Source organism: Neoarius graeffei, chromosome 9 (assembly GCF_027579695.1).
Source record: "Neoarius graeffei isolate fNeoGra1 chromosome 9, fNeoGra1.pri, whole genome shotgun sequence".
Classification (NCBI taxonomy): Eukaryota; Metazoa; Chordata; class Actinopteri; order Siluriformes; family Ariidae; genus Neoarius; species Neoarius graeffei.
Window position 1 is genome coordinate 72,561,479 of NC_083577.1, and position 72,089 is coordinate 72,633,567.

The window sequence follows — 72,089 nt, forward strand, 5'->3', positions numbered from 1 at the left end:
ATGCTTCAGTATTGAACAACTACAGGCCAATATCAAATCTATCATTCATCGGGAAAATCCTTGAAAAAATTGTCTTCAATCAATTAACTGCCTTCTTGATATCAAACAACTGTTTTGATAACTTTCAGTCAGATTTTCGTGCCAATCACAGCACTGAAACAGCGCTGATTAAAGTTATAAATGACATACATCTTAATACTGATGCAGGCAAAACATCGGTCCTGGTGTTACTGGACCTCAGTGCAGCTTTTGATACTGTTGATCACAACATACTGCTATATCGACTTGAACACTGGGTTGGGTTGACTGGTAAAGTTATCAATTGGTTAAAATCATACTTAAAAGATAGAAGCTTCTTTGTTACCATAGGAAATTGTACCTCAACATCAATGTCCTTGACCTGTGGTGTCTCCCAGGGGTCGATCCTTGGACCATTACTATTCAACCTTTATATGCTCCCACTTGGACAAATTATCAAGAACAACTCAATTTTGTATCACTGCTATGCAGATGACACCCAAATTTATTTTGCTGTATCACCTAATGATTATGCCCCCCTTGAATGTCTCTACCAGTGTATCGGCCAAATCAACAACTGGATGTCACAAAATTTTCTTCAGCTGAACACAGATAAAACAGAAGTAATTCTATTTGGGGAAAAAAGATGAAAGACTCAGAATTACCACTATTCTTGACACAAAGAGGATTAAAACAAAAGATATGGTTAAAAATCTTGGTGTTTTCACTGACAGCGAACTAAACTTTGACAGTCACATGAAAGCAATCAGTAAATCGGCATTTTATCACCTAAAAAACATTTCCAAACTAAGAGGACTTATGTCAAAAAATGATCTGGAAAAACTTATACATGCCTTCATCTCTAGTAGGGTTGATTACTGCAATGGCCTTTTCACAGGCCTGCCAAAAAAGACCATCAAACAACTTCAGGTGATTCAAAATGCAGTGGCTAGGGTTCTCACACGAACAAAAAGAACAGAGCACATTACTCCAATTCTAAGGTCCCTTCACTGACTTCCAGTAAGCTACAGAATTGACTTTAAAGCATTGCTGCTGGTGTACAAATCTCTAAATGGTACAGGGCCCAATTACCTCTCTGATATGTTACAGCGGCCTAACCCAATCAGATCTACCAGATCGCAGCAGCAAAATTTACTGGTAAAACCTGTTGTTAAAACAAAGTGTGGTGAAGCAGCTTTTAGCTACTATGCAGTACAGCTATGGAACCAACTCCCAGAGGACATCAAAAATGCTCCTGCTGCTGGCAGCTTCAAATCTAGACTAAAGACCAAGCTGTTCTCAGATGCTTTCTGCTAACTGATAAATATCATCATCTTTACATGTTTTAAACTTTACTTAACTTTTATTCCATTTTATTCTGCTGTTTTTACTGAACTTTTACTTCATTTTATTACTTTATTTCTAGTTTGTTTAATTCTTATATTATTTTTATTTTTCTCTCTTCTTCCCCCTTTATTTTATGAAATTTTATTTTCTATTGTTTACTGTTTTGCCTTTACCTCTGTAAAGCACATTGAACTGCCACTGTGTATGAAATGCGCTATATAAATAAACTTGCCTTGCCTTACAGCATCGGACATCGCCTTCGCTAATTTAAACACCTCTACAAAGTTACTCTTAGTAACCTCAGACTGACAAAGGCGTATATCATTAGCTCCTGCATGGATAACTATCTTTGAGAACCTGCGCTTGCCTAGGACCCTAAGCTTGCCTGCTATGTCTGGCGCCCTGGCTCCCGGTATACACCTGACTAAAGCTGCTGGTGCCCCTAAAGGCCCCTAATTTCACGTGCTGTATGATAGAGTCCCCTATAACCAGAGCTCTTTCAGGTTTCTCAGCAGGTGCATCACTAAGGAGAGCAAACCTGTTTGACACGTGACGCGGAGAGGAGTGGTGCTCCCGTGGGTGAGCCTCAGCAGTAGCTTTGGCTCTACGCTTATGCCGCCGAGCCGTCACCCATTCGCCCTGCTGTAAGGGCTCTAATGTCGGAGTTGGGGGATTGCTAACTCCACCTAGGGCATCCAGACTTTCCTCTACAGAAACTGCACTGTTCTCACACTCACTGACCTTCTCTAAAGCCTGGACACGCGCTTCTAGCACTGTAATCTTCTCCCTCAGAGAGCTAACTAATCTGCAGTTATCACAAATAAAGCTATCACTAGCGACGGAGGAAGAATGACTAAACATCCTGCACTCAGCACACTGAACAGGCTGAAGATGTGCCATGATGAAAAGATTCACGTACCTTCATTGAAGATCTGTTGATATTGAAGCAGATCCCCGTGTCCGCGTGAGTTTCCTCTGGGTGCTCTGGTTTCCCCCACAGTCCAAAGACATGCAGGTTAGGCTAATTGGTGCCTCTAAAATTGACTGTAGGTATGAATGGTTGTTTGTGTCAGCCCTGCGATAACCTGGCGACTTGTCCAGGGTGTACCCCGCCTCTCGCCCATAATCAGCTGGGATAGACTCCAGCTTGCTTGCGACCCTGTAGAACAGGATAACCTGCTACAGATAATGGATGGATGAATGGATATATTAGCTACATAATGCCACAGTTAAGACAGTTGCGAAATTGCTCTCATTCTTCATCAAACACAATTTCAAGTGTATGAATTTATATCCATGAATCATCGCATATTGGTTAAACTGCTCTTGAAGGAAGAGAGAGACTTCCAGCAGGTCAGACTGGACTTTCTGCCTGAACAATCCCATTGTCCACTGTCTTATCCTGGAGCCTTCTCATTAATTAATTAATTAATTAATACATCTATTCACTTACAGTACTGTGCAAAAGTCTTAGGCACCCTATTTTTTTCTACTTTGTTATTGATTTCTATTTTATGATTTCTACATTATCAAGTCAGTACAAAAACATTTCAGAGTTCCAAACATTTGTTTTCCAGCACAAAATTAAATGTTACAGGAAAAACAAGTTTGTATCTGAGCAGTATATTCCATAAGAGCCCACTTTTCAGATTAAAAAAGAAAACATAATGAAGGCTACTGGGTTTTGCTGCAAAATTAAGAAGCAAGTGTGACAGTCAAAGGCCCTGTCCACACGGCAACGGATTCAGGTGACTCTGATATAATTGCTTATCGTTTAGGCCTGGCGTCCACACGGCACCGACATTTTGGGTGCCCAAAACGCAATCTTTTTGAGAACGGGTTCCAGAGTGGAAAGATCTGGCAACGTTGCCATTGTGAAGTCGTCTGGATGAGTAGAACGGATTTGTTTACAATGACGTCACAACCACATGACTGTGAGTGCTTCACGCCGGGTAGAAGTGTAACGAATATCACCAGGAAAAAGCCTTACAGAGCACTAGTGAGAGTGAAACACGAGCTTGGATATTATTATTATTATTATTATTATTATGTTCAGTGTTAGTTCACAGTAGTAATGCAAGAAGCAGAATAGTGACAGTAATAGTGAAGCAAAAACATGCAATTGTACAAACACTGCAGCTCTACAGCAAAATATTCATTTATGAAATGGTCTGATTCTTAACACCAGTAGTGCCAATGATCTTCTCATTGCGATGCGAGTTGTCAACAAATCCTATAACTTGGTTCATGAAATGCGCTTACAAAATATTTTCACTGTGAATATTTATTGTGTAATGGTGCAATCCCGCCAGCAAAAATAGGGGAAAAAAGGAGCGATCTCACCTCTTCAGATGTTGATTTAAGTCCGACAATACATTCCTTAAAAAGGGCGTAGAGGAGCAAATTAATCCAATTTATTCCAGACCATTAAAGACGCCGCCTTCCGCGTAGAATCATACGTCATCCTCGCCGCCATATTGGAGAGGTCAAAGCGGAGAATAAAGATTAGCTGCATTTAACTGTACCAACAGGTTTTCTGTCCAAACGAGATCACATGGGATTACCTTTCACAGGTGAGACTGGAAAAATACTTTTCATTGTATTTGGTCATTATAATGTAATTTTACAAACAGATTTTCCTGACTTTGTGGCTAATATGAAGTCTCGCGCATAATAGTTTATGCGCATGCGTCGTTACTTCTTCTATTGTTCTGTTGTCTCCGAAGGGACCGTCTTACAGCGCCCCTAGAGGTGTGGCATGTGTATTGCATCGTTTTCAGCAAGCGTCGCGTTGCTATATGGACCTGATATTTTACTGATTGTTGCCCATTTGGATGCGATATATTTTAAAATAACATCTCGTTGCCGTTGTCGTGTGGATGTAGCCAAAGTGTCCAGAAGAACTGTGGCTGGTTCTGTAAGCTCAGTAAAACCTACAGCTCATTTCCTTATAAAACTGCACTCATTGTACCCGAGACTACTATTTTTTTTAAGCAAAGGGTCGTCTTTGTTTAATTTATTATAGCTTACTGTTGTTTATAGTATTTTTTTATGTTGAAACATTTAATTTCATTATTTTAAGCCATTTTTGGTCTACAGCATTTCTTTACATGTGCCTAAGACTTTTTCACAGTACACTCAAGTTCTTTATGTATTTGGTGAGAAAAATTAGAAGAAATATGCTTGCATGTGCAGCAGTGAACTATAAAAACCATCAAGTCAAAGGTTGTGGACGGACATTTCAACTGTGAGTATTGATAGTGTGTGATAATTTTTACAGAGCGGCACGGTGGTGTAGTGGTTAGCACTGTTGCCTCACAGCAAGAAGCTTCTGGGTTCGAGCCCAGTGGCCGGTGAGGGCCTTTCTGTGTGGAGTTTACATGTTCTCCCTGTGTCTGTGTGGGTTTCCTCCAGGTGCTCCGGTTTCCCCCACAGTCCAAAGACATGTAGGTTAGGCTAATTAGAGGCTCTAAATTGACAGTGAGTGTGAATGGTTGTTTGTCTCTATGTGTCAGCCCTGCGATGACCTAGTGACTTATCCAGGGTGTACCCTGCCTCTCACCCATAGTCAGCTGGGATAGGCTCCAGCTCGCCCACGACCCTGCACAGGATAAGCGGTTATGGATGGATGGATGGATGGATGATCATTTTTACACGTGTACACAGTGTCATTTGCGTGGACCCCCATAGCATTTTATGATGGCTTGCAAGAGCGAAAGAAAAACAACCAGAAAATCTGTCTTATCATGTTGTCTGTTTTTGTTGAAAATCTGACATTGATATCTGGGGTGAACACTGTGACTGTGTCAGATTTTCGATGGAAATGTCCCAGACTAGATTGTTTGCCAGGTTGTATTTCTCATTGCATTTGTTTACCACATTAAAGGTTAGCCCATTTGCTAAACACTGCGTGGTCTTAAAAAGAAAAAACTCAAAACTGAATCTTTTGTGTCTAAAATCACAGTGAATTATGTGACCAATAAATACTGTTAAGACATGACTCTGAGAATGAAGTGAAAATGGCAAATAACATGAGAAAATAACCATGTTTCAACAACTGTCCTAAATAGAAAGGAAGTATTGGACAGCCTTTTTGTTGGAAGGAAAGAAGGAAGGGAGGAAATAAATAAATAAATCAGAACTATACAAAAGAGAAAGATACACTGTATAAGAGAGAAACTGAAATAAAATACAATGGATATAAAAAAAGTGTACACACCCTGTTAAAATGCTAGGTTTTTCTAATATAAAAAAATGAGATCACAATAAATAATTTCAAAACTTTTCCCACCTTTAATGTGACCTATAACCTGTACAATTCAATTGAAAAACAAACAAATCTGTTCAGGGGAAAAATATAAAAAATAAATAAATGTATAATAAGCTGGTTGCATAAGTGTGCACGGCCTTAAACTAATACTTTGTTGAAGCACCTTTTGATTTAATTACAGCATTCAGCCTTTTTGGGTAGGAGCCTTTGTAGACTTGGCAATATTTGCCCACTCTTCCTTGCAAAAGCGCTCCAAATCTGTCAGATTGTGAGGGCATCTCTTGTGCACAGTCCTCTTCAGGTCACCCCACAGATTTTCAATTGGATTTAGGTCTGGGCTCTGGCTGAGCCATTCCAAAACTTGAATTTTCTTCTGGCGAAGCCATTCTTTTGTTGATTTCGATGTATGCTTGGGGTCATTGTTTTGCTGAAAGATTAAATTCCTCTTCATCTTCAGCTTTCTAGCAGACACCTGAAGGTTTTGGGCCAAAATTGACTGGTATTTAGAACTGTTCATAATTCCCTCCACCTTGATTAAAGCCCCTGTTCCAGCTGAAGAAAAACAACCCCAAAACATGATGCTGCTACCACCATGCTTCACCGTGGGTATGGTATTCTTTTGGTGATGGGCAGTGTTGTTTTTGCGCCAAACATACCTTTTGGAATTGTGACTAAAAAGTTCAACCTTGGTTTCATCAGACCATAACACATTTTCCCACATGCTTTTGGGAGAGTTGATGTAATTTTTTTTTTTGCAAAATTTAGCTGCGCCTGGATGTTTTTCTTTGTAAGAAAAGGCTTCCATCTTGCAACCCCAGCCCATAGTCCAGACACACGGAGAATACGGGAGATTGTCACATGTAGTACACAAGCAGTACTTGCCAGAAATTCCTGCAGCTCCTTCAGTGTTGCTGTAGGCCTCTTGGCAGCCTCCCTGACCAGTTTTCATCTTGTCTTTTCATCAATTTTGGAGGGACGTCCAATTCTCAGTAATCTCACTGTTGTCCCATATTTTCTGCACTTCTTGATGACTGTCTTCACTGTGCTCCATGGTACTGTATATCTAATCCAGTGGAAATTTTTTTGTACCTTTTCTCCTGACTGACCTTTCAACAATGAGATCCCTTTGATGCTTTGTAAGCTCTCTGTGAACTCTGGCTTTTGCTGGAGGATGCAACTGAATAAATGTCTGAACTTTATTTGGGGTTAATCAGAGTCATTTTAATTGATGGCAGGTGTGAACCCAAAAAGACTGAATGCTGTAAGTAATTCAAAAGGTGCTTCAACAAAGTATTAGTTTAAGGGTGTGCACACTTATGCAACCAGCTTATTGTACATTTTACATTTTTTAATGTTTTCCCCCCAATGGATTTGTTTTTCAATTGAATTGTACAGGTTATAGGTCACATTAAAAGGTGGGAAAAGTTTTGAAATAATTTATCATGGTCTCTTTTTTTTTTAACATCAGAAAAACCTATCATTTTAACAGGGTGTGTACACTTTTTATATATACTGTATGTAAAAATAATTATAGGAGTAAAAGAGCCATTCATAAAAATGATCAGAGACTAATAATAATAATAATAATAATGTCTATTCACTAGATTAAAAAAAATACATATCAAGTGTAACAATATAACAATATAAATGACATAAATGTAAACCTAATCTAAAAACCTACATCAATTTATACTTAAAAATTAATCTATTAAAAAAACTATTCCTAAAACACACTGTGCTTATTCTCAGCATAACACTGGATCTGTTCCTTAGGTGTGCAGAAGATTCCTTTACCTTAGGCAGCAAGCTGAATAGTGAATGATCTGTGACATTAAACTTATTAAACAGTCGGTGGTCACATTTTTCAAGAAGACTAAAAATATCGAAATGTGTTGAAGTATAATGTCGTTTAAAACATCTAGTTAAAAATTGTTGTGTAATAGTAAGATCAGACTGACTAGCAGCAATCACCGGTAAACCGTAAAGCAATTTAGAAAGAACAATGGAATTGAAAAAGTGATCACGAGTATCCTTCCTTACAAAGGATTCTAATCATAAATAGACACTTGTTGGCTTTATAGAGCTTTGTCTTAACGTGCAAACTAAATTTGCAGTTAGCCTGCAAAGTTACCCCTAATAAAGTTATACTATACACTACCGTTCAAAAGTTTGGGGTCACCCAGACAATTTTTGTGTTTTCCATGAAAAGTCACACTTTTATTTACCACCATAAGTAGTAAAATGAATAGAAAAAATATAGTCATGACATTTTTCTGGCCATTTTGAGCATTTAATCGACCCCACAAATGTGATGCTCCAGAAACTCCGTCTGCTTAAAGGAAGGTCAGTTTTATAGCTTCTCTAAAGAGCTAAACTGTTTTCAGCTGTGCTAACATGATTGTACAAGGGTTTTCTAAATCATCCATTAGCCTTCTGAGGCAATGAGCAAACACATTGTACCATTAGAACACTGGAGTGATAGTTGCTGGAAATGGGCCTCTATACACCTATGTAGATATTGCACCAAAAACTAGACATTTGCAGCTAGAATAGTCATTTGCCACATTAGCAATATATAAAGTGTATTTCTGATTATTTTAAAGTGATCTTCATTGAAAAGAACAGTGCTTTTCTTTCAAAAATAAGGAAATTTCAAAGCGACCCCAAACTTTTGAACGGTAGTGTAAATCTAGAGACTGAACTGGAAAAGGGAAAAAAGAAAACAATAACAGTGAAGCGGAGCGCCATAAAGATGTGTAAGGAATGTGGGTAAAGTTGAGAAAATAAAAGGAGGTAATGGGGTGGGGGGGGAGTCAGGAGATAACTTTTCTTGGAGCAAATTTGATCGGATACGACGGTTTAACACACAAACCAAATAAACACAAGTGGTAAGATGGCGGCCAGATGACTTCACTCATAGACATATAAACATAGACGCCGCATTGAGCTGGTGGCCCTGTTGCTGGGATACGTCAGAGTGTCCGCCATATTGGATGTGGCAAATCTTCCCCGTAAACCAATGCAAGTAAATGGACAACTTCATAAGGCCCCTTTCTACAATAATATTTAACTCGATGCCTTTTATTCACCCATTAACACACACACGTATATATTTGGGAAACAAACAGGCATCAAAACAACATATATAACTTTTAATGTGATGGTTATAAATAGTGTGGGAAATACCCTGTACACTGCAAACTAGCGACAGATACGCGATAGATAGCTCAGGTAAGCTAATCAGTCAGCATACCGTAGCAAGCTACCAAAACCTGAGGTCACAATGACCAACCTACAAGAGTGAATATGATAAATTATGGAAATAGTGAATGAAAATAAAAATTTACTGTTTTATTTATTGAGTCACCACACAGACCTACTCTCGTTGAATAAAGTGAGCTGAATGACCGCCAAACTGAGTTCGGCCAGGTTCTAACGTCATACCAAAACAAAATACATCACTGATTCCTTCACATTCAGAAAGGTTAAAAACATTCATCATACGTTCAAAAACGTTCATCATAGTGTGGCACTGTATTATCTAATTCTCACTGCTTATAACTATACACCTACCTGGTGGAGATGAGCTGGGAAACTGAAGGAACAGCTCCCTCTCTGATCCTGACTGTCTGACCTGTTCTGTCAAAATCCTTCATATTAGCCACAAAGTTGGAAAAATCTGTTCGTAAAATTACGTTATAATGACCAAATACAATGAAAAGTATTTTTCCAGTCTCACCTGTGAAAGGTAATCCCATGTGATCTCGTTTGGACGGTAAATCTGTTGGTACAGTTAAACGCAGCACATGAATGAGGTATCTTTATTCTCGGCTACTGTCTAGACTGTCTTTGCCACATCCAATATGGCGGCGAGGATGACGTATGATTCTACGCAGAATGCGGCGTCTATGTTTATGACTTCACTCGCCTCCACAGCCAAGGACGCGTTATCCTAATGGGCTTCATGGGCAGCTGCCCAGGGCCTCGGCGGTAGCGAGATCGGAAAATATGAAACGATATTTTCAATAGTTTTGATCATATAACATTTTTGATGCATTTCGCCATCCGTAAGGAAGCCCACCTTGTCCCGTCGCATAAATCACCCGTCATTGTCAATATGATCACTGTCCACCATGTCTTCACACGCTACGCCAGCGTGAGTTCAATGATTTAATGACTTTGCTTTCCAGAAAAGTAGGAAAGTGCCCTTGTAAGTTGACCCATGGCTGTCAAACTGAATGCGCAAAGCTGTGTGCCACTGCTGTTTGGGACATTACGTATGTGAAAGGATGAAATGTTTCACATAGCCTAACATTTTGAGATTTATTTCTGAGAAGCAAGATATTTTTCTTTGTTATCGCTCTTTGTTTTCACAAGTTAAAAGTCGCCTGGATTCCAAAATGAAAACGAACGGTTATGTACCAAATGAATGTTCTTGTTCTGAATACTAAAGAAACTGTTGTAGGCCTAGGTTATGTTCATTGACTCATTCAAAGGCTTCTTGAGGCTAAACTTTAGTTAACCAGACTTGTTAACCGTGATGTCTGATGGATTTTTTCACCATCCAGTTGCCTGTTTCACCATTGCTTTTTCTCAATTAAATAGGTGTTGATGGATATAAAGTTTTATCGTTCAATAGTATTTCTAATTGTGCCACTGTCATTATTTAAGTTTCTGTGTCCATGTAACCAGTGACAGATACAATAGATTTCCGACTACACCACTTGGGGACGCTACCCCAAGACTAAAACACTGACCCAAGAACTTCACAGATTCGTATGTGCAAAAATACTCTAGAATAATAAGAGACAAACAGGAAAATACCAATACAAAATATATATTTATTCACAGAGTAATTATAAATGGAGACACAAGGCAAACGCACAAACTGGGAAACTATAAATAATTAACCATGAATTCATTAAAATCAGGCACCAAATGGCAATTTGATTAAAAAAGGGGACGTCCCTTACCTCCCTCACACTCACCCACCACCCTTACTATAAACCTAGAGAAGAAGCTATATAGGCAGACTAAACAGGAAACCACCAGTGCACACCACACCGAAATTCACCGCAACCTGCACTGCAAATAAAAAAAAAAAAAAAAAGGAAAATAAGGAAAATCAAATACACACAGAAAGGGAAAAGAAAGATTTTACGTCTGCACTCTATAAGCCTAATCACTCCACATGGGAGTCAGGTGGAGGAGAGCTAGAGGAAGGGGAAGGATAGTCCCACGTTACACTACTGGAGTAACTGGATTGCTTGCTAAAAAACAATAATAAAAAAAATAAAATAAAAATAAGCATGAACATACGCGGACAATGGTAAAGATGCAAAACGAAACACAAAACAAAAACAAACATTCAAGCAACGCAAAATAAGACAGCACTATGCAACAGGCACATAGAACAAAAACACCACAAAACAATTACACATACACACATTCACACAGGTTTCAGCTCCACAGTAGCACAGGGCCCTGTACTATGAAGCGGGTTTTCTGGCTTACCAGGGTAACTTCGAGAGTAACTTGATCACGTGCAGCGTAACTTCCCGATTAACCCATACTACGAAAGTTGTCTATGTTCAAACCGAGGTATGCTGCCATGGCAATTTACGCTGCATCTCAAACCTGCTCGTCTCACGTTATGTTCTTGGTTAACCCGAGGTTTCCGATTAACCACATCCTTTTTTAAACACCACCTCTCCACCGACATTTCCTCTAGAGACAATGCCAGCGTACCTGGATGACCCGTGCAATATCGGAGTGCAGATTAGAGTTGGGATTTATGGCTCTTTGATGGGATCCGCATCTTTGTGATCCGTTCTTTGAAAAGAGCCGTTCAAAAGACTGGCTCATTTGGCTCTTTTTAAATATTTATTCAGTTTTAAGAAGACAGCGTCTAAAGAAGCCAGATCCCTCTGCTTAGACAGTGACATCAATATTTCTGGACATACCTTTTATATAAAGCAACCTAGACTTACATTATTGTGACCCCTAAACGCTCATAAATAACCTTTAAAAAACAATGAGGGCTTCAATGAATGTCCATGCAGAACGGCTTTTCTGTTTAAAAAAAAAAAAAAAAAAACCTCAAGAACAGTATCAAGAACGCAAGAATATTTTATAGAAAAACACTTGTTTTACAAAAATATTTAAGTCTGAGATACAAAATAGATACAACTACAATAAATATAACAAGAACTAGTTATCACATGAACATTTTAATAGAAAAACAAACTTTCTATATTAAAAATATTGAAATTGTAACAAAAATAGATAAGTCAGATAAATAGATAAAGTTATAACAAGAACACAAGATTATTTTAATAGGAAAAAACAAACAATGCAAAAAATATTAGAAAAATAGATACAACTAGACAAACAGATAAATAAATAAAATACACAAAAATAGAACAAACAAAATGACTAAATTAAATGAACGTCCATGCAAAGTAGTTTTCCCACAATATTATCATTAATATCACAACATTATAAACTATATACAAAACAATTTGAACTATTAGGCAAACAGATAAAACTTGAATAAATAAAAGGCAAATGAAGGCTTGCTTGCACGCACACACTTACCATTATGAATGATGTTTTTATATTTCATTTTCACCTGTTGCCAGGTGCGTTTGGCACTGCTGTTGCCTCTGAAATGTTCACAGGACCGACACCAACTTAGTCAAAGGGACTGAACAGTCAGTCGTCCTAATTCATGTGACTCATGTGCACATATCAGCTTAAGTAGGCTACTCCATGAATTTACCATACCAAATTTTATTCAGGATTTTTCGAACATTAAACAAGCTATATATGACTGGGGCCACGTCGAAGGACCATTTTCTGTGACTTGTGATTGATCATGAAGCTTTCTCTCATCTGTTCTGGAACATATAGAAGGGAGAATGTACTTACGCATTTACCCGATCGGCAATTCGTTGCCAACATGCTTGCCGCTCCTTATTGGCAGCCGCTGTGTTAGATTTTGCTCTTAATGTTGTTTTGAACTCCTCGTAGCTTTGCATTATGACAGCGCATTCTTCCTCCGTGAAGTACGGCGACCGTGCCATTGTGAACAGTGGTGATTTGCGCTGATAACCTCCCCTTTAACGTGAACGCGCATTAACCCTGATTAGGTTAACACAGGTTCAACAAATCAACTTCATAACTGGCATCGTAGTCATGGGCGCCGCCAGGGGGGGAAAGGTTAGAACAATTCTAGGGGCCCAGCACTGCCATGGGGCCCTTTAAGGGGCTGATAATATGCTTTTAATGATTTTAATAAGTATTTTGAAATAACAACAATGCAATATTCCATCTGGTAAAATGAGCTAATTGAACAAGGTTGTCTGTTTCTTGAGTTCTTCAACATAGTCATTTAACCCTCCCCCTTTTGCGAAATGGTACGGTCCAGTTCTGGTAGAAGCGCGATGCGTTAAATTTGTGTGCTGATCAGTGCAACGCTACTTGCTGCTGTGTCGTGCTGCAGCAGCCAGCAGTGGAGTGCGTACGGTCTATGATCACTAAATATGAAGAGTGGCTGTCAAAAACGTAAAGAAAGGCAGCTGAAAGGGACCGGAGAAGCAGGCAACTGGTCACTCAGGCTACATCCACACGACAACGAGATGTTATTTAAAAATATATCGCGTCCAAATGGGCAACGATCAGTAAAATATCAGGTCCATATGGCAACGCAACGCTTGCTGAAAACGATGCAATACACATGCCACACCTCTAGGGGCGCTGTAAGACGGTCTCTTTGGAGACACCAGAACAATAGAAGTAAGGACGCATGCGCATAAACTATTATGCGCAAAGACTTCATATTAGCCACAAAGTCAGGAAAATCTGTTCGTAAAATTACATTATAATGACCAAATACAATGAAAACTATTTTTCCAGTCTCACCTGTGAAAGGTAATCCCATGTGATCTCGTTTGGACGGTAAACCTGTTGGTACAGTTAAACGCAGCACATGAATCTTTATTCTCCGCTTTGACCTATCCAATATGGCAGCGAGGATGACGTATGATTCTACGCAGAAGGCGGCGTCTTTAATGGTCCGGAATAAATTGAATGCTACACGTTGATGGATTAATTTGCTCTTCTATGCCCTTTTTGAGAAATGTATTGTAGGACTAAAACCAACATCTGAAGAGGTGAGATCGCTCCTTTTTTTCCCTATTTTTGCTGGTGGGATTGACTCTGCCCTAAGGGCAGAGTCTCTCTCTCTCTCACTTTGCACCATTACACAATAAATATTCACAGTGAAAATATTTTGTAAGCGCGTTTCATGAACCAAGTTATAGGATTTGTTGACAACTCGCATCGAGTTCGTTACACTTCTACCCGGCGTGAAGCACTCACAGTCATGTGGTTGGGACATCATCGTAAACAAATCCGTTCTACTCATCCAGACGACTTCACAACGGCAACGTTGCCAGATCTTTCCACTCTGGAACCCATTCTCAAAAAGATTGCGTTTTGGGCACCCAAAACGCCGGTGCCGTGTGGACTCCAGGCCTAAACGATAAGCAATTGTATCGGAGTCACCTGAATCTGTTGCCGTGTGGACAGGGCCTCAGTTTTTCCCAAAGAAAGGTAGCTATCGCTCACATGTGTGTTCAAAATATTAGCGAATGGTAAATGAACAGTATGAACGTGGTTGGATTAGCCTATCAAGAGAATACTTTTACAGTTTGTACAGTGACTTTTTCCATTTTAATAACTGAACTGACTTGTGTGATAAACAAGATGAAATATTACGTTATACTGGTGCTAATAACTAGTGTTAATAACCAGTTTCATAACTAATGGGGTGCCCTAAATATGCCCAGATTCAGCCTCAGGGGGACCTCCGCCCTACCAAACCACTGAACCCCCCCTTTGGAGAAGGAGGTAAGCAGCAATACAACCCATAAATGCTTTAGGATTGAAGTTTTTAATGAGCGAGCGCCATATACAGTTTGCTAGATTAAAGTGTTGCTAATGTAACAGACGTTGCGTTGTGTTGTCCACCAGTCTTTTTATTCTGAAGAAATGAGACACAAATACACTGCTGAGGATGGGCTGCAAACGTCCAGTGGCATTGGCGCTTTATTTCCAAAACGAACTGAAGGAGGCCAGCGCCTCGTTCCCATAACTACCTGCGCTCTTAAAGGGCCAGCGCAGAATTTCCCCACCACTACACACAATGGCAAGTGGAAAAAAATAAACCCGTTACACTAATAACGGACACCAGTCAAGTGTCTGACATGGTTACGTGTGTGGAATGTTCACACGTTCTAAACCATTGGTTTCAACCATTGGCTAATACATAAAATGTAATAAAGTCACAAACTCAAGGTCCATGGGCTATCAAAAGTCAAATAATGACAATAGTGCAATTGTGACGAGGGTGGGCAAAGTTGGGGGGCCCAAAATTCTAATCTTTCATGGGGCCCAAAATTTCTGGCGGCGCCCCTGGTCGTAGTACCGTTTAACCCCAAACAAGATAACCAGGTTTTGTCAACCCCGGTTTAGCGGGGGAACCCTGAGTTACTTCTGGGTAGGTTGACCTCCGTTCGTAGTACAGGGCCCAGGTCTCTCACACCAAACTGGGAGCTGTGACGAACAAGAAGCAACAAAGGACCATAGCAAACAAACAGTAACTGCAATCACTCACTCCAGGCAAAACGGCAGTGGTTATTGGGGTTAGACCTCTGAAAACAAACACGACATATTAATGGCATGTATCAAAGACACTTAATAATGTGAACATGGCATACAAAATTACCTGGTTGAAGCTGGTCGTACTGCTTGCTAATTAAATATTGGATGCACCGCATTTCACAGTCTCTTGCATGGCTACGCACAACATTTCCGAGTTTCTACAAGACAATGGGTATTATGACCCTTTTGATTGGGTCACTGTCAGCCCCTGCAGAACTCGATCAGGCAACTGAATGCTTAGAGTCAACATTCCGCCATACTTTAGATAATGTAGCTCCTCTAAAAAGGAAAATGGTCAGAGACAAAAAATTAGCACCCTGGTATAATGATGACACTCGCACATTAAAACAGACCACTCGAAAATTGGAACGTAAATGGCGTCAAACAAAATTGGTAGTGTTCAAATTGGCGTGGAAGGAGAGCTTCCTGAAGTATAGAAAAGCTCTTAGTGCTGCGAGATCAACATATCTCTCCTCCCTAATAGAAGATAACAAAAATAATCCTAGATTCCTATTTAATACTGTAGCAAAATTAACCAGGAATAAGTCCACTATCAACACATGCACACCTGCAGTATGTAGTAGCAACGACTTCATGAATTTTTTTAATGACAAAATTGAGAATATCCGACAAAAAATTCAAACTACTAATTTAAGGTTAGACAATGAAAGTGACCTTGTAGTTAACAATATAACTGTATCAGATCATCAGTTAGAATGTTTTACTCCCCTAAAAGAAACTGAATTACTTTCATTAATCTCTACATCAAAAGCCTCAACTTGCGTACTAGATCCCTTACCGACACATCTATTCAAACAGATAATGCCTGGAGTAACTGAACCGCTTCTAAAAATAATAAATTCTTCTCTTACGATTGGCTATGTACCCAAATCCTTTAAACTAGCAGTTATCAAACCCCTGATTAAAAAACCTGACCTTGATCCCTGTCAGCTGTCCAATTATCGGCCAATATCAAACCTCCCCTTTATCTCCAAGATCCTTGAAAAAGCTGTGGCACAGCAGTTATGTTCATATTTACATAGGAATAACATCCATGAAATGTATCAGTCAGGATTTAGACCTCATCATAGCACAGAGACAGCACTGGTTAAAGTAGTAAACGACCTACTGTTGGCGTCTGATCAGGGCTGTGTCTCGCTACTTGTGTTGCTTGACCTTAGTGCAGCATTTGATACCATTGATCATTCCATTCTTCTGGATAGACTAGAAAATGTTGTGGGAGTTAAGGGAATGGCCCTCTCCTGGCTCAGGTCTTATCTAACTGATCGTTATCAGTATGTCGATATAAATGGTGATATTTCTAGACGTACCGAGGTAAAGTTTGGTGTTCCACAAGGTTCTGTCTTGGGTCCACTGCTTTTTTCTCTATATATGTTACCTCTGGGCGATATTATTCATAAACATTGTATTAGTTTCCACTGTTATGCTGATGACACACAGTTGTATGTCTCTGCAAAACCTGATGAGAGACACCAGCTTAATAAAATTGAGGAATGTGTTAAGGACATTAGACACTGGATGCTTATAAATTTCCTTCTGCTTAACTCTGACAAGACTGAAGTACTTGTGCTAGGACCACATACAGCTAGAAGTAAGTTTTCTAATTACACAGTAACTCTGGATGGCCTTTCTGTTTCTTCACGTGCAGCAGTAAAAGACCTCGGAGTGATTATTGACCCCAGTCTTTCATTCGAAACTCACATTGATAACATCACCCGGATAGCTTTCTTTCATCTCAGAAATATTGCAAAGATAAGAAATTTAATGTCATTGCATGATGCAGAAAAACTAGTCCATGCTTTCGTTACCTCCAGGTTGGATTATTGTAATGCCTTACTGTCTGGATGTTCCAATAAGTGCATAAACAAGCTCCAGTTAGTTCAAAATGCCGCAGCAAGAGTCCTTACTAGAACTAGAAAATATGACCACATCACGCCTGTCTTATCCACACTGCATTGGCTCCCAATCAAATTTCGTATTGATTATAAAATACTACTATTGACCTTTAAAGCACTAAATGGTCTCGCACCACAGTACCTGAGTGAACTTCTGCTCCTCTATGACCCGCCACGCCTACTTAGATCAAAAGGTGCAGGCTATCTGCTGGTACCTCGTATAGTGAAGGCTACATCAGGGGGCAGAGCCTTTTCTTACAAAGCCCCACTGTTATGGAACAGCCTTCCAAGTAATGTTCGGGAATCAGACACAGTCTCAGCATTTAAGTCTAGGCTGAAAACATATCTGTTTAGTCAAGCCTTTTGTTAATGGTGTTTATGAGGTAAAGGAGTAGATCTGGAGGGTCCTCAGACATAGAGTGTTTTGGTAAACTGGGATGTATGGATGCTGTCAGTCCCCACTCGCTTGCTCACTCGAGTTTGTTGACGGTGCAGTGGCTGGCTGCTTTATGTCCCGGGGCTCCCTCATGCCTGTGTTACCTTCTGGCTCTCTCCTTTTAGTTATGCTGTCATAGTTAGTTGCCGGAGTCCCTGCTTGTACTCGGTGCAATATGTATACTGTTCCTACTTATTCAGGTGACATTGGGCATACCTAACCACCTGTGTTTTCTTTCTCTCCCCCCCCCCCCCACCCCAAATCTGTCCCTCTGAGTTACATGGAGTCAACAGGAAATCTTTTGGTGGAGACGGTGGGGACCTCGACTGGCTATCGTAGCCTGCAGGGAATCGGCCGTCAGACATTCTGTCGCATGTCCCAGACCCGGTGAAATGTAACTGAATTGTCTTGGCCAGGCCTAAGGGTCCCATCTGCATCTCATCATTGCTGAGGAGTGTGCTCCCATCACCCAATCAAGCATCCAGCCAGAGCAGGTCATGATATATTTTTTACCATATTAACATGCCATTGTGTGTCATGCCTGATGTAAAGACTCTCGTCTCTGCGAGCCTACCACACAGATTTAATACTTGTCATTTTTAGGGCATACCTAACAACGTGTTTTCTTTCTCTCCCCCCCCCCCCCCATCTGTCCCTCTGAGTTACATGTTGATCCTGGGATTGAGATGCTGGCCTCTTCTGCCCCTCGGACCTGCTTGATCCATCCTGGTGCCCTGTGTCTGGTCGGAGTTTTATCGCCCCACTCCTGTGAAGGACGGCCCCATGAGGACAGTTGAGGGTTATACCTGTTAAAACTGTTAATATTATAGTCAGGCTGTCTGTTGTTGCCCAAATGAGGATGGGTTCCCTTTTGAGTCTGGTTCCTCTCGAGGTTTCTTCCTCATGTCGTCTGAGGGAGTTTTTCCTTGCCACCGTCGCCACAGGCTTGCTCATTGGGGATAGATTAGGGATAAAATTAGCTCATGTTTTAAGTCGTTCAAATTCTGTAAAGCTGCTTTGCGACAATGTTTATTGTTAAAAGCGCTGTACAAATAAACTTGATTTGATTTGACAATGGCGTGGCAGAGGTAAATAGCTGCACACACGGCAAGCGAAACGACAGCACTGCCTCCACATTCACAACGATCAGCGGGACTTACGCAACGCCCAAGTCTGTTGTAACCGCATGAAGCCCACCACGGCAACCGTAACAGAGCAGCGCAGCTCACAACGAGCTTAAGCGGACAGCATGAAGACACAGCCAACTATTCGCAGCTCTCCAGATCCACAACCACCAGCTACAGCTCTGGAAACATAGATTTACATAGAAGACTAGATGCCTTGTCCCCGTTGCCTGTCAACGAAGTCGAACGTCCGCACATGGCGGCCATCTTACCTCAGACAGCTGGCTTACCCATTACATTGTGTTGGTAGTGATATGTACTTTCCAGATGACTGTAACTTCCTCACATTTCAATCGATATTCAAACGGTTTGGTTGTATATTAAAAAAAATGGATGTATTATGATATTAATGATGAATAATCATTATGTTTTAAAAAAAATATGCATAGCTTGGCAAAAATATTTCAGTATACTACAGACTGTAAGACAGGATGCATGCTGAAATTCCTATGCTGTGAGAAGCCTAACACTGCATACTTATGGATAACTGCAGCCTTAGGACAAATAACCATACAATTTATTTCCAATTTTTAGTGAAAATATTTTTACATGTGATAGGGCCGTAGGGGAAGCTAAAGTTAAATAAACAGCTTACTCACTTCTGAAACTTCAGAAATACTTCATCCACCTCAAAAACCTAATGCACTCACATCATAGCATAATAACAAATGTAAACTCACATCATAGCATAATAACAAATGCACTGCCCGAGTAAGTAATAGTATAAAACAGTGACAGCAACTCACGGTAGTTTGTGACAAAAAAAGCATTTAATTAATCAAATGTGGTTATACTTCCAAGGATAAAAAGATATCTTTACATTTACAAAAAGAACATTCAAAGCTGATGTCAAAGTCAATATATGTTAGCACAGAAGATTGAAATTTCATTTGACTAGGCTCCAATGTGCAGTTAAAATAAAACTAAACATACTGATATAAACATCTACAATTAAAACACACACGTCATCAAAGTCAGTACTTTGATTTCCTGTAAATCATAATGTGAGTGCTGGGCTGTGCTTGCGTAAGTCTTCATACCCCTTGTCTGTGGTAAGATGGCCGCCCTGTGCGGACGTTCTGGAATACGCGGTGAGGAATCTAGTCTTCTATGTAAATCTATGTCTAGAAACGCCATAAGTCCGGTGCTTAAATAGGACCGGAAGAACGCTTCACCACTCACCATGGTTCCGTCCCCAGCCGCGCTCTCCCGGTTACATCTAGTTAGACAGGCACGTCTGAGGGGGTGAATTTGCTAAGCGCAGGTGACAACAGGCGGGGGTGGGGCCTCGAGGGGTGTCTGCCCAGGGCCTCGGCAAGGGGTGGTAGCAAATTATTATAGACATCAAACCCCTATAAATATCTGCTTCCCTCCATGTTTTACGTGGTAGCACATTATTATAGATGTCAAATCCCCATAAATATCTGCTTCCTCTGTGTTCAGGGTGGTAGCAAATTATTATAGACATATAACCCCTATAAATATCTGCTTCCCTCCATGTTTTAAGTGGTAGCACATTATTATAGATATCAAATCCCCATAAATATCTGCTTCCTCTGGGGGGTGGACAGGCTTCACTGCATCGTAGTCCAATGCCTCCCCTGTGTGTGTGTGTGTGTGTGGAGACAGGCTTCACTCAACGTAGTCCAATGCCTACGCATTGGACTACGACGCAGTGAAGCCTGTCCACCCCCCACCCCCACCCCAGAGGAAGCAGATATTTATGGGGATTTGATATCTATAATAATGTGCTACCACCTAAAACATGGAGGGAAGCAGATATTTATAGGGGTTATATGTCTATAATAATTTGCTACCACCCTGAACACAGAGGAAGCAGATATTTATGGGGATTTGATATCTATAATAATGTGCTACCACTTAAAACATGGAGGGAAGCAGATATTTATAGGGGTTATATGTCTATAATAATTTGCTACCACCCTGAACACAGAGGAAGCAGATATTTATGGGGATTTGATATCTATAATAATGTGCTACCACCTAAAAGATGGAGGGAAGCAGAAATTTATAGGGGTTTGATGTCTATAATAATTTGCTACCACCCTGAACACAGAGGGAGCAGATATTTATGGGGATTTGATATCTATAATAATGTGCTACCACCTAAAACATGGAGGGAAGCAGATATTTATAGGGGTTATATGTCTATAATAATTTGCTACCACCCTGAACACAGAGGAAGCAGATATTTATGGGGATTTGATATCTATAATATTGTGCTACCACTTAAAACATGGAGGGAAGCAGATATTTATAGGGGTTATATGTCTATAATAATTTGCTACCACCCTGAACACAGAGGAAGCAGATATTTATGGGGATTTGATATCTATAATAATGTGCTACCACCTAAAAGATGGAGGGAAGCAGAAATTTATAGGGGTTTGATGTCTATAATAATTTGCTACCACCCTGAACACAGAGGGAGCAGATATTTATGGGGATTTGATATCTATAATAATGTGCTACCACCTAAAACATGGAGGGAAGCAGATATTTATAGGGGTTATATGTCTATAATAATTTGCTACCACCCTGAACACAGAGGAAGCAGATATTTATGGGGATTTGATATCTATAATAATGTGCTACCACCTAAAAGATGGAGGGAAGCAGAAATTTATAGGGGTTTGATGTCTATAATTTGCTACCACCCTGAACACAGAGGGAAGAAGATATATGTGCTGGTAGGATATTTTCACAAGGTAGGACAAAGGCCGAATCCCATTTCACCCCTTGGCCCTTCCCCTCCATGTGAAGGGGTAGGGGTATCCCAATCCCAGTTAACGCGGAGGGGTAGGGGAAGGGCTTCTGTACCCCTCCAAACAGAGATTTTCCTGGAGCTGACTCCGAACGAAGGGGTTTGAGTGATTTCCCACAATGCCATGCGGATTTCAGAAAGATGGCGGTTCCCGCGGCGAAAGATTGTCATAAATGTATTTTCTCCATTATTTACGTGTTTTAAGTTGTTATCCAGAGGAAACACGCCGCTTGATTCGCTTTCGAGCTGAGAATGAGCAGCGATTTCTGAAATCCAAGCTGCTGCTAAAAAGCTTTGGGAGTGAGTATTGTTTTCGGTTGCTTGACTGCGTACGTTTTGTTCTGTTATTCTCGCTTTTATTGTTTACATGAGTGTTCTGACACCTCATTCTGTCGGATGTGGTGCACGAAGCGCCAAAGATATCCCATTCAGTGGTGTTAGTTAACAAATCACACCCTGCCAGCAGAGAGTTCTGGCTCTGACTGTAGCGGCTGGTCGCAGCCAATGACGCATTTGGTCGCGTTTTGCTAACGTAAACGCTGACGGAGGTACGCGATGACGTATGCGATCGTTGAAGGGCTATCCCAATACGTAGGGGTTGAATTTCAAGCCCTATCCCTTGTAGCTCAGTTTCAAGGGGAAGGGCCAAGGGGAGGGGTAGAAATTAGAATTGGGCCAAAATATCAGATACAACTATACATTTCCACTACGGGTAGGAAGAAATTATAGGTAGGACAAAATATCAGATACAGTGATAAATTTCCGCAGCTATAAATTTCCGCTACGGGTAGGTCCACAGCAAGGAATAGGCTATGCGCTCTCCAGTTTCTTTGGAGCAGTGGTGTGTGTGTGTGTGCGCGCAAGTGCAAGCAATGCGCTTCTGTAACATTAGACTGCAGCAGGAAAGAAACGCGACACTACTTTGTCTCCACTGGAGGGTACTCTTCCAAAAAAAAAAAAAACACCCTCTTGTAGTGCTCCTCTGACAGGCTGGTCCTGGGTAACCACCTGGGTTGCCTGTGCCACTGTTTCGTCCCTGATGTTTAACCTATATTAATAGGCTCCCAGCGTTCACTGAAGAACACCAACTCAGTGAATGAGCTCGTTCTCAAACGGCACTCAAGTGCAGTCTGATAGACCAAACCACATCCGGTGTGAAAGAACCGACACAGAGTGAGAAGTAAACATCACTGCAAATCATCAAAAATCATTGGGGGGTAAACAACTCATTTAAATAACGACACAGAGTAACGGAGGCAAGTGCATCTGAAGCTCTTCCTGCAATTATAAGTAAGTAAGCTGTTTTATATTTTCTACTAAATCATAGGAGCAGAACTCAGCCTTCCCTGCCCTTTCATAAACCATAACGCACCAGATGTCCCCTGTGCTCGTTGTCTGGAAGCAGATCTTCAGCTCTTGAAGTCAGATAACACTGGGGAACACAGTTTTTGTTGAGTTAGGTCTGACAGCTGTTTTTAACTAATTTTTGGATGCGGAATCCAAAACTGATGGATTCATTTAAATAACGACACAGAGTAACGGAGGCAAGTGCATCTGAAGCTCTTCCTGCAATTATAAGTAAGTAAGCTATTTTATATTTTCTACTAAATCATAGGAGCAGAAAAACTCAGAAAAACTCAGTTTTTCTCTATCACGTCAAGTTTTTGAACTATAGGATCCCCGTTTTCTTAAAAAATATGAAGAATACTGTACTTAACATGTGTGCTTGTTTTATAAAAATTTACAAATATTGACATACAATGAAATATGAAAGAAACAGACATGACTGCAATGTTAACACTTGTGTTTTTTCAAAGGATATGGCTACTGTGATTATAATTGTGTGCAAGAAGAAACCTTTATTCGTCACATGCACACTTAAAGCACAGTGAAATTCATCCTCTGCATTTAATCCATCTGAAGCAGTGAACACACGCACACACACCCAGAGCAGTGGGCAGCCACACTACAGCGCCCGGGGAGCAGTCAGGGGTTAGGTACCTTGCTCAAGGGCACCTCAGCCCAAGGCCGCCCCACGTTAACCTAACTGCATGTCTTTGGATTGTGGGGGAAACCGGAGCACCCGGAGGAAGCCCATGCAGACACGGGGAGAACATGCAAACTCCACACAAAAAGGCTCTCACCGGCCGCTGGGTTCGAACCCGGAACCTCCTTGCTGTGAGGTGACCGTGCTAACCACTACACCGCCGTGCCACCTGTGCAAGTAGTTCAACTTGAGGACTATTGCGTTTGATGCTCCAACAATAGTCAGCCATCATATGTACATCCCATCTACCCTGATAACGTTCTTCCATAACCTTCAAATAGTCTTACGACAGTGGAATTTTGCTTACCTGGAGGGTAAGCTGTGGAGAAAAAACTTGACGTGCTAGAAAAAAACTGACTGCAATTTTGGAATGAGCATGCCAATTTTAGTTTTAATCAGCATAAAAATCTAATTCAACAGAATTTTTTTCAAATTGTTCCCCAGTGTAATTATTGATTTGCTAGTTTAACAAACAAGCAATCAAGTATCACAAACATTATTAAAAATGTACCATCACAGCTGTTAAAAGGCACATGAGGGAAGAAAATAAAGTTGAATTTTAAGCTCACATATAAAGTCTAATGGTGAAAGTAGAGAGAGTAAGAGAATTGAGGATTTATTGCTTACATGTGCTTTGTATGACCCTAACATCAGATCATGTTTGACAGAATATATTCTGCATGTTTCTCTTCTTTTCTCCTTTTATACCAATCTTGATTTTTCTTTTGTTGGACTAAATTGCTGCTTTTGTCCATTAGCCTGAGAATTCAATTCCATTTTATTATCCCCCCGTTGGCCGAAAGCAATAACTGCAACTAAACGTTTCCAGTAACTGTTGATCAGTCCTGCACACCGGCTTGGAGGAATTTTAGCCCATTCCTCCGTACAGAATAGCTTCAACTCTGGGATGTTGGTGGGTTTCCTCACATGAACTGCTCGCTTCAGGTTCTTCCACAACATTTCCATTGGATTAAGGTCAGGACTTTGACTTGGCCATTCCAAAACATTAACTTTATACTTCTTTAACTATTCTTTGGTAGAGCGACTTGTGTGCTTAGGGTCATTGTCTTGCTGCATGACCCACCTTCTCTTGAGATTCAGTTCATGGACAGATGTCCTGACATTTTCCTTTAGAATTTGCTGGTATAATTCAGAATTCATTGTTCCATCAATGATGGCAAGTCGTCCTGGCCCAGATGCAGCAAAACAGGCCCAAACCATGAGACTACCACCACCATGTTTCACAGATGGGATAAGTTTCTTATGCTGGAATGCAGTGTTTTCCTTTCTCCAAACATAACGCTTCTCATTTAAACCAAAAAGTTCTATTTTGGTCTCATCTGTCACCAAAACATTTTTCCAATAGCCTTCTGGCTTGTCCACGTGATCTTTAGCAAACTGCAGACAAGCAGCAATGTTCTTTTTGGAGAGCAGTGGCTTTCTCCTTGCAACCCTGCCATACACACCATTGTTGTTCAGTGTTCTCCTGATGTTGAACTCATGAACATTAACATTAGCCAATGTGAGAGAGGTCTTCAGTTGCTTAGAAGTTACCCTGGGGTCCTTTGTGACCTTGCCGACTATTACACACCTTGCTCTTGGCATGATCTTTGTTGGACGACCACTTCTGGGAAGGGTAACAATCAGTGGTGGCTGGTAGTCTTTCAAACAGGGGAGGCTGGTCGGTTACGATATTTCCAGATTTTAAAAGAAAAAAGATCAATTTTGCCCATACTCTTGCCTCTGATCTGGCTGATTGTTGGCAGCGTCACAAACTGTGAAATAACAGGTTCTTTTGGCCCATTAGCCTACTGTCCAATATACATGATGGTGGTGTTGGGGGGGGTGTTTATATTTTAACATTTTATATTTTAAAATTGTGGCATGTTGTTTAAAAATTGACCTCGGCTGTGTTTTTGTTTAAAAATGTTTTGCAAATTGTAGTGGTTTTTAATTCATATCCAGAAAAACATATATTCCAATATAATGTACTCAGCATAAACATTTTAAATAGATTCTATATTTTTGGTCCATCCATGACATATTACTAAAGTAGCCTATTTACTGTTGTTGATGTGGGTCACTTGCTGTTAGCCAATTCACTTTCTCGTACCAGGAGAGCTGAAAGGAACGAGTATTATTCCCTACCTTTTTCACCAAGTCAATTTGAGGCATTGGTCTACCCTGCTCTTTAATTTTAATTTTTTCCTCGAAAGGAAGACTGGCAAATGGCTTCGCCAAAATTAAATCAGCAGTGCTTGGCATCCGTGCACAGCTTTCTTGCTAGCTGACTAGCCCCCTCAAGTTCAGTCACTCAAACGACATTTCTGGAACTAAGATAGCAAACTTGACAACACTATATTTACACTTTATTTACAATGAAAATATATACAAACTAAAAAAGCTGGTAGAAACCGTATGTAATGAATGAAATCGAAATGTAAGCCGATCTCTTACAATACACCACAGCACTTGCGATTCCGCATGGGACTGAACTGATGTTGCCAGATACTGCTAACGTTATCCAGCCCAAAATATGTTCAAAACCCACCAAAATGCACTTAAAACCACCCAATTGGGAGGGAAATCGACCAATCTGGCAACACTGTCTGCTGCCTGTCTATAGTTGAAACGAGCTGTCAATCAAAGAAAATATCCGGCCGCTTTCACCAATCACCAGTCTCCTCGCGGAAACTGCCATGTCCCTCCCATGTGAGGCTCGGAGTCCGTGGGCGGGCGTTTTCGCAGTATTTGTCCAATAATCGTCTTGCATTTTGAGATTGAAAAGCGCATAGCTCCCAAATGCCGTTGAAGTCCATTGAGGCTGGGAGTCCGTGAGACTCCGTGGGCGGGCATTTTCACAGTATTTGTCCAATAATCGTCTTGCATTTTGAGATTGACAAGCGCATAGCTCCCAATCCACTGAGGCTGGGCTGCATCGCGCTGTCACGAGGGGGAAAAACTCACGCGCACATTAGGCGAACTGGGGAAAGTTATAACGGAATGATTTCGCACTGTAGTTGGGTTGAGCACATATATTTCTATGATTCTGGATCTGAAATAGCAATGTTATAAGGTCGGCTATAACATAAGCCTAGCACAATTCATCCTACACGATGTTCGTCATTTTTAGAGGAGGCTGAGCCTCCCTCGTTGTCTTAGGCTACGTTCACACTGCAGGCTGAAGTGACTCAAATCCGATCTTTTCGCCCATATGTGACCTGTATCCGATCTTTTATTGACAATATGAACGACACAGATCCGATTTTTTTCAAATCCGACCCAGGCCGTTTGGATATGTGGTGCTAATTCCGATTCCTATCCGCTCTTTTCATATGCGACTTCAGTCTGAACCGCCAGGTCGCATTCATCCAACTTACACGTCATCAACAAGCCACAAACGTCACTATTCTGCGCTGAAGTAGGCGGCGGGTCTCTCAAAAAAAGTTACAACAACATGGCGCATAATCACGGGCGCAGATAGAGGGTGGGACGAGTCATATTTAAATTCACCTCGTTCGGTCCCCCCTACTTATAGGGAGGAAAAAACGTCTATGCTGTCTTTCTTTGCATAAGGCAAACCTCACGGAAAAATCAAAAGACTAATTACCATTCGGTTTATTGAGGTGCACGGCAGTGTATACATAGTTGCAACAACTCACATAAAACAAAACAAAGACTGATATTCGGTTGGTTGAGCTGCGCAGACTGCACAGGTTGCGAGCTCGAGCTTGGTTGCTATGGTTACTAACAACAAGTTTGGCAGGCATATCGGGGTTGGGGTTGGTTTGCTGGCAGCTTTGTCCCCCCCAGTTTTTTGTCCCCCCCCCCCAGTTCAAAAAACGTATCTGCGCCCCTGCGCATGACATCAATGCGAGGGACGCGTCGGGCTGTGAAGGTTCTGAATCTTCTCAATGGAAGGACGCAGAGGTTAGGGAGCTGATTTCCATTTGGGGGGATGCAGCTATTCAAGCTAGATTGGATGAGTCATACCACAACCGGGCGGTTTTACTTCCGTAAACACTGGCCATGCTCACTGCGTGTGACGTCGTCGTATCCTGCAATGCGCATGCGGAACACTTTTAGGTCGCTTTTCGTTCATACTGAGGATCACATACAAGTCGCATATATTTGTTAATGTGAACGACCTCACAAAAAAATCGGATTTCACAAAAAAATCGGAATTGAGCATTAAGCCTTGCAGTGTGAACGTAGCGTTAGAGCAATCGCCCGTGGTAACAATGGTCTTGAAGTTCCTCCATTTGTACACAATCTGTCTGACTGTGGATTGGTGGAGTCCAAACTCTTTAGAGATAGTTCTGTAATCTTTTTCAGCCTGATGAGCATCAACAACACTTTTTCTGAGGTCCTCAGTAATCTCCTTTGTTCGTGCCATGATACACTTCCACAAACGTGTTGTGAAGCTCAGACTACTACTTCTTTCGGTTTTATGGCAGTTGGCAACTAGCTTCAATGGTGCATTACCCCCCCCAGCTGGACTGGGGTGTGATACTTGAGTTTAAAAACAAACAAACCTAAATTCTTTTAATTAGACCTGTGTTCCTTAAGAAGCTAAATACATATTTGAAGGCAAGGCAAGTTTATTTATATAGCACATTTCATACACAGTGGCAGTTCAATGTGCTTTACAGAAGTAAAAGCAAAACAGTAAACAATAGAAAATAAAATTACATAAAATAAATGGGGAAGAAAAATAAGAATTAAACAATAGTAGAAATAAAATAATAAAATGAAGTAAAAGTTCAGTAAAAAAAACAGCAGAATAAAATAGAATAAAAATTAAGTAAAGTTTAAAACATGCAGAGACTGTAAAAGTTAAGAAAGTTTAAAACATGTAAAGATGACAATATTAATCAGTTAGCAGAAAGCATCTGAAAACAGCTTGGTCTTTAGTCTAGATTTGAAGCTGCCAACAGCAGGAGCATTTTTAATGTCCTCTGGGAGTTGGTTCCATAGCTGTACTGCATAGTAACTAAAAGCTGCTTCACCACACTTTGTTTTAACAACAGGTTTTACCAGTAAATTTTGCTGCTGGGTCATTCCGTGCCAACTCACCTAAGGGTCCCCACATCACCGTCTCAGATTTTGCTCAAAAAATTCTATAATCAAGAATCATATGTTTGTACCACACATGCAAAATATTAGCTCCCAATTCATTGTAGTTTTGGAACTACAGGCCTTTGAAATTTTGATGTCAAAATACCACATGACGAAATGGCTCTTTCCCCAACTTCAGAGACCCATAACTTTTTATTGCAGCTATCTAGACAGTTGTGTTTGCAGATTCTTACTGAATGATACCCACTCTTTTCAAATCTGTTGCCACAAAGCCTCTGAAGGACATACGTTTTGCATAATGGGAAGCCAAAAATGACGTTTTGGCCAAAATCACTTAAAATTCATTAAAACTCTAGGGGGCATAGTAGAAATATGAAGCTAGTTAGATTTTTTTCCTCACTACATAGTAATTGTAGGGTTGTTATCTGTTCACAGAAACATATTTTGCCATGAAATTTCAATTCCTGAATTAAAAAAAATTTTTTTAACATCTTACGTCCTTTCCGAGGGGGCTAAAATAGGGCATTTTTGCCATCTTATTTGGTAATGTGGCTAGGGGTTTAGGATCTTCTAATTTTTTGTGAAGATGCTCTCATATAAGATGTAACTACTCCCTGATTTTTTTTAACAAACGCCCCTTGCTTCATATTTTAATAATTTGTTTTGTACATGGACAGTTTCATCATTTTTCACTTTTTTCCACATTCAGAACTCTGTAACTCTAAATTGGAAGATTCCTACTAGCAGCTATTTCAGATTTACATACACTGACACACAAATTTTCATATTTTAGTAGTAGTATGCCCAAGAAATTCATATTTTTCTTTCTATTGGGACCTAAAAACAGCTATTTGGCCAAAAATGACAAAAACGCTGGGCAGCTTTTAATAAACAAGGGAATAATGAAGGGGTGTTTTGCACACAAATTAAGGCTTATAAGAACCTAATCTAGGCATACACATTTCCTGAACAACTTTTACTATATTGTATAGTATTTTTTGCAATTAGAAAATTTTAGGTATAATTGCAATTTTTGTTGAATATCCTTGGAAAATATAGAAAAATAACAACAAAATTCTGGAGTAGTATTTTTAATATACTTCAAGGTTGTGTAAGCACAAAACATTTAGCAATGAGGTTTTATTTACATATTAACACATTCAATGATCCATGATCATGATGTTGAAAAACATCACAAGATTTGTACATAATTTAAAGTCAAATATGGGCATCCGTGATAATGGGTAATTCATTCACAGGCAGTACAGTTTCATGTGATGTGCTAAGACACTCATAAACTGTCATCTAGTAGTACATAAGTTAAAACTTAAGTCTTTCACAAGTTTGAAGTCATCCTCTGTTAGTTGGTATTGGCGTCCCCCACTTTTTATGTTTGGGGCCTCTACCACACAAAGGACATGAAGCAAAGGCACCCAACATTCATCTTTCCTGCTTTGTGGTGGCCATGAGGATGTGTTGCCTCGTCCTTGTCTCATGAAATTGACATACACATCATTTTCTTCTTCATTTCTGGTGACAATATTTCCAATGTACCATTTTCTGTCATAAACACAGGCAATATATTTGCCCGGCTGGTACATATTTGGTGCAGATTGGGACATTTGGCTTGGGGCCTGTAACTGGGACTGTAAAACTGGTGTGGTTTCAGGTCCTATGTCCACTACCGATGATGGTACCACATCAGAAGAAACCCTTCTCATCTCCAGCTGAGTGGGTGCAATTGGGCAGAAGCTGTGATGAGATCTTGTTCCAGGAAAGGTTGAAACATTTTTGAAACGCTGTTCCAACTTGTATGCCACAGCATTGTGAAGAATTTCTTCTGCAGAGACAAAGAAAAACTTGATTCCCATGATATTCTGGTCAGCCCATTTATACATTGCTTCAGCTGTGAGAATTTGGTTATGGTCAGCTGCTTGCAAACTAGCCCTTGCAACAAGTCGTTTCACTGTGCCCCCAATACCGTCACACGGACTTTTTCCGTGGCTGGTGGCAAAAAAATGCCACTCAGCCTCCAAGTTGAAGTCATTCTGATGGTGCAACAAATTGCTAAAGTTTTTATAGTTTTTATACTGGGATGCTGCACCATCGCTAAAGTACAGTACCTTCTTAAGGTGTGGCAGTGTTTGTTTCAGGTGTGCTAAAACTTTTCCAATAAAAGCATGCACTGTCGTGGTGTCATGCTTCAGGCACTCTGAAATAACACACAATGAAATAGAGACAAGGTTTCCTGATGCTCCTTTGACATAAATGCAGAAGGGGTGAAGTGTTGCTTGACTATTGTCCCAGTGGTGACCTTGCACTGCATCCTGTACGATGAAACTATAGTTTTCTGCAAAGTCCAGAAGAACAATAGCAGAATCATGGGGAAGGGTGTCCTTTAGTTCACGCAAAAAAGCTGATTGAGCTTTAGCAACAAAATGGTGAGCACGGAGATCATTGAACTGTTTGCACACCTGTGGGATAAATTCACTCACTGGCAATTGCAAAGTCACTAGAGCGGTCCATAAGTCACGACATCTTTAATTTATGAGGAAAATAGCCCATTCCCTCCAGAACTTGAAAAATATCAAGTCAACATTTTTGTCATTTTTGGCCAAATAGCTGTTTTTAGGTCCCAATAGAAAGAAAAATATGAATTTCTTGGGCATACTACTACTAAAATATGAAAATTTGTATGTCAGTGTATGTAAATCTGAAATAGCTGCTAGTAGGAATTTTCCAATGTAGAGTTACAGAGTTCTGAATGTGGAAAAAAGTGAAAAATGATGAAACTGTCCATGTACAAAACAAATTATTAAAATATGAAGCAAGGGGCGTTTGTTAAAAAAAATCAGGGAGTAGTTACATCTTATATGAGAGCATCTTCACAAAAAATTAGAAGATCCTAAACCCCTAGCCACATTACCAAATAAGATGGCAAAAATGCCCTATTTTAGCCCCCTCGGAAAGGATGTAAGATGTTAAAAAAAATTTTAAAAATTCAGGAATATAATTTTCATCGCAAAATATGTTTCTGTGAACAGATAACAACCCTACAATTACTATGTAATGAGGAAAAAAATCTAACTAGTTTCATATTTCTACTAGGCCCCTTAGAGTTTTAATGAATTTTAAGCGATTTTGGCCAAAATGCCATTTTTGGCTTCCTATTATGCAAAAAGTATGTCCTTCAGAGGCTTTCTGGCAACAGATTTGAAAAGAGTGGGTATCATTCAGTAAGAATCTGCACACACAACTTTCTAGATAGCTGCAATAAAAAGTTATGGGTCTCTGAAGTTGGGGAAAGAGCCAATTTCGACATGTGGTGTTTTGACATCAATATTTCAAAGGCCTGTAGTTCCAAAACTACAACATAATTGGGGGCTAATATTTTGCATGTGTGGTACAAACATATGATTCTTGATTAGAGAATTTTTTGAGTAAAATCTGAGACGGTGATGTGGGGGAGTTCCTGAAATTTAGGTGAGTTGGCACGGAATGACCCTGCTGCGATCTATTAGATCTGATTGGGTTAGGCCGCTGCAACATATCAGAGAGGTAATTGGGAGAGGTACCATTTAGAGATTTGTACACCAGCAGCAATGCTTTAAAGTCAATTCTGTAGCTTACTGGAAGCCAGTGAAGGGACCTTAGAATTGGAGTAATGTGCTCTGTTCTTTTTGTTCGTGTGAGAACCCTAGCCGCTGCATTTTGAACCAGCTGAAGTCGTTTGATGGTCTTTTTTGGCAGCCCTGTGAAAAGGCCATTGCAGTAATCAACCCTACTAGAGATGAAGGCATGTATAAGTTTTTCCAGATCATTTTTTGACATAAGTCCTCTTAGTTTGGAAATATTTTTTAGGTGATAAAATGCCGTTTTAGTGATTGCTTTCATGTGACTGTCAAAGTTTAGCTCGCTGTCAATGAAAACACCAAGATTTTTAACCATATCTTTTGTTTTAATCCCCTTTGTGTCAAGAATAGTGGTAATCCTGAGTCTTTCATCTTTTTTCCCAAATAGAATTGCTTCTGTTTTATCTGTGTTCAGCTGAAGAAAATTTTGTGACATCCAGTTGTTGATTTGGTCGATACACTGGTAGAGACATTCAAGGGGGGCATAATCATTAGGTGATGGAGCAAAATAAATTTGGGTGTCATCTGCATAGCAGTGATACAAAATTGAGTTGTTCTTGATAATTTGTCCAAGTGGGAGCATATAAAGGTTGAATAGTAATGGTCCGAGAATCGACCTCTGGGGGACACCACAGGTCAAGGACATTGATGTTGAGGTACAATTTCCCATGGTAACAAAGAAGCTTCTATCTTTTAAGTATGATTTTAACCAACTGATAACTTTACCAGTCAACACTGGGTTGGGTTCAAGTCGATATAGCAGTATGTTGTGATCAACAGTATCAAAAGCTGCACTGAGGTCCAGTAACACCAGGACCGATGTTTTGCCTGCATCAGTATTAAGACATATGTCATTTATAACTTTAATCAGCGCTGTTTCAGTGCTATGATTGGCACGAAATCCTGACTGAAAGTTATCAAAACAGCTGTTTGATATCAAGAAGGCAGTTAATTGATTGAAAACAATTTTTTCAAGGATTTTCCCGATGAATGGTAGATTTGATATTGGCCTGTAGTTGTTTAATACTGAAGCATCCAGATTATTCTTTTTAAGTAGGGGCTTTACAACGGCTTTTTCAGGGACACAGGAACAATGCCAGTCTCTAGGGATGTATTTATGATCTGAAGCACATCTGTAATTATAAGGTGAAGAACAGACTTAAAAAAGTTGGTGGGCAGAATGTCCAATTCAGATGTTGAGGAACTGAGATTTTGTACAGTTTTTTCAAGAGTCTCATAATCAATTAAACAAAATTCTGACATTGTGTTGAAGTTATCTGTCTGTGTCACTGGTGATTGCAGCTTTTCAATTATTTGCAACTGGGATATATTATGAGCAATATTCTGCCGTATTTTATCAGTTTACCTTTGAAGAAGGATGCAAACTCATTGCATTTATTAACTGAGAGAAGTTCAGGTATTTATTGTGGTGGGGGATTAGTTAGCTTCTCTACTGTTGAAAATAGCACACGGGCATTGTTCATATTCCTGTTGTTGATGTTGGAGAAGAAAGACTGTCTTGCTTTACGAATTTCATAATTATATTTACAAAGCATCTCTTTATGGATTTGATAATGGATGTGAAGTTTAGATTCGCACCATTTTCTTTCAGTCTTTCTACATTCTCTCTTTAGCAATTTAACAGCTGGGTATTGCTTCCATGGTGCTTTCTGCTTGTCATTGACTCTATTGATTTTGAATGGAGCACTATCATCCATAATTTGGGTCATATTTAAATTAAAAATTTCCAGTAAATCATCTACAGAGTCTGACATTTTGGTTGAGATCCGAGAGAGAGCTTGCTCAAAGAGAACACATGTTGTCGTTTATGACTCTCCTACCCATAGTCATTGAGCTGTTCTGAATGTGAGGAGACATAGAAACATCAGAAAAAACACAGAAATGATTAGATAAGGCCAGGTCAACAACAGTAGTAGAAACAGTAAGACCCTTTGTGATGACGAGGTCAAGGGTATGACCACGAGAGTGGGTCGGCCCCTGTACATGTTGTACTAGGTTGAAGTTGTCAATAAGTGCAAGTAGTTCTCTGGCATAAATGTTTTCAGGATTATCTACATGCAAGTTAAGAATCCCCAGAGATAATAAGACAATCAAACTCTAAGCAAATGACTGACAACAGTTCACCAAACTCTTCCAGAAAAACTTTGGCTGAATGTCTCGGAGGCCTGTAAATAGTTAATAACAATATGTTAGGAGAGCATGTAACAAGTGCACATAAGTGTTCAAAGGATGTAAAATCACCAAGTGAGGATTGTTTACATTGAAAAGAGGCTTTGAATATATTTGCGATCCCTCCACCTTTCCCCTGTCGGGTAGCATTCATGAAATTAAAATTTGGGGGACCTGCTTCAATAAGGGTGGTAGCACTATTTGCTTGATACAGCCAAGTTTCAGTTAGAAGCAAAAAATCAAGATTGTGTTTGCAGATAAGATCATTAATTAAAAATGACTTGTTTGAAAGTGATCTAACGTTCAGAAGAGCTAGCTTTACAGAAAGTCTAGAAGCAATATCCGCTTGGGCACTCTGATGTTGTTTTGAAACAGGAAGGAGACTAGACTGGTTTATCCCCTGGGTTAAATATGCTCTATGTTTTCTATTTCTTATCAACACAGGAATAGAGAATGGCATAGGCATACTGGGTCCCAGCTTGTTTTCAAAACTACACCCAATGCAGGGACCCACAGCACATCATACAAGACTCTCTGTATGTTCCATGAGGTTGGGAGGGGGAAGGATTGGAGATGTCATGTATTTTTTAGATGGTGAAAAAGATTGGTAGCTAGCTGAAAGTCCTGGGCGAACACAGTTCAGTCTGTTGGTTGATTTTTGATGAACTGGGTACACTGCTTGTCGCGAATGATTTGGGCTGGAAAAAGAGAGTGTAGCCATTGGCAGCAGTCTCTGCATACTTTTAGGGAAATCCATGCGGGGGGAGACGGAGATGGTACAATAAAGTCAGAAGAGCGAGACTTTGGTGAGGTCTTTGTGAGTGTCTCCCTGACAGTCTCTGTGATACTTGCATGGGGTCGAGATGTGGATGATGCAGCCTTGGCATGATTGTCTTTGGTCAGATCCTCAATCTGGATGGAATCGCATGATGGAATTGCATGCTCACATTCTCCATGTGATTGTTGATGTCCTTGGCAGTCTGCCCCAGATGGTTCTTGGCAGTCTGCCCCAGATGGCTGTGTGTCCTTGGTGAAGACTTGCATGGATGATTGTTTTGGCTTTACAGAGGTATTGTTGATATTTGTAACTAGGTCAGTCTGCGATTTCTTATCAACTGTTTTCCTCAATGTTGGCTGAGAGAAAATTGCATGTTGTAGAGCGAGGCTAAAATGATCAGCTAAAACTTTGGTCCCAATCCGGCTGAGTTCAGTGCTATTTGGCTTGAAGAATTCTCTGCGATTCCAGAAAAGGTTAAAATTGTCTATGAAGTTCATACCAAATAAAAAACAAGTTTTTCCAAGCCAGGTGTTAAGACTAAAGAGTCGAGTAAATGCAAAGCTTCCTCTTGCAGGGAGTGGGCCACTGATAAAAGATTGTATTCCAGTCTTGTAGCGATCAGAAAAAAGTTTTCTGAAATCATCTTGGACAAACAGCTGTTCTCTGAAAACATCATTTGCTCCCACATGCACAACAATACGTTTGATAGTTTTATGCTCGGACATGAGTTTCAAAATGCTGTCTTTGGTGTCAGAGATGGATGCATTTGGAAGGCAGCAAATAATCATCCCATGTCCTTTTAAATGTCTTACAGTGGAATCACCAAGAACAAGGGTTGTGGGATCAGGTGGTGTTACGAGCTGCTTTTTGCCTCTTCCCACAGCTCTTCGGTTGTGGTGCGATCTCTTTCTATGATGTGTTTGTCCGCCTGAAAATTCCACTTCCACATCCCTGAGGCATTCAAATTTGTTCTGAAGCCTTATGGGCTGTGGATTTTCCATAGGATTGTAAATCCTATTGTAGTTTGTAGACCTGGCTCTATTTCTAATAACATGGCTGTGGAGCATGGGTTGCATAGTATCAGAACGAACTGGTGTTGAGGTAATTACTCTTCTGTTTTTATTTTTGGGCCTGCTACTCATCATGTGCCAGTTTTCTGTACTCACATTTTGCTCTGTTAGATCAATGAATTCATCCACTCGATCTGCAATGCCATCGGCCTGTCGGGGTGCAATCTCCGCATTCTCAGCCACTGTTTCTGTACTCCTTTCCTGAGATATCGCTCTTAATTCGTCCGTCTTTGGCAAGGCATCAATTTTTGATTCCAGGATAGAAATCCTCTGTTCTGGTTCTGTGCATTTTTTGCAGGATCTCCTGGATTTTTTGCCCCCTGGCATTTTGTTTTAAAAGCTAACTTATCTTATAAAGATGAAAAATAAAATGAAAGAATAGTGGAAATTAAATGAGAAAGTAAAGTAAAATAAAGATCAAGCAGGAGCAAAGCAAAGAAGCGTCCTACTCGCTTGAGTAGGCGGAGCAAAAAAAAAAAGCAGATTTCACCTGTACTTCTTTGCAGAATGTCCTCCAAGTTTAACACTAATTGTTTCCCTTGCAACTGTAAAATTAATCTTTGTCTTTCTTCCTGGTATTTAGGACATTGCAAAATAACATGCTCTGTAGACTCTGGGCTGCCACAGAAATCACAGTTTCCATCTGCATGCTTTTTTATTATCACCAAAGAACTATTTAATCTTGTGTGTCCAAACCTCATTCTCGAAAAAGCATCCTCCTCTTCCTTACTTCTGTTGGTGTTTCTATTCTTTCCCACTTTGTTCTGGATATTATAAAACTGTCTCCCAGTCTGGCCATTGTCCCATAATGTTTGCCATTTTCCCTTAACTTTGTTTTTAACCATACTTTTAATTTCTGCCTTGCTGTAAGCGACTTCAATATCTATGCTGGGATTTCCAGCTGCTTGTTTAGCGCATTTACCTGCCATCTCATTCCCTACAACTCCTATATGAGCTGGTACCCATACAAGAGTTATCTTAACTCCTGTCTTTAACAGATTATTTGCAACTTGTAATATTTCAAACAAAATGTCCTGCCTTGATTTTGACTGGGACGTTCTAATGCTAATCAAAGCTGAGCTGGAGTCTGAAGCAATTACTGCCTTCCTTGGCCTATTAACTTCCACCCATAGCAGGGCTAGCCACACAGCAACCAACTCCACTGTATAAACTGCTAGATCATAATTGATTCTTTTTCCTACTTTGACTTTTAACTTTGGGATAACAAAAGCAACCCCAACTCTTTTACCAGCCATTTTAGAGGCATCTGTATGTGATGGGACAGACTGTGACTCCACCTTTGAAGACGCATCACTAATGACGCTGCACCGAATGCGGGGCAATCAATTAGTGATCAGGGTGAGCTTTTGTTCCTTGCAGAGTCTTGAATCCAATATAAGCGGCACGGATTGTGTGTGCGCTCAGGTTCTCCGTTATTTTTTTTCTTGGTTTACGCTGTTTTGTGGGAGTAGCAGCCGGAGGTATTTCCTTTCCGTGGAAAGGGTTGTTTGCGCGGAGTGGTCTTCCCGTGTCTCAAGCTTCACTGGCTGTGTGTTGGTTCAAACTGAGTTGCTGCGTCAGTTGAGGACAGGACGTAAAAGAATTGCGCCTTCGCGATGGTATGTAAAATGGATGTGCCAATCTTTAGTTGTTGCTACTTTTAGTACTTGCATGCAATTGAACCATATCCACTCTACAGGTTGCGGTGGGTTGGACATTCATATTATTGCGTAGAGTAGAGTGGGGTAATACGCCCCCGTGGGGTAATACGCCCCCGGCCTGTTTTACCCAAAATAACCATCAGATGGCGGAAAGTTACATTTCTATTGTTGCTATGGACTGGCTTGACAACGGGGATATACAAATATCCACTGTGGATCGCATATCAGCAATGCAGCGGAGAGAAATCAAATTTCATGGTAAGTGATATACAGAGGCGGTCTTACAATAGAGGTGAAGGTAGGCAATTGCCTTGGGTCCCTCCAACTTTCCCATTCGGCAGGGGCCCCAGACCAGCTGCCCCTTCCCGAATCAGCTGGGGATTTGGGGGCCTTTGGACAGCGATCCATTCCTAAGCCATTGTGTTTGTAAATTGTAATTTTGTATGTTTAAATCGGAAACAAAGACAAAAAATTAAATACAAAGGAATGAAGTATTTGTACCCCCCCCCGTTTGTGTTGAAATGGACTATTCCATGCAATGATCGTGCGAGTCCGAGAACATTGCGCAAAAGACGAACGTGAACTGAACCTGAGTGAGTGAATTCAGAGAACTTCTAATAGCGACTGTGGTGAATTGTTTTGAACTTGTGATCAGCGAAATGAAGCGCCACTATCCAAGTGGTGCTACGAAAAGGAGGAAGCGGGATGAGGCGAAATCAAAGAATGATGCACTTCCCAAGCTTACAACTTTCTTTAATGTGTCAACACCGTCGGTTGACTCGGATGTTGTAGTGGAGCAGGAGGAGCCTGCTGTTGATTCAGGAGGGGAGCTAGCGGCATCAAGCTCCAACAGAGCAGACGAGCAGACAGATGACGAGCAGATTAATAATTCTGAAAACATAGTGGAGGAGGTGGTGAGTGCGTGTCCCGTTTCTGTTGACCACCACGAAGAAAATGATGATCTTAATATTGGAGATGACCCAGCGTTGTGGCCAACAGTTTTCAGTGACCAGGAACGATGTGAGCTAGTCAAGAGAGGGCCTGTGCAACTAGAATTGGAATTCCCAAAAAACCCAGAGGGTCGGCGTTTCACAAAGGCCAACTACTTTTATCTTTATGAAGAATGGGGAAAAAATCAGTAGGAGGTGGCTAGTCTACAGCAAGGCGAAAGACGCGGTGATGTGTTTTTGTTGCCGACTTTTTGGCGAGGGAGAATATACACAGCTGAGCTCCAATAACGGCTTTAGGAATTGGAAAAACCTCCAAGCTCACCTTAAGCAACACGAGAGGTCTGCTCAACACATCAAAAACATGAATGCCTGGCACACACTGAACACTCGCCTTAGAAGTGGCACAGCTATTGATCAGGTGAGACAGGATCTCATAAACGCTGAAGTCATTAGATGCAAAGAAATATTGAAGAGATTACTTGCTATTGTCTGCCATCTAGCTGAGCATAATCTGGCATTTAGAGGGCACAGAGAGAAATTGTATGAGCATGGGAATGGCAATTTCCTGGGGCAAGTGCAGTTAATGGCCAAATTTGACCCTGTGATGAAGGAGCATCTCTGGAAAATTAAAGAGAAACAGATTGCAGATACATACCTTAGCAAACACATTCAAAATGAATTAATTTGCCTTGTCGCCCAGTGCACCACTGATGCAATAGTAGAGCGTGACAGTTTGATTATGAGGGGAGAGATGAGACTGTGTCTACTCCAGAGGAGCTCTTTAAAAGAGAGTTTTTTCGGGGTCACGTGGGACCGACGAGCGCGATGGTCAGATAACTCTGAGCTCTTCACAAATCCCCAAACTCCGTTAATTTCTCGGGCTCTTTGTTTTCCAATTTAACATTTATCGACGGCATAGGTATAACAGTCTACAATATGTCGAAGAGTCAGACTCAGTTTTCGTCTCCGAGTGCTTCTCCCAGAGGGAAACGTTTGAAGCCTGCCACGGATGGTAGCAGTAATGACGCCATCTTGCTAGCACTTGAGCAACAACAAGGTAAACTTGAGGCTATGGTGGAGAGGGTGCTTCATGCCGCACTTGGTAGTGTGAAAGACTCAGTCAATGCATTACAAAAGGACTTGGTAGAACATATGACAGCGATGAAAGGTCTGGGTGAGAAAGTGGACCGCATTCAGTCAGAAACTCGGGGGCTGAAACGAGATTTTATTGCCGTCAAAACAGATGTGGAAAAGCTTCAAGACAAGCTGGCAGAGTTAGATGATCATGGTAGACGGAACAACGTGAGGCTAGTGAATTTAGGAGCGAACAGAGAGGGAGGAGATGCCATCAGATTCCTGCAGGAAATGCTGCCTAAATGGATCCCCTCTCTTGGAACAAAAGTTGTACAGATTGAAAGAGCACATCGAATCTACTCCAACACGCCCAAGAAACCCAATCGTCCTCAGACTCTCATATTCAAAGTTCTAAACTACCAGGACCGTCAGGCCATTCTGCAGGGCGCTAGGCAGGCTAAGAACAGCGGCGCTCCCATCAGGGATGAGGGCAGGGAGCTACTGTTCTTCGCCGACTACAGTAAGTCCACTAGCGATAAGAGGGCAGCGTTTAAAGCTGTGCGGAAAGAGCTGTGGGCGAAAGGACTATCTACTTTCCTGATTTACCCCGCTACCTTACGAGTTTCCTACCGAGGTCAGGAGCTGTCGTTCGAGACAGTACAAGAGGCGGAGAAGTTCAGCAATGGGCTGCCCGACCGAGCGAACATCACCAACTCTTCAAGAAGGAAGCTAACATTCCCTGCATTGAATGGAGACAGCATTAATGCTAACACGGAGGATATGAATGCTAACACGGAGGATATGAATGCTAACACGGAGGAAGACGCACCGGCTGATATTGACTGATTTGAGAACTTGGACTTTTTGTGACATACTGCTACCGAAAATTGCTAAAGTTGGACATGTCTACAATGATTCGTAAGCACATCTGTATGCATGATATATTCACCCTTTTATGTGGGAGCTTTTCAGTTCAGTTTACTAGCGATGGTTGATCAAGTTCACGGTAAGTTAGCTCTGACTTGTTAAACGAAAATCCACATTGAGGTTTTTTTTTTTTTTTTTTTCTTGTTTGCTTCTTATTCCTTTGCACTTTATTCAGTTTGGATATTTTGTTTTAGCGATGAATAGTATTTAGTAAGGGGGCCCATCTTACGAATGCTTTTGTTTATGGGGAAAGTGAGCTGGGGATTTTGACTGCATTATGTGGTTTACACGGGTCTGTGCTAGACAACGGTGGGTGGGATGGGGGGGTGTCAGGGTACGGGGGGGAGATAACCTTAGATACAGGGTCAATGACTCAAATTATTACGTACTTGTAAGGGACACAAGATTAATATCGGACGACAATGGTTAAGTTATCATTATTATGTTGGAACGTTAAAGGTCTCAATACCAAAACAAAGCGTGTGAAATGTTTAGACTTCCTGCGAAGGCATAATGTAGACATTGCATGCATTACGGAGTCTCACCTGAAGATAGAAGATGTTTCGCGCATGCAAGATAAGACATACAGAATCGCTGTTTCCTCGAGTGCTGTATCTAAAACGAAGGGTTCAATGATTATAGTTAGACGAAATTTAGACGTAGTTATTGAGAAAACTATGACTTGTCAGAGTGACTTGGGCCTGGGCCGTTTATCCTTAATCTGTACTTTAGTCCAAGGGAAGAAAATCGCTTTTGTATCTGTATATGCGCCTTCCGTGTATGATGCCTCATTTTTCCCCTGGCTCTCAGCTACTCTATTACCATTCTCAGAGTATGAGCTGATTGTTGCAGGTGATATGAATGCAGTGCTTGATGTTAAAATAGATAGGTCTTCTCATCTAGTGTCTGCCGCACAACATCAGGCATCTAGTGACCTTAATGCATTTTTGACTAACCTCAATCTTTTTGACGCATGGCGTTCACACCACCCAGATGTCAGAGATTACACCTTTTTCTCCTCTAGCCACAAAATTTTTTCCAGAATTGACCATGTTTTCCTATCACATTCTCTTAACACAGCTGTACATTCATGTTCCATTTTACCAATGACAATATCTGATCATAACCCTGTTCAAGTCGCAATTGATGTGGGGATCAAAGTTACAAAATCACCAAGGTGGAGATTTAACACTAGTCTTTTACAAAACGAAACATTTCTCACTGAATTTAAAACAGGACTACTTGACTTTTTAGCCATTAACAGAGACTCTGTTTCTGATCCTATATTTGTTTGGATGGCTACAAAAGGATTTATAAGGAGTTTCTGTATCTCCTTCTCATCTCACTTAAATAAAGTCAGAACCCAGAGAGTAAAAATGTTGGAACAACAATGCGATATACTTGAAGGTCAACTTAAAAAAACCTATAGTCGGTCAGTAGAACACAGATTAACAGCAGCTAAACATGAACTGAATGATTTATTACAAAGAAAAGCAGAATTCCTCATTCATAGGGTTAGACAGAAATACTATTTTCATGGAAGCAGGCCTAGCAAACTTCTTGCATTGAAATTAAAACAATGTGAGAAATATACATCCATAAATTCTATTAGATCTCCTGAAAGGGAACTAGTTTTTGAGCCGAAAAAAATAAATAAATTATTTAAGTCGTTTTATCAGGACTTGTATTCTTCTACTGGAACGTTTGAATTGGACAGATGCCATAAGTTTTTGGATGCCATAAATATCCCTTGTTTGGAACATTTAGACTCTGAAGAATTGGGTAAACCTATTTCTCTAGAAGAGCTCCTTAAAGCTGTGAAAAGTCTGACCAGGGGAAAAACACCTGGGCCGGACGGTATACCTCCAGAGTTGTTACTACAGTTTTGGGACAGCCTAGGCCCAGTATTGTTGGAGGCCATACATGCAGCGGTAGACCAGGGTTATTTTCATGACCATATGAATTCCGCACTCATATCTCTGCTACCAAAGAAAGGCAAAGATCATACTGAATGTGGCAATTATAGGCCTATTTCTTTAATAAACTCTGATCTCAAGTTATACTCCAAAATATTAGCCTCAAGATTGGATAATTATATGGGAAAGCTCATACATTTTGATCAGACAGGGTTTATGAAGGGACGATTAGCTGCAGATAATATACGTCGTTTGCTCCATATTATTGATCATTCTCATGAGGCGGATTCCCCATGTGCAGCTCTGTCACTAGACGCAGCTAAAGCGTTTGACACAATCAGTTGGGATTATTTGTGGGTAGTTATGGATAAATTTGGGTTGGGATCCAAGTTTATTGATATGGTTAAAGTTCTATACAGAAACCCCTCAGCGATGGTATGCACAAATGGCCTACACTCTGATCCATTTTCAGTTTCTAGAGGTACACGTCAAGGCTCACCTCTTTCTCCTGCTTTATTTCTTCTGTCCATTGAACCGTTAGCACAGTATTTCAGACAATATCAGATTATTACACCTATCCAAATCAAGGGGTCAAGGCATGTGATATCCTTGTTTGCGGATGATATTATCCTATATATGTCAGATTTGCAGAAATCACTCAATGGTTTACTCCCCGTATTTGATGAATTTGAGGCTATATCTGGTTATAAAATCAACTGGGACAAGTCTGCTTTAATGCCACTCAATAACATGGCCAAGAACGTTGCAATACCCTCAGTGATTCCTGTAAAATTAGAGCTAACTTATTTAGGTATAAATGTTAAGACATCACTCCCTGAACTGATAAAATGTAACTATGAAAAAATACTCAAAGATGTACAGCGGGATCTGGCCACTTGGAGCAAAATGTCAGGTTCCTTACAAACTAGAATCTCTGTAATAAAAATGAATGTCCTGCCTCGAATAAATTTTATTAGCATGATGCTTCCACTGCCACCTCCGACTAACTATTGGAAAAGAGTAGATGCGCTTTTACGCAGGTTTATATGGGATGGGAAACACCCCAGAATACGTTTCTCCACTTTACAACGTTACAAGTCTGATGGGGGACTCTCACTGCCAAATTTCAAATTATATCATCAAGCTTTCCAGTTGCGTCCGGTGAAAATTTGGTTAGATTCATCGTCACTAACCTCTTGGAGGGAGATTGAAGAAGGCCTAGTGCATCCTATAAGACTCCAAGATGTGTTATTCTCCACTTTGTCTAAAACTAAACATATTGACTTTGGTCCTATAATACAGTATACAATTAGAAATTTCAGAAGAATAGAAAAACAGGTTAGATATGACAAGAAAGCAAACACACACACTCCTCTCTGGAATAATCATGGTCTGACTTCTGGAAAGATGCCTTTTCAATCTCAGTCATGGGTTTCTTGTGGTATTCATACACTGGGTGATATATATAACAGGGATGGACTGATGAGTTTTCAAAATCTTTGTCAACTTTTTGATATTCCTAAATCTTCATTTTTCCTCTATCTTCAGTTGCGGTCAGCATTACGTGCCTATGGGGTACCATGGGATTCAAATGTGCAAATTCACCCGGTTATTTATAAATTACTGATCTCTCCCTGCAGAGGATTTGTCACCTTTTCATATAGATGGCTCTTAGAATTGTCCTACTTTACCATTTCAATAGAAGCTAAGTGGGAAAGCGATTTAGAGACAGACTCTATAGATTGGAAAGGGGTATGGGATAATATTTTCAGTGCATCAAAGAACCCTAATCATCAGCTGATTCATTTCAAGTTTTGTCACAGGGTATACTGGACACCCATTGATAGGTTCCATGTGAAGCACACGAAGAGTCTATGCTGTAGTCTATGTAATAAAGATATTCCAGGTACATATAAACATATGGTTTGGGATTGTGAGGAAGTTCAGTTCTTTTGGAAAGAGGTAACTTTTATTTTGTCTGAATTATTAGAATTAGATATTCCTTTACTACCAAGCTTGTTGTTACTGAATGATGACTCACAGTTTGAATGTACAGAGAGACAGCGAAAAGTGTGGCTTGCAGGCCTAACAGCAGCGAAAAAACTCATTGTTCAGAGGTGGCTTCCCCCACACAAACTTCCTATTAAAAAGTGGCTGTTGTATTTTCAAGATGTTATAATGATGGAATTATCCACGGCAAGAATCCATGGGGCAAGAGTCTCAACAATACAAATGTGGGAAAAAACGGCAGAGGGGGTTACAGACTTATTGGCAAATCATGCACAATGAAATATCTCACATGCCCTTTTTTTTTTTTTTTTTTTTCCTTCTTCCATTTTGATATTTGATGTCATTATAGCATAAGGTAAATATCATGCTTTGACTATTGTTAGTCAACTCTTTCTTTTATTTCATTTATGACTTATTGGGTCATGTGATGTGTATCTAAGGTTGGGGTGGGGGGTTGGGGGTGGGTGTTGATCACTGACTTTGTAATGTTACTGTCTCCCATCTTGGGATCTTGTTCTTAAATAAAAAACAGTGAATCATAAAAAAAAGAGAGTTTTTTCTTCATCTTGTTGACATAGCCACTGTTACTTTAAGAGAGAGATTCTCAAACATGCAGGTCTTTTTTGACCTTTATGGGTTTCTTTACTCATCTGAGCTATTGAGAAACACCGTTCAGAGAGGAGAGCTTGAAGAATGCTGCAGAAAACTAGAGCAGGCAATAGAAGATGTGGATGCAGAGGACCTTAAGATGGAGATCGAAGGAGCTGTTCGGTCCTTCCCTCCACATGTCACATCACCACTTCAAATGCTAGATTATATTTATAAGGAGAATATGTTAGACATTTATCTGAATGTAAGCATAGCCCTAAGACACCTCCTTACGCTCCCTGTCACTGTTGCTACAGGTGAGAGAAGCTTTTCGACCTTGAAACAACTGAAAACATATATGCGTTCTACAATGGCCCAGGACAGGCTGTCTGCCCTTGCAACCATTTCAATCGAGCATGAGGTTCTACAACCCCGATTCCAAAAAAGTTGGGACAAAGTACAAATTGTAAATAAAAACGGAATGCAATGATGTGGAAGTTTCAAAATTCCATATGTTATTCAGAATAGAACATATCTGCGCCCCTGACGGAGGGCGCGCGTGAAACGCACGGAGGGCGCATGTGTGACGTGCTGATTTTCGAGCCGTAGACTGGCCGCAGAGGTTCTTTGTCATGTCAAACAAACTCTACGGGCGCTTACATTTTTTTCAGATTGCAAGACAAACTTACGGCCAATGTGCGTCTTTCTCCATGAACAAAAAAACCGCAGCGATTTGGGAAACGCCAAAAATCGCACGGCCAAAAAAATCGTACGTCCGGTTGTGACCTAGGCTATAGAAGTAGCAGGGTGAATTCTAAAGTATATAGAGCTATACTTTCTGCTCAGATTCAGTTAAATGCTGCAAAGCAGACAGGAGAGCATTTCAGAGATGGATAATGACCAAAAACATACTACGAAAACAGCTGAAGAGCTTCTTAAGGAAAAGAAATGGAAATATTTTTAAAGGCCGAACCAGCGAACCCAATAAAGCAATTATGCTTTTCATTTACTGAATTCAAAACTGAAGGCAGAAAGACCCACAAACAATCAGCAACTGAAGGTGGCTTCAGTAAAGGCCTGCATCTCAAGGAAGGAAACTCAGCATCTGGTCATGTCCATGGGTTCCAGACTGCAGACAGTCATTGGCTGTAAAGGATCTGCATCCGAGTATTAAAAATGATGTTTCTATTTATAACAATGCTAATTTGTCCAATTACGTTTGAGCTTGTGAAAATGGACAGACTATGTAAAAACGAGAGTCATCAGGAGATGACGTATCCCCCCGGCCCCCACATGAAACCCTACTCCAAATTTTCCTAAGTTGAATTGGTTGCCATGGAAATACGGGAAAAAAAAAAAAATCACAGAAATCCCAAAATGTCAAAAGGCACAACTCATCTAGTCACTTAACATAACTGTCAGGTTTCGTGAAAAAAAATTCGTAATAGTTTTTGAGTTATGCGCCGGAAAATAAAATGTTTACAGACATACGAATGGACAGACTGACAGAGCAATAGCTATATCCCCCTGCATTATATTCTGGGGGGGGGTTAAAAAGGGGTGTGTGATTTCTAAATTATTAATCTAATATTTTTGTTCAACCTCTTGAATTTGAAAGCTGAAAGTCAACACTTCAATCATAATTTGATTTCTTCCTTTCAAATCCATTATGGTATTGTACAGAGTCAAAATTACAAGAATCGTGTCATTGTTCAAACACGCATGTACCTGACTGTAGACTGTAAGTTACTAGCTAAAACTCAAAGAATAATTACCATCAACCCATTAACAGGGAAAAAACAATTTCTACACATTTTTACATCCAGTCAGTTTATGCTCTTGTTGGTCTGCCCCGCCAGCTCCTTCTAACCTAACTATCCAAATCATTTATCACTAAAACATATTAGGATTATCGACATGCACTATTACACTTGATTATGTTACAGGTTTTAGTGATTAAGGTCTTGCAACATTAGAAAAGGGATACAATCTCTTTACAAGACCTATGTAGCATATTAAATGAAAGCCTTAAGTTTTATACTGTATTTTACTAGCATGGCATCAGAGATAAAAGATGGCATGTAGGACAGAGGCAGCCAGAAGAATTTTGCATCCCAACCGGCAGAGTAACGGGTGCGAGGATGAACAGCCGAGACAGCATGCGCCATACAGCTCACCACTTTCATCAGATCTCCATCAAGCTTCTTATCAATCTGGTCCGCCATCTTTGCTTTCACTAAAATAGGTGAGACATGAAGTTTGAGACATATTGTATTATTTATGATAAGTATATGGTAATTTTGTTAATATGTTCCTATTTTACTATAGTACATTGCATGCTTTTTGGAGTAGGTATACTTGCATATACAGTAGATACACATCTGTTTCAGTTAACGAAGTACTGAGCAGCATTTTCCTACATTATATCATCTGTATTTTTTCAGGTGTTGCTAAATCTTTCTGATTAAGAATTATGATTTGTTTCAGCAAGAAAAAGATTTTTAACTAGATAGAACTTGACGCCAACGGCATCGATGCCTCCGCCTGGTAGACTACACGCCTTATTAAGTTGTGATTTGGGGATGGACATTTGACCTCACAGTAATCTTAACCTGTGACCTTTTAACCTCAAAATCTAATCAGTTCATATTTGTCCCAAAGCGCACAAATGGTGAAAGTTTGGTGAAATTCCTTTCATTTGCCTTGGAGATATTGTGTTCACAAGGTTTTCGGATAGACATTTGACCTCACAGTGACCTTGACCTTTTAACCTCAAAATCTAATCAGTTCACGTTTGTCCCAAAGTGCACAAATGGTGAAAGTTTGGTGAAATTCCTTTCATTAGCCTTTGAGATATCGTGTTCACAAGGTTTTGGGACGGACGCACGCATGGACGCATGCATGGACGCACGCACGGACAGACGGACAACCCGAAAACATAATGCCTCCTGCACCTTAAGGTGGCGGAGGCATAAAAAATACAGATAAACAAGTTCCAGTAAAAGGTTCTCATATGACAGTCACAGTCAAGCTTGTATTTTAGTAATGCAAGAATACATTTTAGTTAGTTTTAGAATATATGTTGCTCATTATAGGTGCCAAGTTGTAAAGATGCACAGAGTTAAAAAAAAAAAAAAAGTCCATTAGTAGTCTGTAATCGCTCAGTCTACTTGAATGCAAGATACCAATGATTTCTATATTACAGTGTGTTCAACTAACCCTGATCAATGTAGTCACTTCCATAGTCATCCCTGACATCTTGTGGCAGTCTGTCCCATATTTTCTGAAAACTATTTTGCAAAACACTAGTGTCTGCCATGTTTGTTTTGAAGAATCCTGGTTCAATACACAGTACCTTAACTCCAAATGGTACCATGTTCAACCTATTAAAAGAAGACAACATAAATTATTTTAATTATTGGTTTGGACAGCAGTAAAAATAATAACCTTACAATTTACAATAGATGATTTGTATTCCAAGATTTTAAGCATTCAGACCTAGGCATTAACCATAGACAAGAGACTTAAAAGTAGACAGCCTTTCGATTTCATTAAACCTGTGAAATGTAGTTCCCTCTGAAATTTGGTCATTGTGATATACGAAAAAACCCCGGCCATTCTGTGGCTGGGAAGTTATTTAATTTGAAGGGATTCCCGAGCAAATAATATACATGAAATCGATCGCTTCGTGCAGTCAAGCAGACAGAGGAAGTCCGGTGTGCGCATGCGCAGGGTTAACTTTTGGCGTCTTCTTCTTTTGGATTTTACGGCAGCTGGCATCCACAGTGTTGCATTACTGCCATCTACAGGTTCACCTTGACCGTGCACTGACCGTTACATCATTCTGTTGCTAAACAAACAGCTGATCACACTGAGGTGCTCGCTGACCACCGATATTTATTAGTTTGATTCTGCATTTCCTTTCCTTCACAACATGACATCTTTTCTTCTCGCTTTCCGTTACTGTAGTCAGTCTTCCATGTTTCATTCGCGTTCTCCATTTTCCTTCCCCGTTTCAAAATTGTATCCCACAATGCCTTGTGCGGATGGGGAAAGCCCGCCACATGATGCATGACATAGTCTCTTGTATTGCGTCACGGTGAAGCAAGAAATAATAGCAGAGAATTTAGGGCCATGTGGCCCTAAATTCATTAATTATTGTTTAAAAAAAAAAAGAATAAAATTGGAAGTCTGTGATTCGAATTCGGTAGCTTTCGGTCCACTAAACAAAAATAATTGGGTGTCAGGAAAACTCTTTTTATGACTTATACTTGAAAAATCTGAAAGTCAGTCTACCTTTAAGCACTGCATGCACAACAAGCTACATGGGGTTTAAACACACAATCCTCAGTTAACTACTGTTCATATTTTAAGTGTTATTTGCTTTTGGGTCATTCCATGTCAAATCAACCAAAATTCAAAGGTTTTCCCACCTCAAATTTTTTATTTTGATAATTTTTCTTCCAGTGATAGATACACATATGATGACCAAAGCCCAAATATTAGGTTTCTGTGATGATCTAGGAGCTCATTTCAGCCCAGTTTGCATGGGTGTATGCGCGTGTGTGGGGTGGGGGTGTTCAAAATTACAATTTTCGCCTATAATCTGGAGCAAAATTAGTGCTATAAAAAAAAAAGACATTTATGATGACCATATCTTCATTATTTTGCTTGTACTGTAAGTTTGGGAGGTATATTTTAGGATTTGGGCATCATCATTATCATCAGCTTTGAACATATATATGAAGGGCAGGATGGTAGAAAAAATAACAATAATCATGATTGCATTTTCTAATAAGTTAGAGTGCTTATTATGAAAAAACTACACCACAGCTGTCCATATCTTTAACACCGTACTATTGTGGACCAACTTCTTATGCCCTTCATGTATTTGCATGGCTGCAAGGAAGGAACATGCAAAACTTGACCAAGAATGAAAATGCCAAATTATCCCTTATTTTAGGGGGTCAAAATCCAGGGGGGGACACATAGTACATAGCTGGTATTTTATATATTTAAAGTAGGTTAATAATATCAAATAATATATAATAATTATGTATGTAATATCTTTCCTTCTTAGAAAAATATTGGCATCATTTATGCACAAAAAATGCTAATTTTCTCTTCTGAGCCAACTTTGACCTTGCATAAATTGTTAATTATGATGATCTGGGATCTAAACTTGTGGTAATTTATTTTTTGCTTTGCTGACTTCAGCAGCAAAGCTGTTCAAATAGCTTAGTCCGGCGTTTGTCTGTCCGTCCGTCCATCCATCTGTCCGCACGTTAGCAGGGCACGTTTTGACACCGTAAGAGCTAAGAGGCTCATACTGTATATGGCCTGAATATACCTTGGGTGACTACAACCTAGCTCACCAAAAACTAGGTCACTGTGACCTATTTTACTAACTTTATAGGCCAAAGTTCGTTGTTTTTGGGGCAATTTACATGCATCCCCAACGGGGAAGATTTGGGCCTGTATTTCAGTGGCCTTTTCAAGTTGCATTTACTTTGTGATATGATTTAACAGACTTTCACAAGACCTTTTGACCCATATGACCTACGTGACCTTGACCTTATTTTCAAGGTCACAGGAGGGTTTTAAATCTTCAAACAGTATAGTCTTTATAGTGGCTTCTAGGTTGAAATAAAGCATGTAGTCATGGCAAATCACTATGCGATGGCATTGGGGGTACCATAAAAAGGCTTGCTGCTCGGGCAAGCCTCCAAGCTACAATAAGTAACCACATTCTGTCGCCTATTGTGCTCTATGAATGGGCTGTCAGGGAAATCCAAGTTCGTCATCATCATGAAATCCAAGTAGAGATGTACAAGTTCTTGTACGTCTCTAAGGAAGATGTGGCAGAAGCATCACAGGCCCAAGAAGAATGGTACAAAGCAGCAAAGAAGGTGCCTGGCATTAGAAGCCATCACAGGTTCATACCTGATGGGCCTAACCTAAGAATGTACAGGATCTCTGCAGATATTTCCATGACAAGTGGGACTCTAGCACATTCTACTGCACATCATGATATCCAAGAATACAACCCCGATTCCAAAAAAGTTGGGACAAAGTACAAATTGTAAATAAAAACAGAATGCAATGATGTGGAAGTTTCAAAATTCCTTGTTTTATTCAGAATAGAACATAAATGACATATCAAATGTTTAAACTGAGAAAATGTATCATTTAAAGAGAAAAATTAGGTGATTTTAAATTTCATGACAACAACACATCTCAAAAAAGTTGGGACGAGGCCATGTTTACCACTGTGAGACATCCCCTTTTCTCTTTACAACAGTCTGTAAACGTCTGGGGACTGAGGAGACAAGTTGCTCAAGTTTAGGGATAGGAATGTTAACCCATTCTTGTCTAATGTAGGATTCTAGTTGCTCAACTGTCTTAGGTCTTTTTTGTCGTATCTTCCGTTTTATGATGCGCCAAATGTTTTCTATGGGTGAAAGATCTGGACTGCAGGCTGGCCAGTTCAGTACCCGGATCCTTCTTCTACGCAGCCATGATGCTGTAATTGATGCAGTATGTGGTTTAGCATTGTCATGTTGGAAAATGCAAGGCCTTCCCTGAAAGAGACGTCGTCTGGATGGGAGCATATGTTGCTCTAGAACCTGGATATACCTTTCAGCATTGATGGTGTCTTTCCAGATGTGTAAGCTGCCCATGCCACATGCACTAATGCAACCCCATACCATCAGAGATGCAGGCTTCTGAACTGAGCGCTGATAACAACTTGGGTCGTCCTTCTCCTCTTTAGTCCAAATGACACGGCGTCCCTGATTTCCATAAAGAACTTCAAATTTTGATTTGTCTGACCACAGAACAGTTTTCCACTTTGCCACAGTCCATTTTAAATGAGCCTTGGCTCAGAGAAGACATCTGCGCTTCTGGATCATGTTTAGATACGGCTTCTTCTTTGAACTATAGAGTTTTAGCTGGCAACGGCGGATGGCACGGTGAATTGTGTTCACAGATAATGTTCTCTGGAAATATTCCTGAGCCCATTTTGTGATTTCCAATACAGAAGCATGCCTGTATGTGATGCAGTGCCGTCTAAGGGCCCGAAGATCACGGGCACCCAGTATGGTTTTCCGGCCTTGACCCTTACGCACAGAGATTCTTCCAGATTCTCTGAATCTTTTGATATTATGCACTGTAGATGATGATATGTTCAAACTCTTTGCAATTTTACACTGTCGAACTCCTTTCTGATATTGCTCCACTATTTGTCGGCGCAGAATTAGGGGGATCGGTGATCCTCTTCCCATCTTTACTTCTGAGAGCCGCTGCCACTCCAAGATGCTCTTTTTATACCCAGTCATGTTAATGACCTATTGCCAATTGACCTAATGAGTTGCAATTTGGTCCTCCAGCTGTTCCTTTTTTGTACCTTTAACTTTTCCAGCCTCTTATTGCCCCTGTCCCAACTTTTTTGAGATGTGTTGCTGTCATGAAATTTCAAATGAGCCAATATTTGGCATGAAATTTCAAAATGTCTCACTTTCGACATTTGATATGTTGTCTATGTTCTATTGTGAATATGATATCAGTTTGAGATTTGTAAATTATTGCATTCCGTTTTTATTTACAATTTGTACTTTTTCCCAACTTTTTTGAAATCGGGGTTGTACAAACACTCGATATGGACTCAGTAATAAGCAGGTTTGCTGAGGTCAAAGTACGAAAGCTCAAATTTGTATGAGTATAATCTGAACTACCACCTGTTAATAAGAAGAGGAATTAAGAAGACTAGCACGAAAACAGGAACAAAGGAAAGACAGTGACAGTAAAGCAAGAAATGCATAAACATTCAAGGGAGAGAGAGGCTGAAGAAGACTAGCACTACAGGAACAGAAGAGGAGGAAGACATTGACAGTAAAGCAAGAGAGACATTAACATTCCAGGGAGAGAGAAGCAGAAGAAGAGAGAGGAGGAGAGCATAAAGAGAGGGACAAGAAGTGAAGGTAATCATTTTACAGTACATTTCAATGTGATTCATGTAACTACTTGAGTCCTACCGGATAATTAATCATTATCTTCACAAACAAATGGACTTTGTACAGACTGTGTATCATATTGCAAGATTTTTTTAAACTCTTACTATGTTTTGTATTTATTTTCTCTGTTCCAGATATCTACAGATTATACACATTCCTGAGGCATGAAGACCAGTGACAAGAAATTAAGGTAATCATTTTACAGTACATTTCAATAGGCTATGATTTATGTAACTACTTGAGTCCTGCTGGATATTTAATCATTATCTTCTCAAACAAATAACCTTTTTATATACTGTGTATCATATTTCAAGAAAAAAAAGTTGAACTGTTACTATGTTTTGTGTTTATTTTCTCTGTTTCAGATATCTACAGATTATACACATTCCCGATTCTTGAAGACCAGTGACAGACTTAACAATGTAGTTACAGCTTTAGTTATAGATTAAATGGGCATGACTGACTCACTCACACATACTCTGTCAAACTGTTAAACCATTTAAAAAAATAAATATTCTGTATTTTGGCATACAATTTTTGTCTGAAACTTCTTTCTCACATAGTTAAAGGTCCTTGTTAAAAGAAAGGATTTGAAGGGCCCCCTAGCTAAATTCGTCTTAGGCCACCAAATTTCTAAATCCTCCACTGATTAAAACTAAACACATGGTTCATTTCAACTTGGAGAAAAAATTAATTTTCCTTAAGGGGGGCTTTTTCCCCCACTCTACTATACTCCCTGCGCTTGAGCTGATGTCATCTGCTGGTATGTAGCTAATTGGGACAATTCCATCCGTATATCCCTAATGCAGTGTTTATTTGTAATTCGTTTCCGTATTTTTAGGTGATTGGTTACAGTCAGCCGGAATCATTTGTTCATCAGCTGATAACTGAGCTGCTGTTTTGTCTCTGCTATAAACGTCACGTCTGCTAATCTTTCCTGGCTTGACTGCTTACACAGGCTGGGTGAAGCGTCTGTCTTAAGGCGCTTATTGTACGTTGGGTTGACTGGGGTGCGTCCTGTGTTTGTCTTGTTCCGTTTATTCTATTTCAGGAGTTGGGGGGGGGAGAACCCCAGCGGGGAGGCTTGTTACCTGGTGGCGGGTACCTCCTTTGGCTTGTGTATTCCACTGTGTGTGCTCCGTGTGGACAGTGTGTGCTGTGTGCTAGTGTAGCTCTCACTCGTGTGTGTGTGTGTGTGTGTGGCCTCCCGGGTCACCTCTACCGGATTAGCCTGGGCCCGCCCATCCTAAGCGTGACGCAACATGAGGGCCTGTTGCGAGCTTAGTCTGGCCAGGCAAGCTATCTACAGCTCTTCCAAGCTCCTGAAAAATCGGGAGCCAATCAACTTTGAGTATCTCCAACGGCCCTGGGTAGAGGCATGTTCAAGGCAGTGACGTAGTAGAACTGCGACCGGAAGCCATAGATTGTTTACAGAATCTATGCTGGAAGCGCTTCATTCACTAGAAACATTATGAACATGGAGCAAGTTCTCATTGAAAACGGAGCAAAGAGCAGCCCTGGAGGTATTGATTGAAAGGAAGGACGTTTTCGCCTTGCTCCCAACCAGCTTCGGTAAAAGTTTAATCTACCAGTTAGCCCCGTCGCGTCACATGTGTCAGAGGAAAGAGTGATGTGATTGGTTTAAGCTTCGTCACAGCCTTTTCTGGCTTCGACCAGTAGCAAACTGAGGCATTTCAGGGAGGCGGGTCAACCACGCACTTTGGGAAACGGTTGGGCTTAATATCTTTGCCAGACCAAATGCTTGCAGAGCTTTGAAGTCGCGTTAGCCAGACTACTACCGGATAGCCTGCCTCCCTCTGGTAAGTCTCTCCTCCCCTCATTCCTGTAGTTTTAAGTATGTGTTCTTTTAAAAACTGATAAGTAAAGTATTGCTACAGCTGTAATTTTTATGCTTATTTCAGTGTAATGTGTTGTGATTGTTAATCAGTGTTTGTGGAATTCTGTCTCTGCTTCGTAATTGCAACGAACCTGTGTGTTCTCACTTGGTGATTTTGAGGTACTGAGATCCTAATTAGTCCTTGGGGGCTATCACTCCCAAGGTGGCGTAGTTGGGTACTCAGAAAATTGTTAAACCTACCCTCACGCCACTACATGTATATAGTTATATCCTCTCTATACGTCTCCATAAGATAGCTCTGAACCCTTAATTTGTCCATGTTACTCTCTTGTATCTCCTCTAATAACCCCAGGTCAATGGATATCTCTTTAAAAACCCATGGTGGAACGGCTGGGATAGGCACAGTAGGACTTATCTTTAATTCACTAAACCCTATCTCATTAACTTTATCATTAATCACCCAACCAAAACTTCTGACTTGGGCATTTCCACGCTCTTGACATTGCCTCAGGACTGGTTGACTCATATGATTTTCATTATGACCCTTCAAATTTGCCCAATACACAATGGCTAACTGTTCTAAGATGAAGAGGCATTTCTCCCATCTCCACCTGGATAGCTAGCACTGGAGTAGTTTTAACAGCACCACAGCATAACCTTAATGCTTGATTTTGGATCACATCCAACTTATTCCGCAGTGTTTTGGCTGCAGACCCATATATTATACTTCCATAGTCAAGCACAGACCTGATCAAACCTGTATAAATTGTTCTTAGAGCATGTCTGCTTGCTCCCCACTCCGCATAGACATAATAATAATAATAATAATAATACATTTTATTTATATTGCCCTTTACATCCAAAGATCTCCAAGGGCTACAGGTTAAAAAGAGAAATTAGAGTCTAAAAAGAGAAACTACTAAAAAGAGAAACTACTAAGAAGAGAAGCTACTAAAAAGTGGGACTAAAAGTTTTATTAAAAAGAAATGTCTTTAAATGTCTTTTAAAACAGTCAGTGGACTGTGGTGCCCTCAGGGTGTCAGGGAGGGCATTCCACAGCCTAGGTGCAACAGTGCAGAAGGCCCTGTCTCCCATTGTCCTCAGCCTGGTTCTAGGGATCTGGAGAGAGTTTGAGTGAGTGGAGCAGAGGGAGCGTGGTGCGCTATGTGGGAGAAGAAGTTCTTTGAGGTAGGGGGGGGGGGCATGTCCATGGATACATTGGTGTGTGAGGAGGGAAACTTTGTATTGGATGCGGGCAGAGACAGGAAGCCAATGGAGTGAATGGAGGATAGGGGTGATGTGCTCGTATTTGCGCACTCTCTTCAGGATCCTAGCTGCAGAGTTTTGGATGTATTGCAGCCTCTGCAGGCTCTTGCTAGGGATCCCAATGAGAAGTGCATTGCAGTAGTCCAGTCTGGAAGAGATAAAGGCATGGACTAGCTTTTCGGCATCTGAGAAGGAGAGAATGGGGCGGAGTTTGGAGATATTTCTGAGGTGGTAGAAGGAGGTCTTACAGAGGTGGTTTATGTGGGATTCAAAGGTAAGTTGGGGGTCCATTTTCACACCAAGATTGGTGACTACAGATGAGAGGGGAATGTTGGAGCCAGAGAAGTCAATGCTGAGTATAGGTGATGATTGAATCTGGTGAGGAGTGCCAACCAAGATGGCTTCAGTTTTGGCGCTATTGAGTTGGAGGAAATTTTGCCCCATCCATGCCTTAATCTCCTCCAGACAGATGGTGAGTTGGGACGGGGCTAGTTGTGATGAGGAGGGTGGAGTTGCATGTTTGACATTGACATAGAGCTGTATGTCATCAGCGTAGCAGTGGAATGAAAAACCATGATGACTGATGACCTGACCAAGAGGAATGAGGTAAAGAATGAAGAGAATAGGGCCCAGGACTGACCCTTGGGGAACACCACAGGTGACTGTGTGAGGGTTTGAGGTGAAGTGGCCCATGGAGATATACTCTGTCCGGTTAGTGAGGTATGACTGAAACCAACTGAGCACAGTGCCAGAGATTCCGATGGTAAGGTTGAGTCTGTTTAGTAGGATGTTGTGATCAACTGTGTCAAATGCGGCGGATAGGTCCAGGAGGACGAGGAGAGATGGAGAACCAGCATCAGATGACATCAGGAGATCATTTGTGACTCTTACAAGGGCAGTTTCTGTGCTATGGGCGGAGCGAAAGCCGGATTGGAATTTTTCGTAGAGGTTGTTGAGTTTTAGATGGTTTTGAAGATAGGTGGCCACTGCTTTCTCAAGCACTTTAGATATGAAGGGGAGATTGGAAATAGGCCTATAATTTGAAAGGACCTCTGGGTCAAGAGTGGGCTTTTTAAGGAGTGGTTTGATAATGGCTCTCTTTAAAGCGGAGGGGACGAAACCAGCTTGGAGAGAGTGATTGATAACAGAAGTAATCAGTGGCTTGAGGGCAGTGCTATGGGTTTTTACCAGGGAGGATGGGAGAGGGTCCAGAGCACAGGTGGAGGGTTTCATCTTCATGATGATGTGCTGCACTTCTTCTGACGTAACCAGGGGAAAGCAATGGAGGGGTTGGGTGATGGCACATATTAGGGGTGTAGTATCTGTAGAGGGACCAGGAAGGGAAGAACGGATGCGTGCAATTTTGGAGGTGAAAAAGTCCATGAGGAGATTGCACTGTTCTTCTGTTGCACCGGTAGATGGTGAAGATTTAGGCTTGAGAAGGAGGTTAACAGTGGAGAAGAGCTGTTTTGAGTTTCCAGGGCTATTTCTGATGACATCGGAGAAAAAAAATGACCTTGCCTCTTTGAGAGAAGTTGAATATTGCTGTTTGTGCTTCCGATATTCCTGCTTGTGTACAGTGAGGCCAGAGGCCTTGCAGCGCCGCTCAAGGACGCGCCCTGCTGCCTTCATTTTCCGAAGCTCGTCCGTAAACCAAGGAGCTGAGCGTGAGAAGGTAACTGTTCTGGTTTTGACGGGGGCATGCTGGTCCAGCAGGTTGCTCAGGTGGCTGTTATAGTAGTCAACTGCTTCGTCAGCGGATGAAAAATGTGAGGAGAGGTGCCGAAAGTCTGCTGCCAAGTGTTCGTGATTAATGTTTTTGAGATTTCTGAAGCGGATATTTCGTTTGGGATTTGAAAAACCAAATGAGGACTGCAAATCCAAAGAAATAACTTTGTGATCAGAGATGCCTAGGTCATACACCAGCAGATTGTCGAGAGGGGCAGAGTTTGTGATGACCAGGTCCAAGGTGTGCCCCCTGCTGTGCGTGGGGACATCAACGAGTTGCTTTAAATTAAAGCAGTCCAGTAATTGCAGAAATTCAGCAGCAAAACGACAGGAGGGAGTGTCAACATGAATGTTCATGTCACCAAGGATGACAACATCAGCAGCAGAGGTGCAAAAAGTAGTGAGGAGATTGGACATCTCGGGGATGAAGGAGGGGTTAGGTTTGGGTGGTCTGTAGACAAGGAGGAACAGCACAAGGGAAGGGGGCTTACATTTAAAAGCAAGACATTCAAATGAGGTAAGTGCAGGTAGTGGTTGTAGGGATAACTCCAGATCACTGCGATGGAAGACTGACAGGCCACCACCGCGACCTGAGCTACGGGCTTTCTGGAGGTAGCTATATCCCAGGGGACAGCTCTCATTTAAAGTGAAAAAATTGTCAGGTTGGTGCCAGGTCTCAGTAATGCACATCAAATCAAGACAATTTCATCAAAACATCTCATTACATTTATTACTTTCTTGCATTTATCAGTCATTTTTTGTATATGCACTGCCCACGTTAATCTTTGGTCAAACCATATGCCCAGGTATTTAAAGGAGTCAGCCCTTTCCAATTCATTAGCAGAGAGATTCACTTTTTTTTTTAACTTTAATTTTTATTGATGTTTTCATTCAACAGTGAGAAATAACAATCACACACCAAAAGAAAAAAAATACACAGACAAAAAGGGGAAAAAAAAAAAAGCCTGAAACTTGGGGAATCACATTGTATTTTCAGTCTTCCTCTCCAAAGTCATTATGACCGTCTATGTTTGAGTCCTTATATAGAGTCCATTTTGTCCATTTTTGTTCTCCTTGCTCCTCTTGTAGTCTTATACGAAATGTCATCTTTTCCATTATGTAGATTTCCTCTACAATCGCCAGCCATTGATTTTGGGTAGGTGGGTCCACTTTACACCAGTTTTTGGTTATAGCTTTTTTACTAGCTGTTAGCAGAACTTTAACTAAATACTCATCTTCGTTTTGGATATTTCCCTCCATTAGATTACACAAGTAAAGTGTCTTACTGTTCATAGGAACATCATATCCTACTATTGTTTGTAGAGTATTATGAACCATTCCCCAGAACACAGATATCTTATGACAATTCCAAAAGATATGAGCATGGTTTGCTTGTAATTCACCACATTCTCTCCAACATGTGCAATTTGTGTTGGAGTATTTGTTCTTTATCATGGGAGTGATGAAGTATCTTATCAAGTTTTTCCAAGAGAACTCCCTCCATGTCCGTGAGTTGGTGGATGTTTGGTGTGTAATCCACATATTTTGCCAATCTTCATCTGTGATTTCTATGCCAAGTTCTGATTTCCATTTCTCTTTTACATAATCAGTTGAATTTGTATTTGCTGTCAATGCTTGATATATTACAGACACACTTCTGATTGGTTTTCCTGAGTATGATTTGTTTAAAATTTGAATTACACCACTCACTTCTATGTAGGGGTCTCTTTTAATTTCCTTCTTATAATAGTCCCTTAGTTGTAAATATCTATGAAAATCACGTTTCTCCAGGCCATACCTGTTCATCATGTTTTGAAAACTCTCCAGCTCCCCTTTCACTTCCAAGGTGCACCATGCTGTTATTCCCCTATCTATCCATGACTTAAACCCTTTATCATATGCATTTGGTTTGAAATTTTCATCAAATGCCACCCACTTTAATTGTCTTATATTAATTATTTTATGTGTTTTTACTACTTTGAACCATAATTCCAAAGTGAAAGCAGTAATTGGATCTATTTTGTCCTGAATTTTCTTGTAAATTTCTTTATCTCCAATGATACTCAGGGTTGGGTATCCATTGAATTCTCTTTCCATGGTTTTCCATCTTGCTATATAGTCTGGTTTACACCAGCAAACAATATATCTAAATTGGGCTGCATGGTAATACTCCTTCAGTTTTGGAAGGCCCAATCCGCCCCTATCTTTTGGTAGCTGGAGAGTTTCATATCTCACCCTAGGCCTTTTACCCCCCCAGATGTATCTTGAAATTATTCTGTCCCAGTGCACAAACTGAGCCCGGGGGATATCTACAGGTAGGGCCTGGAACAAGTACAAGAGCCTGGGTAGTATATTCATTCTGATAGTCTCAACACGTGAACTTAAATCTAATGGTAGTGTGGACCACCTTTCAATATCTTTTTGGATGTCCTGAGTCATATTATTATAATTTGCCTTATATAATTTAGTCAATTTTTTAGTGATTTGGACCCCCAAATATTTGATTTTTTTTTTTGTTTCCAATTAAAATTAAATGCTTCTTGTGTCTGTCTTGAAGGGGTATAATGCAATGTTAGTATTTGTGTTTTTGATATGTTTATCTTATATCCTGAGAGATACCCATATGCTTCAAACACTTTTATCAACTCAGGGAGCGATTCATCTGGCCGTGTGAGGTAGGCTATGATGTCATCTGCAAAAAGCCCTATCTTGTGTTCTGTGTCATTCATCATTATGCCTTTAATTTTGTCATTCTGTCGGACTGTTTGGGCCAACGGCTCAATAAATAGGGCGAATAGTGCTGGCGACAAGCAGCAGCCTTGTCTAGTTGATCTTTGAAGGTCTATTTTATTTGTCAGGCTACCATTAACTTTGATTCTGGCATTAGGTTGGTGATAGAGTGTCTTTATACATTGCACTGATTCACTATCGAACCCAAATCTTTCTAAAACTTTATATAGGAATCTCCAATTAACCGAATCAAATGCCTTCTCTGCATCGACACTTATTAGTAGAGTGTCCTGTTTGTCTCTTTGAGCTTTATCTACTATATGCAAAGTTCTCCTGATGTTATCTTGCGTTTGCCGGTTTTTAATGAATCCTGTTTGATCCTCGTCTATTATGTCTTCTAAAAATGTGTTCAATCTATTCGAAATAATAGATGTATAAATCTTATAGTCTACATTTAATAATGAAATTGGTCTATAATTTCCACATTGTTCTTTATCCTTGCCAGGTTTTGGAAGTATAGTAATTATTGCTTCATCCCAAGAGGGTGGAATTTTATTTTCCTTCAGGGTCCAGTTAAAGGATGCCAGAAACAGTGGTGCCAATTCATCCTTAAATACCTTATACCACTCAGCAGGATAGCCGTCACTGCCCGGGCTCTTTTTATTTTTTAGCTTATTAATTGTATCCAACACTTCCTCCATTGTTATTTCAGCCGTCAGTATTTTGTTCTGTTCAAGGCCAATTGAGGGTAGATCCAGGGAACTCAAGACCACCTCCATCTCTTCCTCACTTGCTGATGTTGGTTGTGCATATAATTCACTATAATATCGCTGAAAGACCTTCTCTATAGCCTCTGGTGAACTTACTTGCATCTGAGTGTGGGGATCTCTTATTTTGTATATATTATTAATTGTTTGCTGTTTTCTTATGCGCTTTGCCAATAATTTTGTAGCTCGTGGTCCGGTTTCATAGTAACTCTGTTTCAAATACTGTTGCTTTTTCTCGACCTCGTCCATTAACACGTCATTTATTTTAGCCTTTAAGTTCTTGATTTCTTGGTATATATTTTGTTTTTTGGTTTTTTGGAAGTCTATTTCTAATTCCCTTAATTTCTTCATGCTCTTTTTGTATGTTTCTGTTCTAGTCTTTTTGATTAGTGCAGCTTCCGCTATTAATTTCCCCCTAATGACAGCTTTCATGGCATCCCAGAGTATTGTTGGGTCCACTTCACCATTGTTATTTTCCTCAACATATGTTTTGATTTCTCCTTTAATCCTTTCCTGCCTCTGTTTATTATTCAGCAAACCTGTGTTCAGTCTCCATACTGTTTGTCGTTTTCTTTTATTTAAACCAATTTTTAAATAAAGTGGATTGTGGTCCGACACAGCTGCCCCTCCGATACTGCATTCCTCCACTAGATGACAGTCCCCAACACTCATAAAAAAGTAGTCTATCCTCGAATGCACATTATGGGTAGCTGAGTAGTGTGTATATTCTCTCCCTAGTGGATGTAAGATTCTCCACACATCGATCAGGCCCATCTCCTCCAATGACATATTAACAAATTTTGATATTCGCTTTTTGCTTCTTTTAAGACTTGTTGTATCGTTTTTATGGCATAATGCTACATTTATGTCACCCCCACAGATTATAATACCTTTTGATTCCACGGCGATGGTATCGAATAGATACTTAAAAAAATGCTTATTGCTTCCTGGAGGTGCATACACATTAAAGGGATAGTTCAGGATTTTTGACATGAATCTGTATGGCATCCCCATCAATAGTGTCGTGCAAACACACTGACTTACCCCTGACAGCATCCTGGGAGTCCAGTTCTTGTCCAGTTTTGGTCCAGACGAAAGTAGTCCGGCAAGTTTGTTGGGGTCACGAAAGTAAAACGTTTTTCGTCTCAAAACAGTATGTGTTCAAAAGAGTGATATATTTGCATCACAAAACCGTTGCCAAATAAAAAGTCAGACCTCGAAATCGCTTGGCACTATTTTCTCTCCCTTCTTATCACTGCGCGCTGCCGGCTTCATCCAGCTGCGGCTCCAGCTTCAAGGATAAGCTGGAGCCGCACAAGTAGGAGTCCCGGTGGGTGGTTTGTATTCGATTCGTTTATATCCCAACCTTGTCAGCTGTCACATTTATGTTCATGGACCCGGTAAGCTGGTAAATAATATTTATTTATTTTTTTCTTTACCAAATTCTAACAGAAAACGAGAGCGCCCGAAAGGGAAAACCGAGAAGAGCTGCCTCACGGCTGTAATGCAAATTGCTTTCTTCCTCAGTATACAAGTGCGCTTCCATGGCAGGGAAAAAGAAACTACCACTGCTGCCTATGTAGTGCCCTATTTATACAAATAGGAGTCATTCAGGATTCAGCCATGACACAGAGCAAAAACATGGCTGAATCCTGAATGACTCCTATTTGTATAAATAGGGCACTACATAGGCAGCAGTGGTAGTTTCTTTTTCCCTGCCATGGAAGCGCACTTGTATACTGAGGAGGAAAGCAATTTGCATTACAGCCGTGAGGCAGCTCTTCTCGGTTTTCCCTTTCGGGCGCTCTCGTTTTCTGTTAGAATTTGGTAAAGAAAAAAAAAAAAAATATTATTTACCAGCTTACCGGGTCCATGAACATAAATGTGGCAGCTGACAAGGTCGGGATATAAACGAATCGAATACAAACCACCCGCCGGGACTCCTACTTATGCGGCTCCAGCTTATCCTTGAAGCTGGAGCCGCAGCTGGATGAAGCCGGCAGCGCGCAATGATAAGAAGGGAGAGAAAATAGTGCCAAGCGATTTCGAGGTCTGACTTTTTATTTGGCAACGGTTTTGTGATGCAAATATATCACTCTTTTGAACACATACTGTTTTGAGACGAAAAACGTTTTACTTTCGTGACCCCAACAAACTTGCCGGACGACTTTCGTCTGGACCAAAACTGGACAAGAACTGGACTCCCAGGATGCTGTCAGGGGTAAGTCAGTGTATTTGCACGACACTATTGATGGGGATGCCATACAGATTCATGTCAAAAATCCCGAACTATCCCTTTAATCAATGTTATTGGTTCATTCATTAGCTTTCCCCTTACAATAACAAATCTCCCCTCTCTATCTTTGTATTCTCTTTCACATTCCAGTTGGATTGAGTTCGCCAGCAGTATTATCACCCCTCTTTTACGCCCTTGCCTGTATGTACTGTAATATAGGGTTTTGTAGCCAAATGTTCTGAGTTTTTCATGCTCTAACTGTGATAAATGGGTCTCTTGCAAGAACACAATTTCTGGCTTTTCCTTTCTTAGTTTTGTCATAACCCTCCCTCTTTTTGCTGGCGTATTCAAACCGTTTACATTCATCGACATTATCTTGATGTTAGTCATATTACCATCACAGTTGTATTCTCAAGTGTACCCCAACAAATATGAACTAGGTAACTATGTACATATAACGCACTAACAAAAATAAAACCCAAAAACAAAGAGGGTTTAAACCTGCGGGGCAGTTTTCTCTTTATCCCAGTGCCCCTGTTACTGGGTGGAGAGGAAGTCCTCTGGTTAGAGGGCCTCTCCCTAGACTTATGGCCCTTTTCCCACTACCCTTTTTCAGCTCACTTCAGCTCGCTTCAGCTCACTTCAGCCCGACATGGCTCGCGTTTCGACTACCAAAAACCAGCACGACTCAGCTCGTTTCAGCCCTGCTTAGCCCCTAAAACTCGCACCGTTTTGGAGTGGGGCTGAAGCGAGCCAAAGCGAGCCGAGTGAGGTTGGGGGCGTGAGCAGACACTCCCCTGTGCACTGATTGGTGAGGAGGAGTGTCCTCACATGCCCACACACGCCCCGCGAGCGCGCTGGGATCTGTAAACACCGCAAACCCGGAAGGAGAAGAATTACGAGAATTTCTGAAGCCTTATGCGCCTCGCCTCATCTATACGCTCTTGCCAGTATCTGTCCGCGTTGTCGGGTCGTGAGACTACCGCTTAAAAGCTCACTGATGTCACTGTTTGCGCTACTTAACGACATCACGTGACGTCCACCCACTTTCGCTAACTCCACCCAATGTGTCCACCCACTTCCAGCCAGCACGGTTCAATGACACCTTACTGACTGGCCCAGATCTCATTAACTCCTTGGTGGGAGTTCTCTGCCGCTTCAGAAAGGAAGCTGTCGCCATCATCTGCGACATTGAAAGGATGTTCCACCAATTCTTTGTTATACCTGAGAACCGTAGTTATTTGAGGTTTCTATGGTGGGAGCATGGAGACCTTGAACATGAGCCCAAAGAATACCAGATGGCTGTCCATATTTTTGTCGCTGCGTCTTCCCCAGGCTGCGCCAACTTCGGCTTGAAGTATTTGGCGCAACAGTACGAGTCTGACTATCCTTCCGCAGCTGCCTTTGTCACAAACAGTTTTTATGTTGATGATGGGCTGTTGAGTGTTCCCTCAATCAAGGAGGCCTCTGAATTGATCATTGAAGCCCAGCAGTTATGCAAAAAAGGGGGTTTAAGGCTCCACAAATTCAATTCAAATGAGAGAGAAGTTCTCAGTTGTGTGGATCCATCCGAGAGGGCAGCAGGTGTTGAATGCCTGGATCTCAGTCAAGATTCTGCCTTGTTGGAACACGCTTTGGGCCTTCAGTGGTCAGTCCAAAGTGACCACTTCACTTTCAATGTAAATATGAAGGATAAGCCTGACACCCGTCGTGGCATTCTGTCAGTAGTTGCCTCTTTGTATGACCCTATGGGGTTTGTGGCCCCATTTATTCTGAGTGGAAAGTGTATTCTTCAGGAGCTGTGTCGCAGGAGTGTCCAATGGGATGATCCACTTCCTGATGATTTGCGCCCACGGTGGGAGGAATGGAAAACTGGCCTTGAAAGGCTGAGGGAAGTTTCAATTTCTAGATGTTATTATCCACCACACTTTGGCAAGATCGTGAGTGTTGAACTGCACCACTTTTCAGATGCTAGTACTGTGGGATATGGTGCATGCTCTTACCTTCAATATAAAAATGACCACAACAAAGTCCACTGCAGCCTTGTCATGGCCAAGGCTAGGGTTGCTCCTTCAAAGGTCATCAGTATTCCTCGTCTGGAACTTTCAGCTGCTGTGCTTGCAGCTCGACTGAGTGTCTTGCTGAAATCAGAATTGAACATGAACATTGATGATGAGTTCTTCTGGACAGATTCTAAAGTCACTCTAGCATACATCAATAATGAGGCACGGAGATTTCATGTGTTCGTTGCAAATCGTGTCCAGTCAATAAGGCAGAATACTAACCCAAACCAATGGCATTATGTTGATACTGCAGAGAACCCAGCGGATCACGCCTCTAGGGGGCTTAGAGCATCGGAGATTCCATTAAATAACTGGCTATCTGGCCCTGAGTTCTTGTGGAAAGAAGAGTTTCAATTTGAACCCTGTGCATCAAACAATCTTATGGTTGGCGATCCAGAGGTGAAGGCTGTTCAAGTGTTTACATTAAAGATGAGCAAGTGCACAGACATGCTCGAGCGCCTGTCTAGAATTTCATCCTGGACAACACTCCTAAAGGTAGTGGGAAGAATTAAAAGACTTACCTCTGTACAAAAGTGTCTCTCAGATGTGGTGACTGTCAAAGAACGTGAAGGTGTAGTCAAAGTTTTGATTAGCCTTGTCCAACAGCAGTCATTCAGCCAAGAGATCAAAGCACTTGAAATGGGGTACAGTCTCCCAAGTTCCAGTCCTCTCTTTAGGTTCGATCTAATCTTGAAGGAGGGCATACTCCGTGTTGGTGGGAGACTGAAACATGCAGCTCTCAGTGAAGAGTTTAGTCACCCAATTATCTTGCCCAATAAGGGTCACATTACACAGCTCATTCTGTCACATTATCACTCTAAAGTATGCCATCAGGGCAGAAGTCAAACTCAAATGGAGTTCAGAGCAAATGGATTCTGGATCCTTGGTTGCAGCAAGTTGGTCTCTAAGCTCATTCATAAGTGTGTGCCGTGCAGGAAGCTGAGGCGTCCTGTTGAAGAACAGCGGATGGCTGAGCTGCCCAAAGAACGTGTTGAAGAATCTGCTCCATTCACAAATTGTGGTATGGACTGTTTTGGCCCATTTATCATTAAAAGAAGTCGCAAGGAGCATAAGAGGTATGGCTTGATACTTACCTGTCTTTATTCCCGAGCTGTGCATATAGAGATGTTGGAAGACCTGTCCACGGATTCATTCATCAATGCTCTTCGGTGTTTCATCAGTCTAAGAGGAGCTGTGCGCCAACTCCACAGTGATCAGGGCAGAAATTTCATAGGTGCCAAGAATGAATTAAGAGAATCATTCAAACAGTGCAACAACCAGGCCCTGGAAAATTTCCTGGCTGAGAAGCAGTGTGAATTTGTGTTCAACGCTCCCTCAGCAAGCCATGCTGGTGGGGTTTGGGAGCATCAAATACGCACCATTCGAAATGTCCTGAATGCTACATTGGCCCAAAGTGCAGGTAGGCTTGATGATGCCTCTCTGAGAACATTGTTCTATGAGGCCATGGCTATTGTCAATAGCCGCCCTCTGAGCACAGATGGAATAAATGACCCTAACTCTCTTGAGCCTTTAACACCTAACCATCTTATTCTAATGAAATCAAAGTTGTCTCTTCCACCTCCTGGGAAATTTGTAAAAGAGGATGTATATGGCACCAAAAGATGGCGCAGGATTCAGTATCTGATTGAGCAGTTCTGGAGCCGATGGAAAAGGGAGTACCTGTCTAATATCTCCATAAGGCAGAAGTGGCATGTCCCCCGACGCAATCTGAAAGTGAATGATGTGGTCATTGTCAAAGAGGAAACCCTTCCAAGGAACCAGTGGCAGTTAGGACGAGTGGTGGAAACGACTGTTGATAGTGATGGCTTGGTGCGAAGAGTCAAAGTGCAACTAGGGCTACGTTTACATTACGTCGAATCAGCGGATCATCAGATTAACGTTCTTAAAACGATTCGCGTTTACACTAAAACCGTTAGCCGTGCACACAGCAACACCAATACGCGGATACGCTCGGCTCCGCAGGCATCCTGCGCTCCAAATCACTCCGCCCTGAACAGCGAGTGCCCTCTGGAGGGTGTGCACTCCGGCCCTGCGCAGCTCACAGAGCGCGCGAGTGAAGTGAACAAGCCACGATTCGGGACTGAGCCGCTGTGTGTGAGATCCCAGCGCATATCACTTATTACTTGCAAGTGGAAGGATGGCAAGCCTAAAGACAATCATAACTACACAATGGGCAGTATTTGCATCAGTATTTGCAGTATTTTCATACTTTTATACTCTTTAATGAAAGGTGATACAAGGCGGAAGTCTGCGCCGTTTTTCAGCAGTCGCGTCACATGACCAACGCCAGCGAATCAGGAAGGTGGATGTCACAGTGACGTTGTCCAATGAGACGCCAGCTAGAGCTCAGCACAGCGTATTCGCGTATTCTCAATGTTTACACAGCACCGGAGCTGATACGATCTAGATTGAATACGTGGACGCTGGCGGATTCCCGTTTCCCCGCTTTTTCAGGGGGGTTAATGTAAACGGACAGTGCATCCGCGAAGAAAACGAGACAGATACGGTCTAGTGTAAACGTAGCCTAGGGGCCCAGAGGTCAATTAAAACTAGTTCTCCATCTAGACCCTCCATCATAGAAAGACCAATACAAAAGCTGGTTCTGTTACTTGAGAGTGAATAGTTACAAAGAGTGTACACACACATACATACACACAAACACATACCATATAAATGGTTGGAATATACATAGCTTACTGTATTTTGTGAACATGTTTTATATTTATTTGCACATATTGGTGTGGTGATTGGTCCTTTGGAATTTGAGAATCATGTGTGATTTGTGGCAACATGACATGATTGGTGGGAGTGTAAAGGACCACACTAGTCCTTGTAAGTGTTTTGTTATTCTTTTGAGTAAAACTTATATAAATGTGTTTTCATTTGTATTTTGTTATTTACGAATATAAGATTTAATCAAATTTCTGTTTGTGCTTTAGAATGGTTGGGCTATGAGGTTGAGTGAGTATTGTATGTGTGTGGATTTGTATGGACTTGGGGTGCTGTTTGTCCTTTAAGTGACACCATAGCTCCACAAGAGGGAGACCTGTAAAGGTAGCAACCAGGTGTGATTAATTAAGAAGCTGCTTTGTTTGAGCTTGAGCTAGGAAGGCTTGATGTCCATGCTTCACCACTCAAGCTTCACTGCAAAAGAAAAGGATATTTTCACGCCTGTTTTACAACAGAAGAGAAATGATTATATGTTGCATCTAGTGTTGCCACCTGTCCCGGTTTTTCCTGATTGTCCCGGATTTTCATGGTCTGTCCCGGAAAAAAAAAAAAATCCGGGACACTGAATGTCCCGGTTTTTTTGTACATAATGGGCAAAATGTGCATTTCAACTTGCGAGCCAGCGGAGAACCAGTTTGCTTTTCCGAGCTCGCCGTGCTAAGCGGAGCCACGTCATTACGTCGCTGTATACGTCAGTTACGGCGCTACGTTTGCATAAACCTTGGCGCGAATATCAAAGCAAAAACACGGAAGAAGCAGCAACAACAACAATAATGATGATGATGATGATGATGGCTGACTTCGCGTTTGTACAGCTGCTGCTTCTCGTCGCTTAAAAATGGCGATCTTTCGCGGTCTTGTTATTGTTGTTGGTCTTAACAACTCCGCCCCCCGCTGACGTAAGCGGTTCTTTCCTCTGGCCCAGCAGAGAGTTGGTGCTAGCCTGGAACCGGTTTTTCTGGCCCAGAGCCAGTTCTTTGTCAGTGGAAACAGAAAACCCGGTTCCAAACTAAGCACTGGCCCCGAACCAGCCCTGGAACTGATTTGGGGGAAAAGGAGCAATGGAGGATGCTTGGACTGATAAAAGAAACAGACTCTCTGTTGCAATGGTGAAGGCTGAGCTTCAAGTCAGGCTAAACTTTCAGTTGTCCTGTACTGAGTTCAAGACATTCATTGAAAATCAGCCAGGACTCATAGCAGCAGCAAAGAAAAACACCAAATATAAATGGAAGATTAGGTAAGGTTTTGGTGAATTAAATGAAATCCAAATAGTCTTATCTGCCTACTCCTGTATGTACTCTATGTGCCCAGTTATATTGTCCTCCTATGTATTTGTTTAGCCAAGAGCAGCAGAGGCACAGGCAAGCACAAGCAAAGCACACACCACACACTAAGCAATCAGGTAAGCTGTTTGACACTACACCTTACATTCAGGTATTCTCAGATACAATAAAAAAATAATTATTTTTATTCCACATAAGCAAACAAACAGAACTTAATTATGTATTCCCCTTTTACCCGTGCCCACTACTGCCCCCAGGTGTCCACAACCAAAAACTGTTGGAAATAAACCAAAATAATGAAGACCTGCTATATTATGTAAAGCAATTAACTAAACAAATAACTAGCAAAAGTGTCATTTTTACTAATTAGAGCAATACAATTTCAGCGTAGAAGGGCAGTTTTTGTCTTGATTTAGATATGTGAAGGGCGCCGTTGCTTACAAGCAAAAAGGTCGATTGGATGGTCGAAATGTCCAGGATTTTTGTCAGACACAGGTGGCAACCCTAGTTGCATCCTTGGTGAGCGCAGTGAGGTATGTTTTGTTTGAAGTTTTTGTAACTTTGTATCAAGTGTTGGAACCAAATGTGAATGCCTTTGTTTTAATATTGATGTCTCAATTAAGAAATGTTGTACCTGTGAGAACGGTATGGTGATTTGCTGTTTGTTTGCTGTTCTGTATACCATGATATAGTTTTCACGGTGCTATGGGTGATGTTGGACTGACTTTGCTGCAAGTAAAATAAAATACACCTTGAGCATCAGTCGAGACTCTCTTTGGGATCCAAGGGTTGCTACAGTCGGTAATATGCATATTGCAATTTCGTTCAATTCAGTCGCATTTTACCAGAGTTATGGCATAGTTGCCAACGGGGGATATTATGCTCTCAGAGCACTCTTGTTTACAACGCGTTCCAAATTATTATGCAAATGATATTTTTCTCTGATTTTCCTAAATGGTCAATGCAAATGATAGTCAGTATAATTTAAGCCATCAACCATTAAAGTATAAATTGAATTTTATTAAACAAACCTCCCAATGATAACAGTATTTTTTTCAAAAATAAAAAAAACTCTAAATGCACTGTTCCAAATTATTATGCACAACAGAGTTTCAAAACATTTTATAAGCTGTAAAGAACTGAAAATGGTCATTTGTTGAATTTGCAGCATTAGGAGGTCATATTTACTGAAATCAAAAGCTATTTCAATCAAAAACATCTTAACAGGCCAAGTTGCACGTTAACATAGGGCCCCTTCTTTGAGATCACCTTCACAATTCTTGCATCCATTGAACTTGAGTTTTTGGAGAGTTTCTGCTTGAATTTCTTTGCAGGATGTCAGAATAGCCTCCCACAGCTGCTGTTTTGATGTGAACTGCCTCCCACCCTCATAGATCTTTTGCTTGAGGATACTCCAAAGGTTCTCAATAGGGTTGATGTCAGGGGAGGATAGGGGCCACACCATGAGTTTCTCTCCTTTTATGCCCATAGCAGCCAATGAGACAGAGGTATCCTTTGCAGCATGAGATGGTGCATTGTCCTGAATGAAGATGATTTTGCTGCGGAAGGCACGGTTCTTCTTTTTGTACCATGGGAGAAAGTGGTCAGTCATAAACTCTATATACTTTGCCGAGGTCATTTTCACACCTTCAGGGACCCTAAAGGGGCCTACCAGCTCTCTCCCCATGATTCCGGCCCAAAACATTAGTCCGCCACCTCCTTGCTGACGTCGCAGCCTTGTTGGGGCATGGTGGCCATCCACTACGCCATCCATCTGGACCATCTATGGTT

The 72,089-nt window shown here is 40.9% G+C and overlaps 1 long non-coding RNA gene across 2 annotated transcripts; it reads left to right on the forward strand.

Moving 5' to 3' along the window:
• Nucleotides 1–23,209: 23,209 nt before the first annotated feature.
• On the forward strand, nt 23,210–54,054 carry LOC132891338 (uncharacterized). 2 transcript variants are annotated; one of them, XR_009655308.1, is made up of 4 exons: nt 23,210–23,260; nt 47,659–47,849; nt 53,751–53,806; nt 53,982–54,054. It is a non-coding gene; the product is annotated as an uncharacterized LOC132891338 (long non-coding RNA). The 2 variants fall into 2 exon arrangements; XR_009655309.1 differs by lacking the exons at nt 23,210–23,260; nt 47,659–47,849 and adding an exon at nt 53,512–53,583.
• The last annotated feature ends 18,035 nt before the right edge of the window (nt 54,055–72,089 follow it).